We start from the raw sequence: 72089 nt of genomic DNA on the forward strand, positions 1-72089 counted from the left end.
TGGACATTTCATGCTCAATGCTGTAAGGCACAAAAATGTCTATAACAGTTGCCCCCTAAAGTATGAGGTCATTTATCGGGTGAAATGCTTTATTAGGAGGATCCGAAGTTCATTCAATGCTGGGAGGAGACCTGTAATAAGATACAATACAATACATTATTTTTCATACTGTTTTCATGATCTAGCTGAGGCGGGCATTCCCATGCTCAGCTTTATAAATTCATTTTTATGTACATAGGACAGACAATTGTCTGATGGTAGACTGATGATCCTGCTAAAATCATCATCCCTTTTTGTAGGATGATTGTCTGTGCTGTAATGTTGTACATGTCAATGTCTTTATTTTTCCTGAATATATATCGCAGCCCGGATGGATGAAACTAGATCTGGGGTCTTCAATATCGTCCGATCTTCACTCTAAGTACAAGTCGATCCATGTGAGAAATGTTTTGAAGTCGAACATGGAAAGACATCGCTTGATTACTAGTCAATGATGTAAACTGTTAACAAGCGCAAGAGGAATCACCGATAATGATGATGACCCTCAAGGTATTGTAGTACAATTCACGTGGTGTGAATAAAGGACTTGGCATCAAACACCACGCAAAATCTTTCGGTCGAAGGTCATTGATGTATACCTGTCGCCGGAAGTGAGAAACTTGCCATTGAGGCATGCAAGCTTCAAAGTACTGAAGGGGGTGTTCCTAGATCAACTTCTTGGATAATGAGCTGATGTCGACAAGAAGAGATTCGTCAAAGGAGGGCCTTAATCTATCCCACATCAGTGACACGGAACGGAGCAAATGATTTTGATGGAGGTGAAAACGATCTGATGATATATGGTCCAGGGTGGCGGTCATGAAAGGATGAAGGATAATGTATGGTAGTGGATGGGACACGGTTGACTTCTCTGGATGACTTCTCCTGAACATATCGGCGACACTTGTGTGATGGATCGGTAGCACTTGCCCCAAAGGTGGATGGTATGGCGAGACCATGGTGATGTGACCGGTGAATGAAACAACCCAACCCGACTCAGGCACGGAGTGGAAGTGTCATGTTCAAGAGCGACTTGCTACCAATAAAGTTTCTTTGAGTTTCTTCCCAATTTTTCCCCAGTCATTGCTGACCAGTACCTCTTTATTTTTGTCAAGCTTGAGGAGGATAAAATATGCTTGTTCTATAATTTTCCCTTTGGGCAAACCCATCGCTATGTTTTAACGAGCCTAGCGATAGTGAAACTCATTCTCGTCTAAAGACAAGTTTGTCGTTATTAATGTTTTTAACGAGTCTAACGACAAAGATAACTCGGTCCTTTTCATTTTTAGAGAGTCTGAAAAGGTACGTAAAGTTAACTTCGAAATTCCTTTTTCGTCATCTAGTCCCTTAAGTCCGAAAAAGTATAAAACAATACAAAAGGGATGAATTTTCGATAGTTTTAACGAGCTGAACAAAACAAGCGCTCGATCTTTTTGTGCAATAATTCCTCAGGTCCAAAAAGATTAAAATCTAGAGAAGGGATAGCTCTTCCTGTCGCTTTAACGAGCTGGAAGGCCAAAACTCGGCAATCTTTTCATATTTTACGAGTCAGATGAAAAGAGCTTAAAGAAGACTCATCTTTTGAGGAACGAGTGATAAAACAGGTAGCTGCTGATTCCAGGTAAGGGTTGGAATTTTCCAATCACGGCAGTGTCACAAGGATGGCTAGTGCAATCACTCTTCACAGCTGTTCCTCAAAATGGGTAAACAATCAAATGGAGGTGAATGATCGGCCAATGGAAAAGTGGAGGTGACGGTGCAAACACGACCAAGGCTTTAATGGCTGATAATGTTACATTCACGGTGGTTATTTACCAGAGGATAGTTCATTTTTTAACGAGCTTAAACGCGGGTTGAAACACTTGCTCGATCTTATGTTTATTTTTTAACGAGCATGAACTATGTGCTAAAACTGCTCGATAACTTGGTCTATTTTTTATTTTTTACCATAAATAGCTTTGCCTTTTCAAATATAGTACTGTACGCTCAATTGCTGCATCAAACTAGTTAGAAATGAACAACATTTGCTTGAAAATGAGATTAAAACGCTAATATTTCACTTTGAACTACATAAAAAGCAATTAAAAAGTGTTTTTACCTCTCATTTTACCATTTCATTTGAACTTGGTTTGTTGGAGCTTTGGAGGTGCCTCTTCCCCCTCGATTTTCATCAGTTGATTTCGAGAGATTCTGTGGACGATTCTCTGCACCGTCTGGACCAAATAGGAGCTAAACCTGAGCTCTTTCATTTCATGGTTTCCTTTCTGCATTCTGTGCTTCTTTCCCTTCTTTTCTGAGCCCCTGGGGTTTGATGGGGTCGTTCTGCCATCAGCGCACCTTGGGCACTCGAAACCTGCGCTGAATGCCAAGCAGTATGAAGGCAGTTTGACCTTCAATGCAGGTGGAACACTGTGCAGGTGTGCTAGGCGCAGAAAAGGATTTTGTTGCACAGTTTTTGATGAAAATTTTTGCGTGTTTCTCATCAAAACCAGGATCTAACTCCTCTCATGTTTGTTTTTCAGAGATCTTGGAGCAAAATGACCCTTACATGGCGAGAACGAGAACATGAAGAAGAGGACATGATTTCCCTACATGATCTGGTTACGGTGAACGCGCTGCAGAACTATGGTCTGCTGAAGTTCTTCTGCATTTCTAGCATGAGACATCATATCAACCTACTGCAGTATTTGCTCGATGCTTGGGATCCTATCAATCAAGTTTTCCAGATTAGGGGCAAATCTATCCCCTTGACCGCAGTAGACATTTACTTCTTGACTGGCTTGTCGAGGCGGGGTGCCCCCATCTCTTTGTCAGGTTCGGCCCGAGGGAGTGACTCTGTGAGAGATTATGTCCACCAGTATTGCAGGGAAGGATCTCAGCCGAGAAAAGACGGCAAGATCATCATCTGTGACGTTACTGACATGTCCGTTAGGTCTATCCTGTATACTTTTGGTAGGATGGCCGGAAGTGCGTCTCTTCATGTAGCCAACAGATCCTATATGCAGCTTGCCTTAGAATGCCTTCAACCGAAAATATTCAACTGGTGTGATGCAGTACTTCTTGTGATGAAAAGTCAGTTGACCAAGATAAAGGACGGGAGGTTGAAGAACTTTGGGTTCGGTTCTATTTTGACCGCCTTTGCCTTGGAGAAGATACCACTGATGCAGCTGCAGTACATTGCTCTTGACTTACCTTCCCCCACTGAACCACGCATGCAGAGATGGGTTGACCATATGTCCAGGCACGCTGGTCAATCTCAGGTTTCTTTTTCTGATACCTTCTTCAGGTGGTTTGATCGTGAGGAGATGGTCTATTCCGAGTATCCATATGTTGGCATGGATTTTCGGGGTGATCCGGATTTAGTACTGCCGGATGGCGAACAGTGGGACGCTATTGGTAAAATTTTTGACCATATCATTGTTTACTGTTTTTGTTTGTAATGTCCTTGTGCTTTATTCTTTCAAGACTTTTAACCAAACTCTTGTGTACATGCAGATGTTGGTCTTGTTCGTCCAGTAGTTCGTTTGAGAGTGCTAGCCGATGCCCCAGTAGGAGAGGCTGCTGGGAGGGTTATTCTCCGTGACCTTGATGTGGCTGAGACCCTCACAGTTGTGCAAGAGCAGGTTGAGAGCCTTACTCTCGGTATTCCCGATGTGAGGATCGACGGGCTACCTTTGCAGTTGCAGCGGCATACTACTGGTGTGCCTAGATGATGGACTCGTCTCTTACGCATGATCGCACAGGCTGTGACTTGCTATCACGAGCATTATTAGACTAGGGTGCCCCCTAGCATTTTGAGTTTTTGGGTCATGTGACCGATTTTGTCTTGGTTACAGAACATTATGTGTAAACCATAAACAACTATATATATATATATTTTTATTTTCGGGTTTTATTCTGGTTGAGCTATATGATCCATATGTAAAACATTGATGATGTGTTTCTTTTTACAAATGTTGCAAATGTCTATCTAACACATAGTTTGCTAATGAGTCAGTTAATGTGTTTAAGTTTCTGGAAATATGTTGGTATTGAATCAAATCAAATTGTCTTTCCAAAATTTTAACCCTTAGGAACATGCGATAAATGGCCGGGTTTCGGACGGAATATATACCATTGAGTTGTAGTATTATGAGTTGTGAGTCTAGCCTGACGATTAGTCGGCGTATACCATGGGTGATGGCATCAGAGAGAAGTTCTATCAACGCGCTATACTCAGCGATGTTATTCGTTGATTGACCAATACATACACCTCTGAAACTTACTAACTCGCCGCTTGGATAAAAAATGGCCCAGGCTACAGAGGACAGGTTCCGTGAACTACGACTCGCTCTGTCGGCATATCCAACACATGTCTCCAAAAGGTTTGACATCTGCAATAAATGTAAAAAGGTGGATTACTCGACCAAAACGAACACTTTAGCGAAAACAAAATACAACAAAAGCATATTGGTCACTATTTAAGCATAGTAACGCTTGAGGTACAACCCATTACGAGGTTGCGCCAGTGGAATTCCGTCATAATCCATTAACTCGTAGGCCCCTTTTGCTAACACTCGTTTAACAATATAGGGGCCCATCCATAAAGAATTAAATTTACCTGCTCCCAATTTATCGGATTCTTGGTCATAAAGCAAGACCAAGTCACCTTCAGAGAAGACACAGGGTTTGACATTTTTGTCGAACTGCACCTTGACTTGTTTCTTACGGGCTTTGTTAGCCAAAGCGGCATCACGACGGGTTTCATCCAGTTGGATTAATTCCAAGAAACGGGCCTCTTCTTCTGAAGTTCCAGGGAGGAGATCGATTGCGAGTTTAAGAGACGAGATTTCGCACTGGACTGGTAAGACTGCTTCCAGGCCATATACCAGTTGAAGGGTGTGAACCCGGTTGCATTCCTTACCGATGTTCGGTAAGCCCACAAGGCTGAGTACAGGATTAGGTGCCACCTTCTTTTGTGAACTCTGATCATCCTTTGCAACATACGCTTCAGGACCTTGTTGATCGCTTCAACTTGTCCGTTGGCTTGCGGATAATACGGAGTAGAGCTGTCGTGAGACAATCCTAGCTTGGCAGCTAATTCAAGCATCATGTCATTGCGAAAATGTGATCCATGATCTGTGACTATAGCCTGTGGTACGCCGAATCTGGCGACTACATGATTGAAAAAGAAAAGGGCAGCTGTTTCACCAGTGTTATCTAATGTAGGCATCGCCTCGGCCCATTTGGTAAAATAGTCAACGGCGACTATGATATACCCATGCCCCCAGATCGAGGTGGGGTTACATGTCATGAAATCGATGCCCCATTTGGTGAAAGGCCCAACAGCAATTATTGGCTGTAACGGTGCGGGTGGTCTTCTGGTTTTGCTATCAAAAATTTGACAAGCATGGCAACTTCTGACTGCGGTTATGCAATCTTTGAACATTGTTGGCAAAAAGTATCCTGCTCGTAAGATTTTTTGTGCTGTAGCATATCCAGATTGATGTCCCCCACAAGCTCCTGAATGGCACTCATTCAGGGCTTTCTTGGCCTCCTCATGGGTGAGGCACCTTCTCAGAACTGTATCGATACCACGACGGTAAAGTGTGTCACTGACAATCATGTAGTCTTTTGCTTGGTATCGTATATGTTTTTGTTTCGAGTGAGAGGTGTTAGGCCTAAACTTTTGGGTTTGGAGATAAATTATTATATCTCCATACCACTCATTGCTTGTAGATATCAGAAACAGATTCTCATCCACGATTGATTCTTCGTATGTTTCATCGTTGGACGACGATGGGAGATCGCATAATAATTCTACAAAAACTAGAGCTTTCTTTGATTTGGATTTTACAAATTCCAGATCAAACTCTCGAAGGGTTGCTATCCATTTTGAATATTTGCCCCCGAGCAACTGTCGCGACAATATATAAGTCATGGGGTTGCAATCAGATAGAATGGTAGTTTTCCAGAGGAGGACATAGTGCCGAAATCTTTGTATCGCTTGAACAGCTGCAAGCGCTAGTTTTTCAACATAAGAATATTTGCTTTTTGTATCATTTAAGTTTCTACTTAAATAATATATAGGGTGTTCAATTCCATCGACTTCTTGAACTAAAACCATTGCGATGGTTGTATCTGCTGCAGCCAGATATAGGTTAAAATCTCTTTGATAATCGGGGGCGTACATTAATGATGCTCTTATTAAGGAATCTTTTAAAGCATCAAAGGAAGCTTGCGCAACCTGATCCCAGACGAAGGGTACCTCCTTTTTCAAAAGACGTGTATAACCTTTAGCAAGTTTGGGGTAATTTCGAATGAACCTCCTCAGAAAGTTTGCTTTCCCTTGGAGTTTCTGAATCTGAAGCAAATTTGAAGGTGGAGGCAAATTTATGATTGCCTGTACCTTGCACGGGTCGAGACAAATCCCATCCTTGGAGACTACAAAGCCAAGTAAACGACCAGAACTGATGCAAAATACACATTTGTGTGGATTGAGTCGTATCTTGTAGTGTCGGCAACGTAGAAATATCGCTCTTAAATGTTGCGGATGATCAGTCCGCTTTGGCGAATGAGCCGGAAGGTCGTCAAGGTATGGTTGAACGATGTTCTTGATGTCATGGAAGGCATAATTCATTGCCCTTTGAAAGGTCGCCCCTCCGTTCTTTAAACCAAAGGGTAATTTTCGATATGCGAATGTGCCCCACGGACAAATGAATGCAGTCTTTGACTGGTCCTGTGGGCGGATATTTATTTGATTATACCCGGAAAATCCATCCATGAATGAAAAGATTTCGCATCCGGCGCATTCATCAATTATCTGGTCGATGAAGGGTGTAGGGTAGTTGTCTTTTGGACAAGCTTGATTTACATCCCTATAATCGACACACACTCTAATTGTCCCTTGTTTCTTCATAACAGGGACAATATTTGATACCCAATCGGTTAGAGGAACCGGGTAGATGAAACCATCATGGAGAAGTTTTTCAACTTCGGCCTTAATGGCAGCGGCTTTCTTGGGGTGCACCTGCCTGAGCCGTTGTCGTACCGGTTTGACATCTGGATACATCTTAATTTCGTGTTCAATGATACTCGAGTCAATGCCTGGCATTTCATCATATGACCAAGCAAAGACATCTCTGAATTCGCGAAAAAAGAGCGTTGTATATTTCTATTCCTGAAGGAGAACAACATTTTCCAACATAAATATTCTCTACAACATCTGTTTTAGTCGAGATATTTATGGCTATAGTCTCTTCAATGTTGGATAAGTTTCACTCGGAATCCACCGTATTTACAGTATTTGAAAGGAATTCAAAAACTGAAGGATGATAAAGGTCATCTTGAGTATCCTCTTCATAATCCGGAAGAAGGGAACGATGGTGGCAATCATTCCACGGTGCCCCTTCAATCAACATCGATTGTACAATTCCCTCGTCGGTTCCATGCACTCGCGACCAAGGATCTGAAGGCGTACCATATTCTCTAGACCTATCTACCCAAACGATTGATGAGCGTTGATGTGGGTTTGCCTCCCATGCTAGAAACATTGATTGCTATAATACTTCTATTGGGCTTGGGGGAAAAACCATTGCATGATCCATGTCGATATCGTTTTCTGAAATCTTTGTGGAAGATATCATATTGCAGGTTCCTATCGATGCTACTTCCGCCAGATTGATTGGAGGTGGAAGAGCGAAAGCTCCCATTAGTATAGGATCTTTTAGTAGGCCTACTCCGATATTCTGAAGCGAATGGGGGCTTCCATGGATCATGGGAATGCTTCCTGTAACTTGAGAACTATTAGGGAGGAAGTTTTGTTGATCGATGATTATAATCCCTCCTCGGAAGGGAAATGCAATCTTTCTAAAATAGGTCGACACAACAGCTGCCATGGCATATATCCACGGTCTTCCTAGTAGGATGTTGTAATCAAGATTTCCATCGATGACTTCAACATCTATTTCTACTGTTTTTCCCCTAGTTCAACCTTCAAGTTATTTAGGATACCATACGGGGTATATGTCCTTCCGTCGAATGCTTTTAATGTCGTCGAAGATCGCGACAAGGTTGGAGATCCTAAAGTTTTCCAGCAACTCATCGACATAATACATGTAGATGCCCCCTCATCAATAATTGTCCGATGAACAGTTTTGTTGAGGGCTTTCACTTGAATAAGGAAAGCTAGTTGGGCTGGTAACTGAGGATCGTATCCTTTGTGGTCGAAGGATACAAGATTGGAATCCTTAGGATCAACCCCACCAATGGCTGATAACAAAGCCTGCCTTTGGGATGGGCAATTTTGTAGCACCTCAAGAGTCGACATAGCGGATGGCGATTGGGCCAAATCTTCCACTATGTTATAATGCTGCGCTTCTCTAGCGAGAGGATTAAACGTCGACTTGTGTACTACTCCCTTTGGCGGTTTTATTGTTAATTCAGGAATGATGGGTGGTACAACTTCTGTCGAAGTTGTTGTCGAACTACTCGGTTGATCTTTATCCTTGTCGTTCGATAGCTGCGGATTCCCGCAATATTTGTTCCTTGTCGAAATCAAAGCATCATTATGCTGCTTCAAAATTGACAACATTAGCACTTGCGACGGGGAAGCATTTCCACTTTCAACCAGATTTGTTCCTGGATTTGGAAACGGATCAGTTAACACAGCTGAGGTTTGCGAACTTTTAAAGAATCTTTTAAGCTCAGCTTTGTATGGACATTCTTTCGTCCAATGATCCTCATCACATATCTGACACCCTGAAGGTGGTGGTTTCCTATTTCCAGGAGGGTTTGAAGAAGTTTTTTCAGGAGATGATTCATCCTGTTTCTTCTTCTTCCCTTTGCCTTGCTTCTTCTTGCTTCCTGGTTGTTTGGTTTCTTTGCCTTTATCTGTTGATATGGCATTTACTTCCGAAGCAAGAATTTCGTCTTTTGCATTTTGATCTGAAATCTTACGGGCTTTCTTGGACGTAGCCTTTGTCGATTTCGTGTTTGTCGTGCCAATCACACCATCGCCGGCATGAGAGTCATTGTTTGATTTAGGAGGAGGAGGAATTGAGAATTCCAATCTAGGGGCATCAGGTATTTTGTCGTAGAGCGTGCCAGACTGAGTATAGACCAAGTCTAGATATTGTGCACGAGTGATAACTTGCTCTTCCGTTACGACTCCCCCCTTTGCCACATCTTCCATTATGGCAGGAAGTAACGACTTGATAAACCATTCAGCTAATAGCTGATCGGGAACGTACGTTTTTACCATCCTACGACGAAGTCGCCACTCATGTATATGATCAGATATGTGAGTGGTCGTTGTCTGTTTGAAGTTGGTTAGGATTTCTGTTCCCGTTCCATACCTTATCGGTAACTAAAAATGGGTTAAGAAAGTCGTGGCTAAGGTACTAAAATTGTCGAACGAAGCTCTAAGCAATTCAATATACCATTTTGCCGTTGGACCCGTTAACGTCCTCTGAAAAAGGCGAAGCCTTATCGAATCATCGTTTAGGGTGTTTGATGAACACCATAGATGAAATGTCATCACGTGATTCGATGGGTCTTCACCTGGATTTCCATTAAATTTAGGAATATCTGATGGAAGTTTATGACGGATCGCTGGCCACCAAGGGGCGTAAGCAATTAGATCGTTTGTTAACCGGTGCAAATCGGGTAACTCTAAAGTTGCCACGAATGGTAAATGTTGATTCAGGTTAGGTGAAGCATACCCAGGGTATGATGGAATTGCCTGAGCAGTTAGCCTTTGCATACCAGCATAATGTAGTTGATGTTGGTACGACTGATACGGTTGGTGGACATGACCATTGTAAAGTGGTTGATTTTGACCATTTTGAATGTACGGTTGTCCACTGTTCGCAAAGATCTGCTGCTCAGAACCTTGGTATACTTGTTGGAATTGTGGTTGTTGGTATTGCACCAGCCACAGTTGTGAAGCCATGTTCTGTTGCGCTATACTAACTGTTGGACCAAGGTGTGGGGTAATTGTGCCCGCTTGGACCTGTGTCGTCCCACCAGTTGGCGATTGTGGTTGAGTCACAGGGTCAAGAGGCTGTTGCATTACAACCTGAGAAATCTGAGGTTGACATACAACAGGCAATGTTTGAACTTGTGACACTGTTACAATAGCTGGTGTTGTCGGGATGTTCGACATAGGTACACATTGTTGCATAGAATACACAACCCTTGGTTGTTGGGGTACCATAGGTACCCAACCACTTGACGTAACTCCAGTATAACCTGAATACTGTTGTGAACTCCCGTATGGATATCCTCCCGGAGGGGGTAATGAAAGGGCATACTGCCCCCCATACGGTGGTAATCTGGAACTCAAAGGAATTGTCTGCCCTTGGGGACTGGATTTCCCAAATTGACCTCCAAATGGATCAATTTGTTGAGTCTCAACATAAGAGTTACCGGATATTATTCCGGAGGAACAAACAGGAACGGACCATACTATTGAAATAGCCCCTGGATGGACTCCTTCTAGCGGTTGTGAGCTAGTCGGGACAGATGGTACGCCGACAAACATTGTCGGAGTGACGGCAGGGAGTTCTGCTGTCGCTGTGTCAGTCGACACAGTCCTAGATGTTGACGGTGGTTCAGACATTTTGAGTCTATCCAAAAGATTACCTAGCGATTCTACAGGAACTTCCACTAGTGGTAGACTAACTTCTGATGTCGAAGGAAATAGAGTGACCCCGACTCCAAAATGTGTTGGAGTACTTGCTTGTGGATCTTCTACAATTTCCTCTATTGCAATCAAACCAGGTGGAAGGGGAAGACCGTCAGGTCCGTAAAATATTTCTGGTGCCGAAGAAGGAGTTGAATCGACAGCGACAGATGTTTGAAGAGCAAGGCTCTCTGAACCGGTTGCAGATGGAACTGGTTCAGTAACACAAGTGTTTGCTCTTAGACTAGGATCAATATCACTGTCCCTCTGTGGCTGTTGAACTTCTTCTGTAGAGGCAGGGTTTCCAGAAATGTTTGGAGTAACCGGAATCTCGGATGTTGTTGGAACACTTGTTCTAACTTTAATAGGAGATTTCAAACCGGTTAAACGAGTTCGCTTTGTCCGTATTGTTTCTGATTCCGGAGACAAAGGCGGTTGACCCGTAAGCCTCCGCGAACGACAGGGTTTCAATTGACTTTCTTCCACGATTGCGGATTAGTCGATCAACTAAAATACAAAAGGGGAAATATGTTTCCGAATTAAATGGATTTTAGATGCTTTAGACACAACTTGCTTTTTCAATTTTAAAGAGTCAAGAAAAAGCAAAAGATGACTCTAGTCTCCTTCGATTTTTAATGAGCCTGGAGTGACAAGTGCTCAGATGGACCTTTTCCGTTAAGGAGTCTGAAAAGGAACGAAAGGGACTGCTCTGGAGATCTAGGTAGAGGGTGTGCCAAACATTTCGCAAAACCGCAGAATACTTTTTAAGGTACGGGCGGTCAATCTTCCCGAATGCTGTGTTCAGTGCATTGCGATCAGTAGGGCGGCCGACACGGCTTCCTATGGATAAAGGTTTTATGCCTATAGAGGTCTCCCAATATATACTCGACGATACGTGGGAGCACAATCCGTACTGGCACTTGTTGTCTCTCAGGAGGAATCACCCAACCATCAGTGAGGCAACAGTTACCAGGTTTTACGACGCCAGAACACGTCTCTAGCCTAGACCTCTATGTTGTGCGTTAAGTTACAAAGCGTTGTTAAGTTCATTCAATTTATTTTAGGTTGATCTTTCTTAGAAGTTTGCCTTTTTGGATCACCACGAGATGTAGATACAATTCCTAAATGCAGTCTAAAGATGATAAGCAAGCTTTTATCTCTTTTCAACAATGAAAATCCTAGCTACAAAGGGAAAAGAAAGACACAATCTTTTCTCAAAGAGCATAGAGCACACTGAAAATGCACTTTTCCTAAATCAACATACAAACTGTCAAAATGCAAATGCACATATGCATGTATTTATTTTCACTTTCTTAATATTGATGCCTAAAAAGAAAGCTGTTGTACAAATTTGAATTCGATTTCAAGTGAAAAACACAAACAAGCTTCTTTCGAAATCAAAAGGACGATTACGACGCTTTATGATTTTGAAGTAAATACTTGTTTCGACACTAGAAATTCATAAATTCAAACCAAAAGACAAAAGTAAAAGCGCAATCAACTGTCAACAGCAAACAAACTTACTCCTAAGATCAAAACGACACTTACGACAGGTCTAGATCTAAGGGCGACAGTATGACTAGTTTACTTTTGTAATGGGAAACTGCAAATGATGTAACAAATACACAAAAACAAATACAGTTTCTTTTATACAACTGAGGCGGAATTAAGGCAAAGAAAAGGGGTTTTCAGATAGGTACACACACTGATAACAGGCTGCAAAAAACAGAGATAAAATTGAGCAAAAAGAAGCAGAGAACCACAACTGCACAAGGAAAAAGGCTGATCAACGCACCCCTTGCACAGAGAAACTGAATTACAGCACAGGTAGCCCTCTCGGGACCTGCATTGAAATGCAGAACCTCTTCACAGAGCCGGCACTGAAGCAGAAACGAGAATTGTCTCTGGGTTCTGGGTCACGGTTTGCAGTTTAATCTACGGTTTTTGGCTGGATAAAAGCTATCAATAAGGTACAATTAGAGGGATGATTTAAAGGAGGACTAAGAGCTATCACAAAGGGCTGTTAGAGAATTTGCGGATCAGCTGTTCAGATCATAAACAGGCCCAACTAATGGACTAGGGCAGCAGATCTCTACTTTTCATTTTTAAATGGAAAATGCAGTTCGATTCGCCACTCCTAAGTTTAGGAGAAGAACAACAATAGAAACACAAATAAACTAACTAGATACGATCCCCAGCGGAGTCGCCAATTTGTTGTTGGGAAAAGTATCCATTCAGAACGCCCCTATCCCACTCTAAGGGGTGATAGTGCCTTAGCAACAAACAAGGAAAACTACTTGAGTATTCTTCTTTATGAAATGTAAATGAAGAGGAAGGATGTAACTAACCTGTGTCTTTCGCTAGTTTGTTGATCCAATCGCTCCTCTCTTCAATAGCTCCCAGCTCCCTGCTCCCTTATCGGCCCAGTTTCACCGAATTCCTGCAAGATCACAAGAGAGAGAAACTACACGAAGATATAGATATACATTCATAAAAAGCTCAGGATCAGATTAAGCTAAACATGCAAATATAACAAAACATCATTGATACACAGCATGTAGGAGAAACTCAAATAATTTTATTGATATGATAAGAAAGTCCAAGAGGAGATACAACCAAGTGAGTCCCGATCCAGCATCTACCTCCCAGCAAAGGAATCCCTTCCTCTCCTCCAACAAAGTATAAATCACCCAATGTACTAATCTCAATCTCAAACCAACAGCAATTCTCTGCAAAGTACAAAATTCCAGCCTCTGGATCTCTGGGATAAGGGATCCATATATAGATGTAAGCGGAGAGGATGAGTCAGCTTATGTTTTGACTTGTGGCTTCTCTCTGTCAATTCTTGCTTCCACTTGGAGTCTGAGAGCCTCTTACTCATCACTGGTCGAATTCATTGAGGCAAGTGCCATTGAGGAAGATTCTGGAAGCTTCCAGTGTCTGTACACCTCGCGGAATGATACTGCCATTTGGCATTTCTCGCTCAGCGCACCCTGGTAGTGCATTTAGGTGCGTTGCAACACACCTAGCTAGTGTACTGGGGTGCATTGCAACGCAGGCAGCTAGTAGAGCATCTGAATTGATCCTGAATTGACTGTTTCTGAGTAGTTTTTGGTGGAGAAATTCTGGGAGAAGCTGTCATTGGTTGACCTTGTTCCTTTAGGGGCAGGAACAACTCTTTTAGGGACTTTGGATCCCTTGGATTATGGACATTTCATGCTCAATGCTGTAAGGCACAAAAATGTCTATAACACCGAGATGCTTCATATCAAATTTGGTTGCTAGCTTCTTCTTGCATTCTTGTATCCTTCGTTCCACACCTATAATAAATAAATCATCCACATATAGTAGAACAATGACTCGATCATTGTCCACAACCTTGATATAGATATTTGGATCAAAATATTTTTTTATGAACCCTAGGATCTTGCTTCAAACCATATAGGACCTTCTTGGGTCTACACACATGAGTATATTTTCCTTTATTTCAAATCCTTCAGGTTGTTCAATATATGCTTCCTTATCTATGATCCCATTCATAAATGTTTTTTTCACATCCATTTGATGGATGTTCTATCCCATTGTTGCATCCAACAAAACCAAAGATCTTATAGTATTATATCTTGCAGTAGGTGAAAAGGTTTTTTCATAGTCTATGGCTTCCTTTCGAGAGAAGTCCCTAGAAATGAATCTGGCTTTGTACTTATCTATGCTTCCATCAACAACATGTTTGATCTTGTAGATCCATTTGGAAGTGACAACCAATTTATCACTAGGTCTAGGAACAATTTCCCAAACCCCATTCTTCACAATGGATTAATATTCTTCCCACATAGATTTCTTCCATACTTCTTTATGAGTATCCTCCTCAAATATAGTTGGTTCAACTTCTATTATATTTTTCATGTATGTAGCATATCCATAATATTTTTTTGGTCTTTTACTTTCTCCAAAGTTTCCTTTTGCATCTCCATGTCCTTCAAAATCTTCAAGAGTAGCTTTTAGCCAATTTTTCATTTTCCTTTTGTCGGGTATGATCATAGGTTGAATAGGATGACTTGGTCCTTTTTCTTCTTCATCTTCTTGATTTGTAGTAGGATTATCTTGGTGTTTTTCTTCTTCGAATAGTGGTATGCCTTCTTCATCAGAATCAATAGGAATATCTTTGAATCTTTTGTAGGCATGATTTTCATCAAATATAATGTCCCTTCTCTTCAATGTTTCTTCCTTCTTTTATGTAGATTCTATATTCCTTTAAAGAAATATTGTAGCCAACAAAGATCCCTTTAATGCTTGTAGAATCCAACTTATTTCATTTAGCCTTTGGAACATGGATATAGGCGGGACATCCAAAGATTCAGAGATGGTACACACAAGGATTCCTTCCTATGAATGCTTCTTCGAGTGTCATATTATTGAGGATTTTATGAGTACTTTTGAATATATATGACAACCATTGCAGATTCTTCCTGTACAAATTTTGGAATGTCTTGATCAAAGATCATTGTTCGAATACATTCTTCAAGTGTTATATTCTTCCTTTCTACAAGTCCATTTTTTTCGGGAATGTAGGGAACAATAAGCTCCCTCTTAATTCCTGCTTTTTTGCAATATGAAATTATTTCTTTTGAGTTGTTTTCTCCACCAGTATTGGATCTTCAAGTATTTATTCTTCTTTCGGTTAAGGTATCTAATTCAAACCTGAATTCCTTGAACTTTTCAAATACTTCATTCCTTATTTTTAGTAGATATAGCCAGGTATTTCTAGAGTGTTCATCAATGAAGGTTACATAATAGAGATGACCTCCAAGTGATTTGTGAGACATAGGCCCACATACATCTAAATGGATAAGGCTCAATATTTCTTTAGACCTTGTTTCACTGCTTGTAAATGATTTTGTTGTATTCTTTCCTAAGGCACATCCCTTACATGTTCCTTCATGATCTTCTTTAATATTGTTAATGCCGTCTACCAATTTTTTGAGAGAGGAAATAACCTTGTAATATAGATGACCATATCTTCTATGCCATAGTTCAATGGGATTTATTTCCATGTGAACTAGGGCTTGAGGTGATGGTGTCAATACTTTATAAACTTACTTCATGAATCCCAATGATTCTATCTTTTACGATGCTTGGATATTTACCACAAGTCAAAACCTTTCCATCTACAAAAGCAACTCTATCACCTTTATCTTCTAAGCAAGAAATTGAAAGTGAATTCTTTTTCAAACTTGTACATATAATATATTGTTGAGATGTAGTTTTTCTCCATTGTCTATCTTTAAAGAAGTTGATCTGAGGCCTTTAACAACATAGCTTTTGTTTTCTCCCAATTCCACTACATTAGAATATTGTTCTTTTGATAGAGTGCGAAGTTGTTTTTTATCTCCAGTCATGTTCCTTGATGCTTCACTATCAATAATCCAAGCATTTTCATCATTTAGTGAACCTGCGAGTGCAGCGAAAAAGTTTTTGTCTTTAACTTTGTTGAATACATTGCAGAAGACCCTTTTTATCCAGCTTCCTACAATGTTGCATCCCATTTTAAAGTATCTTATCATATATTTATTAGTCGTTTATTTCAAGCCAATAAAGTGATCTCCAATATTCCCTCACCTTAGCTCTAATACCATGTTGAGAAATCAATGCTAGTAGAGTTAGGGTTCGATTTATTTTTCTTGATAATTACTTGTGAATTATATTGGATTCTTTTATATGTTTATTATATTATCTTTCATCAAAAAATTACCAAATTATATGTCTATGAAGATCACAAGAACAAGAGACAAAATATGTAGGCACTCTCCCAGGGAAAATCCCCTATTTAGGGGAAAATCTAATCAAACTTATTCTTCAGTTGTTAAGATGAGATAATCTAAGACTCTTTGACCTAGACCCATACCTCCTACAACCACCAAGTCAGCCTCTACTTCAAGTAACTTTGACCTGGATCTTCAACCTTCCAACAACAACACTTTGACCCAGCAAAATCCAAAATTTCAACCTTCTAGAACCATAATCTTTGACCCAATGCTTTTATAGCTTCAACCCCTCCAACAATATAAATTTGATCCATCAAGTAGCCTAGTAACTTCACATAAGAGAGAGAAAGATATAGGCCAAAACTTTGACTTTCATTTTGTTTGTCTTCACCTTGAACTTCTAACTTTTTTGCACTTCCTTGAGATAGATCGAAATACTTGAGATGATGTATCCAAATGAAATCAATGTTCTTGTATATATAGGCTTTAGGTGATGTCAAATTGCTGAGATTAAGGCCGACTTGATCTTCTTGAGTCCGACTTGGTGTGGAGGTGTAAAATACCTAACTCGACTCAATAATAAACCTTTTCTCATGATTCAAAAACCCAAGAAGGGTCTCTTTAAAGAGACAATGACTCTAATGACTCAAAATAAATCCTAGAAGTCCTCAATGGGACTTTGACCAAAAACACGATGACCGAAGCATGAAACCCATGCTTTAATAAAAATTATCTTTTTCATTCTTTGACTCAAATATAAATATGAAGATCAAACCTAGTTACATTCTTCAACAAGATAAAGACAAGAAAATGAAGACAAAAATGGTAGTACATAGGGCCCTACCTAAAAGAATATCATGATCAATCAAAATACATGTTTATAAACTGGGAGTCTCATATAAAGTTGTCATCATAGGTTACTCTACATTTTGTTAGAAAATATCAATGGGAAGGAATGGAAATTATTAGCTCATTTGGTTCATGTGAAAAAGTGATATGCACGTGTTAATCTAAAATGGAGTTGTCTATAATGCGACTTTTTGGAGATTCTAGTGACGGAATCCAGCGGAAGAAATTGAGGTTAAATCTTGATTTGTTGCAGTTAAAATGGTTTTTTAACTGCATATTTGGATTCAGCACCCTGAAAAACCCCTGGGACGCTTTCATTGTGCAGAAACTAGCTATCAAACTTGCAATTCCAATAAATTCTTGCCAGATTTCGACCGGAAAAACCCGCCGGAAAGGCTTTCAAAAAGTCGCGTTATAGACAATTGCAATCTAAAAGAATTATTAATATGAAGTATAACTTGTTACTAAAATAGTGCAAGTGGATATTTGAATGAGGTGTTAAGGTAATTTTATTCAATGTATATCATATTAGTTTTCTTTATTCCCTTTGATGATGCAGAATGCTACACTTCAACATTATTTTGTATGTGGTGCCAACATAATATTTTAACGTAGACATATAGTAGTCACAATAATTGCAAATACAACATGGTGACTTGACATCTCATGCCCACCATAATAAGCAGGAAAAATGGGATAAAAGTATGATAAAAGGGAAGGTTGCCTATGGTAGAAAGCATTGTTCTTCATTTCGGTCACTTGTTATTTTTGGATCTAATGTTTATGTGGATTGACTTACGTTTTTAGAAGTAAATTTTTAGTATGCATCATGTATAGTCAGTACTTGGCATTCAATTTTGATATAGTACTACATTTATAGATTTTTAAGACAACATAGATTTTGGGACAACATCTTGTTTCAACTTTTATGATATGTGGCATCCATTTTTTGAGGATATTAATACATGGTCACTGCTAATATGTTTTATTTTTTTATTTTTCCTTTGTGAAAGGGACATATCAGGAGTTTATCACAATATCATGAGGTACAAGTAGTAAGGGTTTTAATTATTTATCTTCGTTTGTTTCATGGCATGAATTTTAGTTTGGCATGTTTTCATCATATTCACATGTATATGGTTTATGACTACCTTCATGCTATTTATTTATTTAAAAACAACATTGATAGAGAAGTCAACTAAAGAAATAAAGCATTTAGGATTAGGAGGGACGCACCTACCAAAATAAAAATATAAAACATAGCAATGAAAATTTAAATTTATATTCACTTATTCCTTCAAAAAAAACTCCTCCCCACATTCTAATCAACACTTGTTTGGAAATAGATCCTAACAAATTTATTAAGTAGTTTAAATTCCCAAATTACTTTGAAGACCTTTAATAGAGGATGGAGCCTATGAAGGAGAGAGAGAAAACTGTGAGGAGAGGTATGCATTAAATAATTTCCATTTGTCTTTTTTTCTTGAGCAAGAGTAGTTCCTTTTGTTCGATTATATCGTGGAAAAAAATTACATAATATACAAAGTCCTGTACTCTAGGGGGAAACAGGGACACCAAGGGCATGATGCCAAAGTACAGCATCACCCCAAAAACAACCGACAGCTACATCAATCCTCCTCTACTATCGAATGACACAAAGCATACAAAAGCCTAAACTGAGGCTAAAAACATCCCCCTCATTTAGGCGAAAGGCCTGACAAGAATCATGGCCCCACTGCAAAGGCACTAGCAGATCTGACGGAAGAGACATCACCAAAAGATCAAACAGCCTCCCAAAAAATCACACCACCTAACATGGGGTAACTTAACTCGTGATGGAGGGCGGTATCCCAACCCCGCCCTGGCCATGTGGCAAAAGACTAATGGAATCACTTCCAAAGAAACTAAACCACTTACCACCCCAATTCTGTGCGATCACTGGTAAACCACTATAACCTAGTTTTTCGAACAGGAAGAGGAATGAAGGGGAAACCACTTCGTCAGGAAATAAGAGCCACTAGAACTTGGACACTCCCATGACGGAACCAGCAACGACGACCACCATGGACCAAGAGAAGAACCTGCTGAGCAATCTGATGAGGAAGGGTTTGGCCATGTTCCACCAGGAAAAAACCAGACAACTGTGAACTTGTCCTTTCTCCCTTGTCTCCCCGAGAACTATGACCTAACTGTATTGGAAGTAATCATACAACTTCTTTCTGTTGGGCCCAATATTTTCAAATGAATCCTCGGATCCCACCAAACCCTCAAGCCCCACAAAACTGCTCGATGACTCTTGAGTGTTGATTAACCTTGCGCCATCGAACGACTGAGAAGGTAATCGCACACCATAAGTCATCGCCATTTAGGGTGCGGGGAGATTGGTTTTTGAATTGGGCCCTCCACCACGTGTCATGATTTCTATGGTATCACTGCCAAAAACCTAAAACCGCTTTTAACCTGAAAGCTGTGCGATCTCTACGGAACCACCCAGAGGTGATTTTGACTTCCGACACTGAAAAATAGGATAAAGCGGATGTTTTTGTTGCTACTTTCTTCGGTGCGGGAAGCTCTGATGCCTGACACTGAGACTAGTCCTACTGGTGGTCCACTTAACCTCTATCCTTGGCTTACCTTTTATTGTGTATTTTTTTGACCCGCTTGGTGTAGTCCTCTGATCGCTGACCAATACTGATTGGGTTCTATCCTTTTGCTTTTGTACTCTTCTTTGTCCTCCTCCACCTGGTTATGGCAGAGTTTTTTCAGGTTGCTCTGCGCCATTGTGTTCCATCTCCTTAAGATTGTGTTGTCCTTGTAGTTGACACCTTGGTTGGCTAGAATGTCAGCCAATTTGTTGGCTTTTCTCTGCACATGAGTAAATCTGAGAGTACGAAGTTCCTGTAGATGCACTTGAATACTCTGAAGAACTCTAGTTAACCTCCATTGTTTTGTGACCTTTTGAGGCCCTGTTACATTACTGATTCTCTTGGCAGCGTTTATGACTAACTCTGAATCCGATTCTATTATGACATTTTGGTAATTGCTCTGTATCAAAAATTCTAATCATTGTTCCAAAGCCATTAGTTCTGCTATGTTGTTAGTGGATTTTCCTAAGTGACCATGGAAGAGGGAGATTATGCTACCTGTATCATCCCTTAGAATTCCTCCAAAGCCAGCATCCCCCGGATTGCCTTTGGAAACTCCATCAATGTTGTACTTTAAAAACTTTCAGGGGGAGGATGTCAGACTTCCTCCACCTTACCTCTCATGCTTGCTTCCCTTTCTAGACCTTGAGGAATAAGCCCCTGCATGCCTAACAGCTGTAGGATTCTTAACTCTTCTACTGACAAAGAATTTTTGGGGAGATTCCTGACAGTGGCGCCCATTGTCTCCTTTAGTTGTTTTACAATCATCTCCACCAGGCTAAGTGAGGCAGACTTTACCTCTTTGAATATTCTTTTGTTCCTTTCCTTCCACACACTCCAAATAATGAAACTCGACAAGAGATCTTAGATAGAGTTGAGAATTTCATTATCTGAAAAATTATTCCTCCAGTTGTTTAGAGTGTTGGCAATACTTTCTTTGTCTCTATCAGAGTATTTGAAGATGTTGGTAAAAAATTCCCATATCTTGCCGGTGAAAATACAGCTGTTGAGAAGATGCTCTATAGTCTCCTCTTCGGTCTCACAAAGATGACATTTGGAGGGTCCCAGCATGCCCATTTTTCTAAGGTTGTCCCAGGTTAAAATTTTCCTGTGGTGAACTAACCACATGAAAAGTTTGATTCTCATCTAGCCTTTGTGCTTTGAAAGCTTCTGCCAAGTTTTATTAGGAACTTGGTGTTCCAGATTAAGGAGAAAACCTTCAGCCTCCTTGATATTAAAGTTGCCCTCTTTATTGTTACCCCATCTCAGTTGATCCTACCCTTCCGTTACTAAAATTATTCTCTGATCCAACAGTCTCTTAAGGGATTCTGCTTTACTATTGAGGGTTTTATCCTCTCTACCCTGAATTTTTTTCCAGATTCTTCACTTTCCTACATTATGTGGGTTCTCCCAAAAGTCTTTCAATTTTACTAATCCTTGATTGTCAGTCTCTTGCTTGAGGCCTAAAAATTCTTCCTTCAGTAGATTTGGTTCCTGTTGCCATTTGTCCTCCGAGAAAAGAGCCAGATCTCCCTCTCTGATTTCCCAGAAACTATGTTTTTGAACCACTTCTTTGTTTTCCCAAGCCTTGTTCCATATGGGAGAGCCTTTCACTGTTCCTATCATACGTATGATATCAGAATCTGGCTAGGCATTTTCATATTTTTCCTTCCAGATGCTTGCCAATTGAGCTTTGGGATCCTTAACCCACCTCCACCAAAGTTTAGCTCCAAGAGCCTTTTTGAGAATCTCTAGGTTGTCCAAACCCAGGCCTCCTTGGTTCTTGGGATTGCAAATATTTTCCCATGAGACTAAAGCCCATGTTTTCCTTGTTTCCTCTTTGCCCCATAGAAAATCTCATTGGATATTCTAAAATGGTTGCAAGACTCATATTGGAGCTCAGAGGGTTGATAGCATGAAGATTGGGATAGCTTGGAGAACTACTTTAGTTAGAACTAGTCTACCAGCTAAATTTAGAGATCTGTTTGTTCATTTCCTGACCTTTTCTTGCATTTTAATTATTAATGGATCCCATATACTCTTGTGTCAGGGTTTAGCTGTAAGAGGAACTCCCAAATACTTATAGGGAAGAGATTCTCTTTGAAAGCCTAAAATTCTGGAGACATTTCTATGGATGGCAATATGAGTGTTAAAGAAAAAGAATTTTGATTTGGTAAGGTTAACTTCCATACCTGTGTCCATCACGAAGTCATCCAAAATATGTTTGTAAGGAAGTGCTTCTTTGACTATAGGAATGCCTTGTAACATGGTATCATCTACAAACTGTTGATGAGTCAGGACTTGCCCATTCTCCGTAAGTTGGAGTCCTTGAATTCTTCCCCTTACTCTTGCTTGCTTAATGGACCATCCCAACCCTTCCATAATGAGGATGAAGAGAAAAGGAGAGAGCGGATCTCCCTGTTTTAGACCCCTTGAAGGGAGAAAAAGCTCCGAGGGAGAGCCATTAACTAAAATTGAAAAGCTGGAAGAAGTTACAAGGGCCATGACCCATCTAACCCAATTATGATCAAAAGCAAATGTTGTGAGCACTTTTTTGATGTATATCCAATTCAGTTTGTCATATGCTTTAGCTATGTACAGTTGCATGATCATTCCCGCTCTCTTATTGCAAGTTAATGAGTGAACCACCTCATGAGCTTGAATTATGTTGTCCAGAATTTGTCTTCCTTCTACATACCCTGTTTGTTCCCTGGAGATAAGCATGGGTAGCAAAGGTTTGAGTCTATTGGCCACCACCTTGGAGATTATTTTGTAGACAACATTGCGTAAGGCGATGGGCCTATATCTCTCTGGTGTTTGAGCATTATCCTATTTTGGAATGAGGGAAATAAAGGAAGTATTGAGAGCTTTCAAAATGGTCTTTTTTTGCCTGGAGTCTTCTATAATCTCTACAATATCCCTTTTAACAATGTTCCAGCAGGCTTTGAAGAAATGCACATTAAATCCATTCGAACCTGGTGCCTTGCCATTTTGCATTTCCTTGAGGACCTCACTGATCTCCTTTCCAGTTACAGGTCTGTTAAGATTACAATTATCCTCTCTGGATACCAATTTAGGTATATGTTTAATTAAATTCTTCATGAAAGATTCTCTACCTGAAAAGTTTTCCTTAGCAATGTCCCGAAAATTCTTTACTAACACTACTTATATCTCCTCATGGGCTTGATGAATTTGGCCATTCTTGTCCTTAATCAAGGAGATTCTATTGTGGGTCCTGTTCGCAATGGTTGACCTATGGAAAAATTTAGTATTGCGTTCTCCTTCTTTTAGCCATAGAACTCTAGATTTTTGTTTCCAAAAAAATTCATCTTTTTTTCACAACCTGTCCCACTCTTGGTGATATTTCTCTGCTTGATCATTTTTTTCTTTGACAAAGCCATTCTTGATCAAGGCTTGATTGAGTTTTAGGATTTTTATTTCCACAATTTTCTTACTTGTGAAATATTGTCAAATTCCTTCTGGTTCCATTCCTTTAGCTTCTACTTGATGTGTTTTAATCTTTTATGTAGTAGGAACATAGATGATCCCTAAATCAGTAGGTCTTCAGCCCACTGTTTTCCAATGTTGCTGATGAAATTCGGGTGTGAAAGACACATATTTTCAAACCTGAACAGTTTGTTTCTTGGGGCGCTAATGCCCTTGATCTCCATTTGAATCGGCTAGTGATCTGAGCCTCCAAAAGGAAGAATATCTGCTATTATTTCCTTGTCTAGAAGGAGGAGCTCTTCAGAGATCATGAATCTATCTAGCTTGGAAGCTACTTGGGAATCTGCTCCTCTTTTGTTGTTCCAAGTGCAAATACCATTGTTTGTCTCAATGTCTACTAGCTTCATGTTTTCTGAAAAACATTGGAAAGCTGGGGAATCTTTGTTTAGTTCTCTTGTACCCCCTTTTTTCTCCGAGAGAGATTTGATCATATTGAAATCTCCTCCTATAGCCCATGGTACCCCTGTGAATCTGTTGCGAAGGTCCACTAAGGAGTCAATAAACTTGATTTTGTCCTCTAACCTTTGAGGGCCATAACCATTTGTTACAAGATATGTGTCCCTGTCTCCTACAAGCTGTATTACAACTGATAAATAATTCCTTGATGCCTGCGCATCAATAATACCTATTTTTTAGGGATTCCAGAGGATTAGGATACCCCCTGCTGTATTTTCTGCTTTGACTTCTATAAATTCATATCTTCTGAGCCACCTACTGTGGATTTGTCTTATCTTTTGAATAGAGCATTTTGTTTCTTGAACAAAAATTATATACGGAACTACCTGTTTTATTCTATTATTCAACATTCTCTATTTTCTTTTGCTGCCTAGACCTCTTACGTTCCAAGTTGTAAATTTCATAGTTACATGTTGGTAAAAGAGTAACTGGTTATATCTTTCATCTTACCTGAGTCTATCATGAGCTTTCCACATTCCATTAAAAGCTCATTCTTCTTTTTTCTGCCCCTTTCTTTCCACGAGTTTCTTGGAGCTAGTACTAGAGTTGATTTTACTACTTTCATTCCATGATTGCTCGGTCTTTCAATGTTATTATCTTCTACCAAGATCTTTGCCTATGTTTTCCATAATAATAACTGCTTAATTCGATTGCATTCTTCTTGTGGTAGAGACTCTACCCCACCCTTTGTTCCCTTACTCAAGAACCCTTCTAGATCTAGGTTTTCTCTGTCAAAAATCACTTGTAGCTCATTTCCTTCCATTTTCATCTCACTCTGGGTCATTTCCTAATCCATATCCATCTCTAATTCACTCATCATGATCCATTTTTGTTTTTCCTTTACCTGTTCCTGATCCTGTTCTTCTTCCTTTTCCTGCTTATCGTATCCCTCCATCATTACTTGATTTTCAACTGTTGTGTCTTCCTCCTCTTCAAGAACATGGAACTAATTTGGCCTCTCTTTTTGGGCTTCTTTTGGGTGTTGATTTGGCCCTTTTTTGCCATTTTTTTCCTTTGTGAGCTACCTTGTGAAATCCATATGTTTCTTTCATTGTGTTAGATTTGCTTTTGTTCTCTACTTTGCTAAGAGGGCAGTCTCTAAGAAGGTGTTCGTGTTCATGACATTTTCGGCAACTGAATGGAATATGCTCGTAGTCAACAGTCTGCACCCATTCCTCATCATGAACTTCCAATATGACCTCGTCCGAAAGTGCTCCAGATAGGTCCATCTCTACACAAATCCTGGCAAAGGAGGTATATTTACCCCTTTTGTGGCTTCAGAAGTTTTGACAAACCTCCCTAGTTTATTGCCTATGGCTGTTAATGATTCTATTTGCCAATAATCCAGAGGTAGTGAATAGAGTCTTACCCAAACCAGTACTGAGGTAATGGTTTCCCGCTCCGACATGAAGTTAATCATCCACGACCGCATGTAGAGCCCTGCTGCTGCATAGAAGTAGGGCCCACCTTCAAACACTCTATCTTTGTCCTCAATGTTTGGAAACAACACAGTGAAAAAACCCTTGGATCCTAGATGAAGATCGATGCTTCCTTTAGGATTCCAGTGGTATCTGATCCAAGCTTGTAAAGCCTTTTCAGTGGGCCATAGTCCCATGAATTTGCATATGATTGCATAAGTATGCATGTGCTCCCTGTGGGCCTATAGCTCTGGATTATTTAAGATTACTCTAAGAGTGATTTCAGATTTGGGTTTGCACAGTCCCTTTTGTTTCCTGTCTTGTGATCCCTATTTTTTGTCATTTTCCTCCTTGTCTTTTGTGCCATCATTCTCCTTCTTCTTGCTAATTTATGTTTCCTCTTCCCTAATTTTTCCTCCTTCCTTCTTGCTACCTCTGCCTGGTTCTGGGGGAGTCATGCCCTTGTTAACCACTACCTCTCCGTAGGAGGGAGTGGAGCTCCCTCCTCGGCCACCACCCATGGAGAAAAAACACCCACCGAAACCCTCAATCACAGTCTTTTGTTCTTCTTGCGCGCAGATGCACAGTCTTCGCATTGTTTCTCAATACTACCAGTTAGAGTCTCTTAAAATAATTTCCAATTGTCATTAATTCCTTATAATTTAATTTTTCTGTAAGTTTTAAGAAGTTGAACCAAAGGTGGTGGTAGACTACATTCAAAGGGGATACATAATTTGAAGGCAAATCCACTCAACCTTTGAGTACTTTTTTTTGGTAGCCTTAATTTCCTGCAATTTATTTGTTGATATAAGGTCTAGTGTTTCACTAAACGATGCTAACAATCATCAATATTGCAAAGAAACTAGGTTATATGAAGTCACATCAGATTGCTTGAGGGTGTTTGAAAGTTGTCTTATAATTTATGACTTTCCAAGATATTTGTATATGATCTATGTTACATCGCAGATACTCCAGAGTTTAGTTTCCCCAAATGTTCTTCATAGTAGCCTACCATTGTGATCTATTGTACTCATAGACATATTTCTTAATAAAATTAGGCCTTTTTTTCCCATTTATCGTGCATTTTTCTCACATAATTTTCATATTTATCTATAGTTTATTCTCCCAATTTATATAAAATTAAATTACAGTTGAGGCTCTACAAATTTTTGGGTCGTAAGACTTCAAAATATTGATCAATTGTATACTACTTTTAAGTATAATTTTTAATTTTATTTAATGCTATTATTGTGTACCATGTTTATTTGTATATATTTTACAAATTTTTTATCAGAGTTCTTTGCATGTTTCCTTTAGTTTTAATTTATGTTTCATATCCAATGTAAATAAATATGCTTGTGTTATAAACACTTACAAATTCTATTTCAATCCATCACCAATCCTTAGGGCATAAAATGATGGGAAAAGTGACCCATTATCTTACCTTCCCTATGAGATTTGAGGAGTTAGTTGACATAAATATAATGAATTCTCTTCCATCAATAATTGGTGCCTCGAAGTGATGGGAAGCACATGTATTTAATGCATATCTTGAATTCCAATTACCATACATGGATAATTCAACCATTGCATTATATGACAAATAGAGATGATTATCATGTATTTCATTTTATTCTCCTATGTGGAAAATGTCAATGTGAACCTTGGCCATAAAGGTTACGTCATGAATTCCATTGATTATGCTGGTTTAGCAAGAACAAGACCCATGTGTCTAACAAAAATTTGAGGATAAAAATTGTCATCTATACATTGTACATCAATGAGGTGGATCAATGTTGATGTTGATGTTGGGAAATGGGATGTGTGTGAGGTAATTTTCACCAACCATTATTGTGAGACACAAAATCAATTTACACTTATTGCAAATTTTATAACTAAGTGAATCGTAAAGAATAAGAAATGTTACAAATCGTAAAGAATAAGAAATGTTACAAGTTTTTTACCTAATGACATGGTAAAAAGACCCAACATCATTATTATTAGTTTTTATTTTAGAAATTAGAAGGTTGATTAGTATTATGAAATTCATGATTCTTGTTTTGTGCATAGTGGAGTAAGAAAAGGCTACCTTTACCTCAATTACTACTCTTTTTCTTAAATTTAAAATTAATTAAATGACAAGTTTGGTCCAAAAACTGATAAGAAGAAGAAATTGGATGAGTATGTGAAGGGGTTAAAGCATCAATAACAACTTCTACAACCTGTACTGGTACAAGGGGGTAGGAGGGTGTGCTACAACTTGTTATCAAGGTTCATTTATATTTTACTATTTCTTGTTTCTAAGCCATTGGTTCCTGAATTCATCCTAAAAATTTAATGACCACCTATCATTGTAACCACTCGTTGAGAAAATTGGTAGACTCAGTAAAGAAAAATTCATGAAGGCCAAAATACATATATATTTGCTTCCACCTTTTATCATCAACAATTAAATTTATAGTTTCTTCTAATGTGAATGCATCATGAATGCATCTTCCTTCCCTAAAACCTAGTCTTGTATCTCCTCATGCGCAATAGTTTCCACCTCATCACCTCATCCTTAATGAATATCACAAATGTTTAGGTCTTGGCAATGGAATTATTTCCTAGCTTGTGGTTCAAACCCATGGTTCAAGCTCCTTGGCCAACACATGCCTTTCAGGTATAGACCTTTTGAATATCCAAAGGATGGGGAATGTCTCATCTAAGATTCTTATGGGAATTATAGAACCTTTAGCTTGAGATCTTATTCCAATATGAATAAATTAAACATAATAGTAAGATGGTAACATGTCTAACATTCACATGAAGATTAATTAAATATCCATTAAAATTATACTAAACATTTAAGAAACAAATTCATTATAATGAAAAAGACCCATAAAATCTAGAACTTGTTAGATCCTTCATAATTCATCACAAAAATAAGATATTTACATGAAGAAACCCTAGATACATCCTCCATTACAACACTTGTGAGATTTGTAGAGACAAGTCAAAGATACTACACCCTTCTCTCACTTAGAGAATGTTCTAGACACCCTCCCTCTCCCAAAGACGTCTCTTTACACACTTATATAAGTTTCTCCACATGGGAACCACACTAACCCAACCATATATTGGTTACAAAATTGTACATATTCATTATAAAATTTGAGCACCAACATTTATCATTGGCAGGTGTTTTGTGTAACAAAATACGAGAAATACCCCATGACAACTCAATTTTTGCGTTACTTATATAACACTTTTACAATATGAAATTTGTGTAAGATTAAATATTGTGTATTGAAGTGTAACGGAATAGTTGGGAATGCAATGAATGAAAGGATATGGTATAGCTAAAAGTGACAAAAAACCATCAATGTTTTCTACCATGGAATTCCACATAACCATGTAGAAATTTAGTCATGCTAACATGTAAGGACATTGCAACCTTTGTGATTAAAATTCTAAAAGGAGGATAGCACATGGAGTACATCGATGGAAGTTTGTCTGCTTGATGTCTGACAAAGTACGTCTCCACAACTCTCATTCCTTAATTTTTTTTTCACATAATTTCATCACTTTAGTTAAGTTATCAATCGAAACACCTTTATTAAACCATATTGAATATTGCATCTATGTGGTTATTTGAATTTTAAAAGGGGGAAAAAGATTATTGATATGTAAAAATCTGGGTTGTGTATGTAGTGTTTGAAGCATTAGTGCAAATAAAAGTCAAAGGTTAAGCATGGTTGTGATACCCTAATTTACAAGATATTAGACAAATTTGAACTTAATCTTCAAAAGAGGATTTATTAAGTGTTTGAGGAGGGCACAATTATAAAGATACAAGAAGTAGACAACAAACAATGGATGACCAAGCCTAGTTGTCTTACTACTTAGGGATACTGATATTAATTGAGATAAATTCCATGGTTTAAATTTAGGATAAGGCTAGTTGAACTAACCATCATGATTTATTTCATATTCTCTTGAACCATTACCATTGTGCAAAGGTATTTAAGCATCTAGGTTTTCTCAATCTTTTTAGGATAACCAAAACTTAATAAGTAGTGAATTCATTCTTTTATACGGACTCTTAAGTTCAACAACTACACCAACAATTAAAGCCATCAGGAAGAGACAATCCATGAAGATATATAAGTGTATCTAGTATGATAAATGAAAACAAAGAGCAAATATACATGGAATACAACCAAAGGCAGTGAGAAAATGGTGTTCCATTTCCACCACGATAAGATATGTAAAATAATTCCATGATCAAGTTTTCATAGAACAAGACCCACTATAGAAGCAAGGTCATGAACAAGATGATAATGAAGATTCTAGATGTGAATATCGCTATCAAAGCTACATGCAAATTTGTACATAGAAACATCAATCTACCACTTTTTATATTAGAGACACAAATACAACATTAGACTCCTTAACATCACCATGAGATACGTTGACATATAGGTGTTTCCTTGAACCAAAGAAGTATCGTCAAATGCTAAGTGAGTCAGCCAAAAATGAACCATATAAACATTAACCACGCAATTCCCCAAAAGTGTCTTGCTCACTTTCTCAACCCTAACGAAAGGGCCTCTTCACTTTGAATGATCACCATCTATTGTCCTCCCACTACATGATGATGAAACCCAAAGAGAGTTGGCCTCGAAGATTAAGACGTCTACTAGAGCCATCTCCAATTAAACCATTTTGAATATTGCAATGTAATTAACCTATATTTTTATAACAAAAACCAAATTGTATTGCTCTTTAAGAAAATATTAAAATATAATAAACACACTATTAAATGATGAGTACTACCACCTAGCCCCAAGGGTTAGCTCAACTAGTCAAATAAGTGCCTCACCGTTCGAGAGGTTACATGGACAATTCTCCCCAAAACCCTTGGGGTTAGGCCTAGGTATTGGCCGCGGGGCTTGATACCCTTGATCATGCTCAGATATTTCTGGGGACTTAGCGGCCACCCAGTGACCACAGGTGTTCGTGAACCACCAGCAAGAAGATGAGTACTAACACCCAACTACAAATAATTTTATGCTTTATATTTTAAGATGTAGTTTAGATATTTCCATACACACCCAAACAATATAAAGATGTACTTTAGATATTGTCATATACACCCAAACATATTGAGCATTGAATATAAATGTTTATTACCCACCTCATTATATTATCATAAAATAATAATAGAAACCATAAAACAATGCAAAATACTATGATGAAAATTTTAAGAGATTTGACCATTTTGTTTTTAATTATAATTTAGTTTTTACCAAAATAAATATAATCAAACCTTCCATACCATGCTAAAGAATCAAAGTAGCAAAGGATTTATAGATGAAATATACACCATTAAATTTAAAAATATTTAAATGCAAATCTATATATCTCAGCTTCTTATGGATGAATATTCAATCATTAATTGCTTGGAACCACATTTCCATCTTAAAAGGAAGAGATGTGTATTAAATCATTGATTGTTTGAGAACACAATTTCATCATAAATAGAATTCTAAGTATAACTAAAAAGCGTCTATGAAATGATTTTTTTTATTAAAATTCACAATTTCCAGTAAAATTGTGATTTCCTGTCATTTAAATGTATGAATAGATTTAACACCCTACAAAATTCTAAAACACTATTATAAATTAAACAATTTAAACAAACTAATAATTCTTAAAAATATCTAAGAAATTTTAAAAACATTTAACCAAAAAAAATTTAAAAAAACCATTTTATATATTTATTAAACTACACAGGGCTAAAATATAATTCATAATTAACCTTTATTCACATTAAAATTTTAAAACGTTGTTGAGTTAAGGCTTTTGTGATCCATATCAAGATTGAGAAAAGTTTATTGGCGACCTAAATCAGATGATAGAATAATTGTCCACGAGTTTCGAACCAACAAGTGTGGTTCATTGTGAGGACAAGTTGAAGAACCAGATCATGGCTACAGGGAGAGTAGATCATCCAACGGATAGGTTTGACTAAAAACATCTATATTGAAAAAACGACTATATTAGGACAGACGTGATAAACGGCTAAGAATGGCTAAGAATGACTAAGAACGGTTAGATTTGACTATTCAACATGTTTAATAATATTATTATGTTAAAATAGTATTTTAATATTTGTCATGAGTTATTTAGGTGAAAAGATAATCATATTTAATAATAATATTAGGGAATATTATATTTAAAATGCTAGAAATAATATATCTAGGGATACTCATTGTTAGTAATCGGAAAGATTTAATAATAATTAAAAATAAATATTATACTATTATTATAATAATGTCATAGTATTCAACTTATTATTAATGTCTAGTGTAACTAATTAATATAAATCTAATAAAAAGGAATAAGTAATAATAGATCTATGTATATTATTAAATGTTATATTAAATATACTAGATCATTCATATTAGTATTATTATCATTGTTATTATTAATATTGGAATTAAAAGTAATATTCATTATAATAATGGTATCATTCTTACTATTACTGGTTAGGGTATCAATATATTAGTATTCTAATTCTAGGGAATTTAGTAATAGTAAGGATTTATTGTATTGTTATTAATAATGTAATAGTGTTATAATAATAGTATTCTATTAAGGGATGGGTAACTAACCAACATAGATTTATTAGAAAAGCCGTCTACATAAATTTGTAATTTAAATATCTTATGCTATATAATTTAATCCTATAAGAAAGGAATGAAAAGAAATCAAGGAAAATTTTCAAAGAGGATCAAAGAACTATGGCTAAAGAAAGAAGGTTAAAGGATATCAAGGGGATATCCCAAGGAACAAGAAATTAAAAGAGGGAGGGGAGGAAGGGGAGGAAATGACTAGGAGGCGATGGCCGGGACCCAACAACTACTGATCTTCCAACCGTCATCTCTATTGAGATTGCTTGGCCTTCTTTCAATCTCAATGGCTTCCCTAAATTTTCAGTGGTGGAACTGTGGAACTCTAGCAATAACATTGGCCTCCTCAACACAGACGTGATGTTTGGTCTTCTCTGCATGCTCTGCTCTTAGTTCTCCTATGCTTAAGATCTACTATGTGCTCACTAATCCTTTGATTAATATAGCGTCGAGTCTCAAGAATATAGAGGGTCCCACATGAACAAGGAATAATATAGACCCCCTTCATGTCGTTCTCCTATGCTTAAGATCCACTATGTGCTCACTAATCCTTTGATTAATATAGTGTCGAGTCTCAAGAATATAGAGGGTCCCACAGGAACAAAGAATAATATAGGCCCCCTTCATGTCCTTGGGGTCGATAGGATCCTTCACTGAACGAAGGGACTTACGAATGGTGTTAAGGGGTCTAAATGTGGAGGGAACATTATGCCTTCTAAGATATTCCCTAATATTATTATTAAATATGATTATATTTTCACCTAAATAACTCATGATAAATATTAAAATAATATTTTAACATAATAATATTATTAAACATGTTGAATAGTCAAATCTAACCGATATTGGTCATTCTTACCCGTTTATCACGTCTGTCCTAATATAGGCATTTTTTCTTTTTAGTCAAACCTATCCCTTGGATGATCTGCTCTCCCTATTTAATATACAGCCATGATGTGGTTCTTCAACTTGTCCTTAAGATCAACCACACTTATTGACGCCAAAAGACTTTTCTCAATTTTAAAACGTTATTTAATTATTTTAATTTTTAATGTTTTACCATTTTAACTTTTTCACATCAGCCTATGGATGCATATTAATTACTTAGTACCACAAATCTATCATAAACCAAATTCTAAATATAATTTCGATTTTATACTTTTATTTTGCTTATATTTAAAATTCTAAATAATTCAAATAATATAATTTACAATTTACGTTTTTATTATTTCCATCCGAATGAATTTATAAATGAAAGTTTATGTTTATGAGTACAATTCCATAATAAAAGGAACTCTAAATATAATTAAGTATTAATTACATTCACATTGAAATTTTAAAATACAACTTAATAAATATTTTAGATTTTTATTGTTTTCAAAGGAATCCAGATTTCGAATAAAATTGATTAAAAGCAAACCGAGAAAACCTAATAAATATTTTAGATTTTTAAACCTAGTAAATCGGTCTTCGCAGTTTCAAAGAAAAAACTTGAGAGTTATGTTTTTAAACAGGGCACGTCACCCTAACAGTGCAATTTGTTGATAGGAGTTGTTTATAATGCGATTTTTTGGAGATTTAGGTGACGGAATCGGCGGAAGAAATTGAGGTTGAATTTTGATTTGTTGCAGTTAAAATGGTTTTTTAACTGCATATTTGGATTCAGCACCCTGAAAAACCCCTGGCACACTTTCATTGTGCAGAAACTAGCTATCAAACTTGCGATTCCAATAAATTTCTGCCAGATTTCGACCAAAAAAACCCGCCAAAAAAACTTTCAAAAAATCGCGTTATAAACAACTGCTTTGCCGATCAAATTCCATCCTGACCAATGGTCCAGCACCCGATGGCGGTCATCGAAAGAACCTTTCTGTATATATTGCATCAACGGAAAGCAATTTCCACCACCGAGAAACTCGGACGGGAACAGCTACCGCTCGTCAAACAGTCTGCCCCGCCGATCAGGCTTCCTGAGAAAGCGAATGAATTGAATGAGAGATGGTCAAACACGGCTACGAGATACGTAGACCATGCAGTTTCCTAAGGCTCAGCTGTCAGAATCAACCCGCCAACCCTCATTAGCGGCCTTTCAGACTCCCGCACTGTCTTTATTTAATAGTACTCTGCACTGTCATTATCAATAGAATGGATCATTCTCTCTTTGCTGCTCTGTCCGCCAGAGTCTCTGCTGCTTCCTCTTCAGCGGAAAGCTCCTTAATGGCTCCCACTGATACGAATGGAGATCACAATGGCGAGAGTGTCAACGAAGCGAATGTCAATGCAACGAGTGAAGAAGTGCATTACAGAGGAGTGAGAAAAATGCCATGGGGTAGATATGCAGCGGAGATCAGAGATCCAACCATCAAGAAGCGAAGGTGGCTTGGCACCTTCAATACGAGCGAGGAAGCGGCGAAGGCGTATGATAAGGCCGCAAGGCATTTAAAAGGGGGTAGAGCCAAGACCAACTTCCCCATACCCGACAACGTCCAGAACAAGGGCCACACCACCACCGCTGTCGGCGTGCAGAACCAGAGGCGCAGTTCCAAGCCCAGTACCATACTTCCTGCCCCTTCGTTTAACGATAACATGATGTCTGTGAGATCAGCATTCTGTAAAGAAGTGAAGCCCTGGTCTTACGTGAATAAGGGGGTGACAATGCACAGAGTGGGCCATCGTAGCATGAATCTGAGTAGCAATATTGTTGCTACTGAAACTCCCAGTCACATTCCAAGCAATCTTCTTGACTACAATACTCTCCTGCAGCTGCAGCGTAGCCTGCAGGCTACGCATCTGCAGCATATTCTGCAGCAGCCGCGAACGCCGTTGCCCCTGCAGCAGCCAATGGAGGTACCGTTATTTAGAGAGAATGTGAGATCTGATATGATGAAGACACAGAAAGGCTATGAGCGCCTGGAAGTAGGGGTAGTAAATAATGTACTTTCTGCAGCGATGCAGACTAGTGTTTGCGAATCGTCTTCCTTTTCAGGGGTGGTAGATACCCAACTCTCTTTTAGGCTTCCACAAGTCCCACGATTTAATCTGGGGCAAGATTACGTACCTTTCAGGGCCGGCGGATTTATTGATTTGAATCTTCCTGAACCAGTGACAGGAGAAGAAGAAAACAAAGACAGCCGATTTATTGATTTGAATCTTCCTGAACCAGTGACAGAAGAAGAAAGCAAAGATGAGCATTCACCCTCTCTCACACTCTCTCTTGGATTGAATTTTATGAAAAATTCTTCCATTTGACAGAAGGATTAGCATCCTGCATTAGTGTTTTAGTGTTTCGTGTGTTTATTTTGATGAAGATTCAGATTCTTCATGCATTAGTGTTTTATGTTTTGGAGATAAAGAATTACAGATTCTTTTTTGTGATTATGTCGTGGCTTTTTTTGCTGCTCTCGTACTCATTTCCTTTCTCTCCATTTTGGACAGTCAGATCTTGCTGCTCTTTTTTCATATGCTTATCTGCTTGGTTTTTTGGTGCTCTTCTGCACATTATAGTTGGATTGCCTCTTCTGGGGGGCAATATTGGCTTTTCCCGACTTTATTTGGGATCTGTTTTAGCAGATTTGCTTGTGACTCGGTCCACATTTCTACATATGCTTTCATGCATTTGCTTATGTAATCTCCCTATATGAATGTTTCTACATATGCTTATTGCATTTGCACTATGTAATCTTCTTATATGAATATATTTCACTTTTTCTTCTGAAAAAAAAAAAGTCTTCACTTATTTGTGACTTCTTTGCAATACATATATTTAATTTACATTCAAAATGTGACTTGACTTCTTTGGGATACAAATATTTAATTTGTATTCAAATTTTAATACCAGTTTGTACAAATTTATTCCTGTCAGAATTTTCTTTCAATCAAATTATTTTTTTCTCATTGAATCTGCGGAATATTTTTTTTTTTTAAACTAAAACTAGCATATTTCATCGACTCGCGCTCTGTATTTATATTGTGGGTTTTATATGGCTCTAAACATGAGTTGTATCATTTGTCATTGACTTGAAAGTTCCCGTCTCCCACTCCCAATCTTCCCCATATAAATCATATGGGTTGTTTAAGTATTTTTATCAATGTTTTCATTAAAAGTAATATATAAGTATGTATAAAGAGCCAATTATGGGCATAGGTTTATTATTGACGAATAGTTATATACATTTAAATCTTTAAAAGAATTCAAAATAAAATGAGAATTTTGAAAATGAGATTATATAATAATAAAAAAATAAAAAAATGTGAATTTGGAGAATAAGAATATATAATAATAATAATAAAATAAAAAATATTAATCTCTTAAATTATTCAAAATAAAGTAGAAATTAGGAGAATAAAATTATATTATAATAATAATAATAATAATTTGATATATGATATATTTTTTATTTTTTAATAAAAAATTGAAGTAGAAGTTTAGAGAATAAAATTATATTATTATAATAATAATAGTAAATATTTGATATTTGATATATTTTTTATTTTTTAATAAAATTTTATTTTAAGGAGTTTGATAAATATATTTTTGTTTTTCTTTAACATAGTTTTCATTTCATTACTACCACTCTAATTTTCTTTACCCATCACAATGTCACGAGGCTACACATTTTGGAAATTTGAAAATTTTATACTCACATTTACTTTATATTTTCTCAATCTAGTCAAGTGAGTTTCTATTATTTTCTAGTTTAATATTTATTAAAATTTATTTTTTTAATTAATTAATTTGGTATATAACATACCATTTAGTTAAAAATTACTAGTTTAATTAATTTGATGTACAATTAATTAAAAAATAATATATATGGAGGTATTTATTTTAAAATAAAATTTCTAAAATTTTATTATAATTATCAATTAGTATAAAATTCCCCAACCACTAATTATTTAAAGGAATCCATTTCAAAATATAATTGTTCTTTTTGAATTACTAAAAAATATTACCCTTTAATTTTATTTTTTAATAATTTTATTTATATATATAAATTTTATATCTCTATATTAAAATATTATTATTTTTAATTTAAAGCTATACAACTGGGAAAAAGAGTTGAGTATGCATGAAAGATACAATCCTAAGAGAATGTGTAACAAATGAATATATCCACATACTAAAATACTTTGTTGTAAATATGAAGATGTGTAACAAATGAATATATCCACATACTAAAATACTTTGTTGTAAATATGAAGATGGTATTCAAGTGATATGCTTAGAAACCTTATTTTATTTTCATGTTATATGTTTGGGATGTAATTTTTTTTCATATTTTTATTTATTATGTAAATATATGTGTAATGATATGTAGGTTAGTGAGTTTGATGTATATGATTATTTAGATTGTGAATTACAATTATTTTGATTTGAGTGAGTGTCTATGTAGTTATGTTTATAGGTTTTGGGTTTAACATGTTTGGATATAGATATATGTTATATTAATAAAATGGGTTGTTTGCGAATTCCATTCCACCGGAGTATGGGGCCGCACAATTCTAGAATGACAAAGAATGACAAACAATTGGGTGTTTTGTAACATGTTAATGGAAAAGGGCACTTGAGGACCATGTGGCTTTACTGGGTGGCACATTGCACAGGAAGGCTGAGCATATTTAAAAGGTGTATATTTTCCTAATAAGGTGGACATCATGAATTCACTTATTTATTGACTTATCTTATTTTGAAACCCCTATGTTTGGGTTCTCTATCGACTAGAAGTTATTTCAATTCATGGTTTGAGCTGTGCCTAAAGGCAAGCACTAGCTTCTGCAAACTTAGGCTAAGATTTTTTCTAGTTTGTTGTGAGGCGCCTTGAGAGGTGGGTGCCACTAAGGGACTAGGAGGGTGCAGAGAAAGGGTGTGCCACTAGTGCATGTTCAGGGAGAGTAGGAGCATGTGGCTTGGGAAATGCTTATTGGAAGGGTACCTTGTCCATTATTATGTATATATTATTCAGTTTTACACTATTACTTGTGGAGTTGTAGCCCCAACTCGAGTTTGACCCGTGGTTGAGATTTACTAACCACGTAGTCTATGGTTGGGTATAATATGGAGAGAATGCAACTAGTTTCTCTTTTTATTTAAATAAGTATTCACATTTAATGTTGTGTTGGTTTATATATTTATTGTGAAAACCCTAGTTTCAAGGTTTTGTGTTATAATGTTTATAATTCTCTTGTATCCCATTGTGCATGTTTATTCAATGTAAATATATTTGTAATTGTTCGTTAAGATGATGTTAAATGGCTTCATATGTTATTTTATGCATACAAGTGTGGTTAATTAATTGTCATTTCCATTATGGAAAGTTCAAATTATGATTCATACGTGTTGTAACTGGATAAAACCATGCATAGAAATAATCATGGTAGGGTTACAATTTTTCACTTCCACAAATAAATCATGTATTTCTAAGTGGCATGGTTATGGTAATATTGACCATCAAAGGGTTGGGGACATTACAAAGTCATATTAAAGAACAATTTACAACACATGTCTTGATTGGGCTTGACATGGAGGAAAAATGTGAAAATCACAAGTTGTTCACCAATTATTTTAACCATTGAAGTGGTAAAAGTGGTTAAATTTTACTCAGCAAAGAATGTAGGTGTTCTAGCATGACTCAAAAGATGAAATTATTGTGAACAAAGTAAACGTTTCAAAGGAAAATGGTTAATTTTAGCCTTAGAGGGGTAATTTTAGCCTCAGAGGGGTGAAACTGTGTGCAAAACTGTGTGCAGTACAATATGTGTGTATCTCTATTTTTTTTTTTTTTTTTGGGTTTTTATTGTATATATGGGTGTGTATTTTTTTTATATAGTAAAAATATATTAAAACTATGGTGCACAGAATTTTTTAAGAACCACCCTAAATTTATATGTATAATAAATGGGTGAATCCCCATGATACATAGGGAAAATGGGAGGCAATTTTATAATATATATATATATATATATATATACATATATACATACATATATATATACATATATATATATATATATACATACATATATATACATACATATATATACATATATATATATACATATATATATATACATATAGATATATATATATATATATATATATATATATAGATATGTATATATATATATATATATATATATATATATATATATATATATATATATATATATATATATATATATATAATTTTTTGGCATATTATCTTGAAACGTCATGGTGAATCTTTTACTGAATTATAGAATATTGTAAGATCTTGGAAAATCTTTCAATGAATAATAAAACATTATGAAGTCTTGGCGAATGTTTTGTTAAAGTGTGAAACCATATATGGTAATAGGAAAACATATTCATTAAACTGTAATATACTAACATACATATTTGGAAAAAAGAAACATAATTTTATCTTCCTGCAAACAATGTTGCAAGTTTCAGTGGTCGTGTTTGTCAAGGTGCATATTGTATGCTCTTTCATATCCTTCTATTAGTTTTGATAATATTCCACAACAAAGTTCTTGTAGGTGTTGATATTCACCACGAGTTTTGTGAGGTAGGAGAGATTAATCTTTTCTCTACCACTTTTGTCAAGCTATCAAATTTCTTTCTTATTCCATAGACTCCAAATGCGAGATAAAAAACACATCAAGTTTTCTTACCCCAACATGCCAACAGGTAGCAAGCCCCAACTATATAATATAAGAAAGTAGTAGGTATCCCAAACGCCTGAAGGAGATCTAATGGAAAATATATAAATGTAGATTTATTACTATTTTAATTGGAAATCTTCAATCAAATAATAAAATTTAATTACGTCTCTCCCAATCTAAATTTCCTATTAGCATAATTCACTAACTTCATATGTCTTGCATCTTTTAAAATCCCTTTGTAACATGTGGATAAATTTCCTTTTTGGTGCACAATCTTCACATTTTAGGAAAATATGGTGCAGTGGCCCAACCTCTACAGATTATTACGACAAACTAAGAAATGAAAGGTTGTACAAACCAACATATTTTTCAAACAAGTAATCCAACATTAGTACGCTAACTTTTTCATGAAGATATCATATTTTTTAACATTTGAAAAATGGTGGGAAATTTGGGGAGCGACTATCTCTCTTATGCAAGGGTGATGCTGAAAGAGTGATAAGATTTCACTGTTTTGATTTTTTTTTGTTAAATAAAAAAAACCAATATTAATGGAGATATTGGTATTTTTTTCCTAAATTTTGTGAAGCGACTAAATGTAGCTTTAACCATTCACCCTAAGATGTTTTTTACAATATAATTTCTTAAGTCTGTTTAATATCTTCATTATCAGAAAAACCAACCTATATCCATCTTAACTCCACATATACCACTCTTAAAGGGATGAAATCTATTTATCCCTCTGAGCACTTGGTAGACCTGGGATTAAGATAGATCTAAGCTAATAGAATTTCCCCTTTAAATAGTCTACACTCACATGAGTATCATGGTGTTACCATGGATTATCATAAACCTCGAGCTTAAAAACTACTATTAGTAATTTATAAAAATTAATAAAATTAATAATTGATCTTTTTTTATTTTTATTTTTTTTAAGCAAGTTAAAATGTTCAAGTGACCCCGAGAGGGATCAAATATTTTTCACTCTATGTTAGTTTGCATATCATGATAGATATTTGATCCCTCTTGGGGCTTAGTAGAAAGATGGATCTATGCTGGTTTAATTCCCCATTTAAATAGGCTACATTCCACGTGAATACCATGGGTCAATATCAAGTGCCATCTTTATTTTTATCAATACTAATATTAGGGTTAATAATATTTTTTTGCATGGTATTAATAATAATTTGGTCCATGATATTTGGCCGAATACCATGGGTCAATACCATGTGCCATCTTTATTTTTATTATTACTAATATTAGGGTTAATAATGTTTTTTTCATGGTATTAATAGTAGTTTGGCCCATGGTATTTGGCCCATATGCTTCACCTAAATATAACGCATTTTTTGAGTGTCCTTAAATATAAGGTGACTTATGAAGTAAATATAAAAAAATGGTTTTATTTATTTACCGTACCTCTTGTTTATTTATATTTTTATTAATTTACCATACCTCTTTTATAAATATGGTATTTGGCACATAGGATTCACTTAAATAAAACCTCTTTTTGAGCCTTCTTAAATACAAAGAGTGTTATGGACTAAATATAAAAAAAAAAGGTTTTATAATTTATTTATCATACCTCTAGTTTATTTATATTTTTATTTATTTATTATAGCTTTGGAGTAAGTATAAAAGGAGGTTTTATTTCTCCACTTTATTTATATTTTTATTTATTTACCATACCTCTCGTTTATTTATATTTTTATAAATTTACAATACCTCTTTTATAAATATGGTATTTGGCCCATAGGATTCACTTAAATAAAACATTTTTTTTAGCCTTCTTAAATAGAAATAAGGTTATGGAATAAATATAAAAAGAGGTTTTATTTATTTACCATACCTCCACTTTATTTATATTTTTATTTGTTGGGACCAAACACGACCTCCCAAACCATGTCCAAACGAGGCGAATTGGGTCAAATGAGTCTTTTTATAGTTTATCCACCGCTTTTTATTTGGGCTAAAATGAAAAGAATAATTATTTTTTAAATAAAAGTACAGCTAAATATATGAAATGGGTGTTTTATAAAACTTTAGCCCCTCTAAAATGAAAAAGCCCTTAAATTTCGCCCCTAAAATTTACCATTATGGGGGTGGGGTTCCAAGGGTGTAATCGTTGTGTGTCGTGCTAAGTGTCATTATATAATTCTGCAAGGTCATTTGAGGAGGAACTCATTTATGGTCCAAGGATTAGTTTCAAGTTAGGAGTGGTTCCACGTGAATTTCGAACTAAACCTAACATTGAACCACCAAATATGGTTATATGACATGAACATGGTTTCTTTGCTAGATGGGTCAGGCCACAAATGTTGGTGGATTGATGCCAGGGTACGAAGTTGAAAGCCACGACGTTGAGGGGATGAGTCACAAAGTTGGGCGACGAGGTGGTGGAGTGTTAACATAAGGGGAAGAACATTATCAGTGATTGGAATAAGGAGCAAAGGTAGAAGGGTTCCGAGGGGGGTTGGAACCTCGATAGTGAAACCCCCTTGATTCTCGAGCATCGCAGGTTAACCTCCCTCACTATTTATGTACATCATTGCATCAAAGGTTTAAAGGTCAATTGTGAATGGAAAGGATTGGAACCACGCACAGTGTTGAAGAATGTTACTAGTGTTGGTCTTCATAATTGTATTTGAGTCATGATGTAATGTATTTGTGAAAAGAAACAAAAAATATTTATTAAAGAAATTGACTTATTAAAGCATGCGTTTCATGTTTGGGTCAATGGTTTCTAGGTCAAAACCACCATTGTAGGATTCTAAGGTTTATGTCAAGTGTCCTTGTCCATGTCATAATGTAATAGATAGTTCTTCAGCATTGTCAATAAAGAAAGAAATTCACTTTAATGTAAAATATGTCAATTAGGCTTCCTCCACCAAGTGGGCCTCAAACTAAACAAGTTGGCCTAACTGAGGGGAAAAATATCCTATATAAAGGTAGCAACTCGGCCTCAGTTGGAGAACTCACTGACCATGTTTGATATGCAGTTGTTGGGGGTATTAAAAAGTGTGAAATTCAAGGAAGAAGGTGGAAAGGGCTAGCGAAGGAAAAGAGGTCTCTATCAAGAACAAGAATTCAAAATTCTCTATCTCTCACACATGTGAAGCTCCTGGGCTGTTTGAATGACCAAATTTGCAGTAATATAGTTGGGTCAAAATTTTGGATTTGTTGGGGGTTGAAATTCTGGGTTGTTGCTTGGTTGAAGCTGCTAAACAAGAAGAGACTACTGAAATTTTTTGAATAGTATTGGAAGGATGGCTTGGTGGAGGAGGAAGATTTTTTGGGCTAGGGTCTTCGTCTATATCAACATGAATTTTCTAGTGGAAGAGTTTGACTGGGTTTTCCCCTATAGAGGGGTTTTCGCCCTTGTAGATTGCCTACATTTGGTGTCTTGATCTTTGTGTTTTTATTTTGATAATTTCTTTATCAAAGAAAGATAAAATAAGAACATAATAAATTTAACAAGAACACAAGTATATCGCAAGTAAGTATCAACATAAGAAGATATTTCTTCCTTTCTGATTTTCTAACATGGTATCATGGCTAAAGTGAAGAAGAAGGAAAAGATAAAATTGAAGGTCTATTGAATGTAGAGATACAAGAAGAGTGGGGAAATTTTTTTTGTACCCTATATTAGGTTGGGTGGACCTTCCTATGGTTTTGTGCATGGTTTTCGCACATGGTTTTGGATGAGATGGTTTTTGGTCCATGGTTTTGGATGCGATGTTTTTCGGTCCATGGGATTAGATGCTCCGGCATCTATAAATATGTATTGTAACATTTAAAGGAACATAATGAAAAATCAAGCTAGAAGTCCTGGTTTTGGGATCCAGGGGTAAATCTTTGTGTATATGTGTTTTATGTGTTATGCCTTTGCATTGTTTCTTTTTGTGTTTAAAATTCGTATGCATGTAATTTCTGTACGAGGTTAAAACATACAGATAGCAGATACCCCCCACCCACCCTTGTGAAGTCAATAATGGGGGTGATCCTCTATTCAAATCAAGTCGTTGATTTTCTCATCAAATTTCAACCATTGATGAGATAGGGTTATGTGTGTGTGTGTGTGTGTTGAAGCTTGCGTGTAGAGGGCCCCACTACTGTGTTAGCTTTGGGATCTCCTCCTTGATGTAAAATTATAGATAAATTGAGACTAATTATATATATATATATATATATATATATATATATATCTGTGTGTGTGTATGTATGTATATATTTTCTCACATGTCAGGAGCATATGGTGGACCTGAGGTGTAGATATATAAACTTATTTTTATATGTATTTATCTTTTTAGATGTGTTTTCTTCATGAACCTTATATATATTCACTTTTATACTCAAGGGCACGAGACTACGTAGTGATCCGCGAGGAATAGTTGTAGGTGTCCCATGTGGAAGTTGTTACACTAGGAATTATCCTTAGAAGTTATCAGAAGAAGGAAGCATTCGAGGTAACAACAAACCAATATTTTAGGCTTAGGCTCTAGCCAAAATAAGTCTAGAGAGGGCTCTCTATATATAATTTAGCTTTGTTTTTATGAGATTTCAGGCTAGTTCTTAGTGTTCATGGGGTTTTGGTTTTGAATTTAAGGTTGGGTAGTGGAATTCTTGGAGCAAATGGATAGAGCTAGGTATTCAAGCCATTGGGCTATGGAGTCAACAGATGGATAGCATAACTGGATCAGATCATCAAATGGAATTTTCACAGGGAAAGATAGCAAAGCAACATGCAAATCTTTAGGCCTAATCGGTGAAGTAATTCTAACTAGGGTGAAAAGACACTTAAGAATCCTTAGACTCGGATCAGAATGAAGAACAAAGGGAAATTAAGAATCCTTGGTTATAGACAAGAGGAGGAACTACAAAAGCTAAGGAGCAGTTAAGAATTCCCAAACTAAGGTAGTTTAGGAGAAAACATTAAGAATGTAAAGCAATCAAGACAGAGTGCATTCAAGCAATTTTTGAAAATATCATTCCTTGCTATACATTTAGATTTTAGAAGTTTACACAAAATATTGTGGAAAAAACATAACGAAAAACAACATTGAACATAGGAGAATACTTATTTGTATTTCTCTTTACACAAGAATCCTGTAAAATATCTAATCTTTATTCCTTGATCTAGTAAGAGAATCCAGTCATTGATACAACAGAACCTTGACTTGAGAGAAAATGTCTATAGAAATGTCTTGGAATCCACCCTACAGACTTTGAAATGTGAAGTATTTATACAAAATTATTTACAAAATATATCAAAACAACTTGAGACTTAATCTATGGAATAAAAATATCTTCTTCCATGAAGATAGAGACAAATGTTGAACTGCTTCATGATGTCCCTTTTATTGTGGTGTTTCTAGTTGTTTCAGTTGAGTTGGAGCCCATTAAGCCGGCTGATATTTGTAGCACTTCTACGTTGGAATCTTCCTTAATTTCATCTTTCAACTGATACTCCTGTTGTTCTGCTTTTACCTTTTTCACCTAGTTGCCTTCATTTTTACTAGGCAGTAACTATCTATTGTAAATTTATCAAAGTAAATTAGTTACGTTCTCCCACCATTTTGCTTTTGGTAATTTTATCCTCATCATCCTTCTATAGATTTCATCTGCCTATGTGTATTTAGCAAAATTTGGTTTGGTGAGGAACAAATGTTTGACCTCATGCTCCAGGAAAAACAAATTTTCAAAATGTATCATATAACATTTTGCCTATTGGAAAAGCTTTAATAGCTGAAGAGTTGGCTTGTTCCTTGGCCAACTTCCTGAGTCTATCACTATAGTTCAATTGTGTCATGAGTTGGTCATTGATAACCATAGGGCTAGTCAGACCTTTCCCTCTCAAAATCTAGAATATAGCCATGAACCTATCAATGGCTACTTGCATATTGTGGCATTTTTCTTCTAAATTGAGCATAAGGTTCCTCTTGGAAAGGACCTTCCTTATCTCCAAAATGGTCTCAGTTCTATCTTTGATGTTTAGCTCACGAAGCTCATATTTATTTTTGTTGTTGAGGAAATGGATGTTTCAATTGGCCTCCTCTGGCTTATCCCCTAGTTCTTCCTTTACCTTTTGGATAGCTTTTGTAGCTATCTTTACTAATTATGTCTTCTCAAATATAACTTGGATTGATGGCCAAATATCATTGACAGAGTCAATGATATTGGCCCAGAGCATTTCTTTAGTTTGTCCCAGTGGTTCCTGTAGGGTTAAATACTTCTCCAGGATTTTGATTCTCTCTCCCATTCTCTGGGTTTTCTCTGTTTCTTCTTTTTGCTGGAGTTGGGCAAGTTTTCATTCAGTTTCTAGACTTGCCACCTTTTCCTTTAGTTTCTTCATCTCTGTAGCCTAGATAGACATCTCTTCCATGGCTTTGATTAGTTATGTTTCTTTATCTACTGGTGTACCCGCTGTTGTAGACTCTACTATTACTGGCGATGCTATGGCAGGTGGAGTTGTGGGTGCCAATGATGCTTCCAGTGTGGAAGGAACTACTATCGATACTATGGGGATGACAGTTCTAGAAGTTGTGGCCAGGTCACTTTGCCTCGACTGAATTAAAGTGTCGAACTCCTTCCCTGTCTCCTTAAGTTGATCATTTAGCTTCAGGAACAAGCACATCAATTCCTCATGTCTGGTTTGATTCTCTAAGACTTCTAGACTTTGAGGACGATGTAGCTGGGGTATTTTCAATTGCCTCTTAAGTGCAGCAATATCATTATTTTTCTTCTTAATTAGCTATTCTATATCTTTCATATCCATGGGTTCGTGTCCCAATTCAATAACTAAGTCCTCTAAGGACTTGATCCTTGTATCCTTGACTTGTGAGGAGGCCTTCTCCAACTGAAATTGTGATGATATATTGTTGATCTGAAATCACCCGTAAATGACCTCAGTTAATTAATGAAGGTATTAAAGACTCATGTGTTGGGGTGTGCCTATGTTATTTTATGCAACGGTTGGATAAGATTATGAAATACATAGACACTAAAGCAGCGAGAGAAACACAGTAAGCAAACACATAAAACACAACAAGCTTAATAAGGAGTTCACTCAATCCTCCTAGGCTACATCTCCTAGTCCAGCCTCCAGTGGTGGCCTTTCTATTATGTCTTAAAGCAGAGTTTTTACAATAAGGAGCTCAATTTGAGTCTCACTTTAACAGATGATGATCATCAGGATTGTAATTGGATTCCCTAAGTCTCTATAGTACACAGACTTCCCCTATTGAATCTCAACCTCAACTGGTCTCAGTGATATGAGTCCAATTTGGTACTTAATACCTGACAGGTAAACACAAAAGAGTTGCTTGAACCTCTCAAGCTTTCTCTGGAGTTCATAGACTCTTGGACTCTCTCTATCTCTATCTGCTCGATGCTGCTTTTGCTCTGCAAGTCATCTCAACTTCATTGTTCTCTGCAGTTCACTTCTTTCTTTCCTTTTGGCTTTATGATTCTCTTTCTCTACCTCTTTTTCTGCTTTCTCTCTATTTGTGGATTAAAGCCAATCTGCTCCCTGACTGTTCGTTTCCTCTTCCCGGCTCTCTCGATCTCTTACCTCTGTTTGTTGGAATTCCCCTGCTCTGTGTCATCATCACTGTGTAACGCTTTAGAGAGAGGTGGCCACTTGTTTCCTCATGAATTGAGTGTTAGTTCTCTTTGAACAGTCATTATTTTTGTTGCTACAAGATTTCCCATGAAATTAATTCCTCTGCTAACTCATCGGTCATGCCAGACCTCAAATCTTATATGAATCAGCCTATTTCCCTATTGAATCCAGTCATCCATTGGATCATTTCTCCACTATTGATCTGGAGCCTCCAGATCCTACGGTCTTTGTCCATATCACGCGGTTAAGTAGCATGACCTTTACCTGGGTGATGTGAGTGGTTTTCTCTCTCATTCACTGGCTGTGTGTCACCCAATGTATGGAATCAGGCGGGACTCAGTTGAACCCGCTTACCACTTGAAGCCCTTCCGATATCATTCCGGTTTTAGCGTGGGACCCGCCCTCTAACGGAATCGACGATTTCCCATACGGTTTTCTGCTTTTCCTCATGACCAAGTGCTTGGGGGCTTTCCTTCACTGCGAGGGACACCCTGTGATATGCGATTAGTGCTTTAGCACTAATCACATATCAGAAATTTCCTTTGTTTTTGGATTTGACCTCCCATTTGTCAATTTCTGCCAGTGCACGGTCACCATGGGCCAACAGTCTGCGCTCTTCGACCAAGGGTCCTCGTTGTTCCGTGCTAACCACAAATTCCCATTGTTCAAAGGTTATCTCTGATAAGATTCGACATCCATAATACTTTGAAACTTCAGTATGACTTTTATAGAGTTCAGGGAACTTTAAGTGTTTAGGGATCTAATTCAGATCATAGCATTCCCACTAAAAACGCTTTTGGACCTCCAAAAGTTGGTTTTCAAGCATCAACTAAGTGAGGGTATAGCTATCTCACTTGTCAAATCTCTATCCATTTTGAACTGCTTGGCTTTGAACCCTTGAGTCCAATCCTGAGGTACTCAACATCTCCCCTGTGTGTCGTCCTCACCTTCCTTTCCAGAACTGTGTCTTCCCACAATTCATTGAGATATTTAGGTAACAGATCATCAATAGAAGGCAACAAACTCTACTCTTTGGGATCTTCAATTAATGAAGGTTGAAATAGCCTCAGGCTATCTGCATTAACAACTGAGTAGATGTGCATGTAAGCTGGTAAATCAAGGTGAAAAGCATTCTCACCAATTTTCTCAAGTATCTTGAAAGGTCCATACCTTATTGGCTTTAGCTTTTCACCTTTACCTTGCATTCTGTCTTTGCTGATATATAGCCAGACTTGATCAGCAACTTGGAAACTATGCTCCATCTGATGCTTTTCATGCCTTGCCTTGTATTTGGCTTGGCTCTTTTCGAGCTCTTCCTGTACTGCCTAGTGAATCTCTTGAATTTGTTCAATGAACTTTGTTGCCTTGTCCACATCACTATGTCCATCAACTGATATGTCTTTACCAAAGACAAAATCCAAGGGAGACCTTGGTGTGAAACCAAAACAGGTCTCAAAAGGAGATCTTTGTGTAGAAGAATGTTTTGCTCGGTTGTAAGCATGCTGCACATAACACAAATGTTCATCCAAAGTTTGGGATGCTTGTTGCAATAGCGTCTGAGCAACTAGACCACTGTCCAGTTGACCACTTTTCTATGGCCATCTGTCTGTGGATGAAAGGTTGTGCTCTACTTCAGTTTGGTGTCCATCAGTTCCCACAGACTTGACCAAAACTTCCCAACATATCGGGAATCTCGATGAGATACAATGGAAGTGGGTAATCCAAAATGAACCCATACATGCTAAAAGAACAACTTTGTAGTTTTTTCAGCTGCAATCTATTTATTACAAAGTATCAAAATACACATTTTGCTAAACCTATCCACAACAACATATAAATAGTCATGACCTTTCCTAGATTTAGGCAGTCCTCCAACAAAGTCCATGGAAATAATTTCCCAAGGATGAGAAGGAACTGGTAGTGGAGTGTACATGCATAGTTTTCTATTGTTGGGCTTACTTTTAGCACACATGGTACACCCTCTTACATATCTAGAAACTGTCTCATTCATTTCTGGCCAATAATAAAATCTTTGCAGCTGTGCAACCATTTTACTTATCGCAAAATGACCTGATATTAGAGAAGTGTGTGCTTCTCGAATTATCTTTACTCTTTCAGTTTGTGGAATGCATAGCTTCCCACAATGATACAAGAGTTGGTCCCTAATGTGATAATCCAATTCTTCTACTCATTTGCCTTGACTTAAAGTTGCATATCCATCTTTAAAATCTATATCTTAAGCATATTTTTTAATGTAGCTCTCATGCAATACTGAGTTATGCTTAAGTATAGTAGATGCATTTATAAGTGGTCTAGATAACATATCTGCAACTTTATTGCGTATGCCATTTTTATATGTGATGACTAAATGAAACTGTTGTAGAAAACCCATCTATCTATAGTGTCTTGATTGTTGCAACTTAGTTTGGGAGTGTAGATATTGAAGTGGTTCATGATCAGTATGTATAACTGTCTCTTGGCCCATTAAGTAATGTTTCCACTTTTTCACACTCTGTACTAATGCATACAATTCTTTATCATATGTGGGATAGTTAAATATTGTAGAATTAAATTTCTAAGAATGATAACATAGGGGTTTACCTTGCTGTATCAACACTACTCCCATGGCATAGTCACTGGCATCCGTTTGGATCTCAAATGGTCTTGAAAATGGGGTAGTGCTAGTACTGGTGCTGTACTAATCTTTTCTTTCAAGGTGTTGAAGGCTTTCTACTATTTGCCTCCCTACTAAAACACCTTGCTCAATCCTGTTAAAGCATGTAATGGAGTTGCAATTAAGGAAAAATTAGAAATGAATTTTCTCCTATATTATGCTCCTCCTAAGAAGCTTCTAACTTCTGTACCAGATTTGGGTTTAGGCTAGTTTACAAGGACTACCACCCTAGAGCGATCTATATTCAATTCACCACCCACTACTATATGTCCCAGATAATTCAAAGATGTTTTTCCAAATTCGCATTTTGAGAGTTTAACATAATTTGTTTCTGTTTTCAAAACATCTAGTGTTTGCTTAACATGCTTTAAATGTCCTTCCCACGTTTTGCTAAATATAAGAATGTCATCTAGATATAAAATAACAATGTCATCAAGAAAATGTCTGAGTACATCATTCATTATTCTCAAGAAAGTAGTAGGAGCATTAGTTAAGCCAAAAGGCATAACCAACCACTCATACAATCCCTACTTCGTTTTTAAAGCATTCTTCTATGCATCTTGTTCTGTAACTCTGACCTGATGATATCCACTATGCAAGTCTAACTTCGAAAAATAAACAACTTCCTTTAACTGATCTAATAGATCATCTATGCGAAGAAGGGGATAATGATTTTTTATTTTTATCTTATTCAGTGCTCGATAATCAATTCACATTCTCCATGAGCCATCTTTCTTTTTCACCAAAACGATTGGAGACCCACATGGTGATGTGGTAAGTCTGATGAACCCCTTGTTGAGCAACTCCTATACTTGATTCTTGATTTCTGCATTCTCTAAAGCAGACAACCTTTTATACCTGTGGCTGCAATGGTTGTTTCGTCTCCAGAGTCCGACCCCAAATCTTTCTGAATAGTTGCAGCAGTCTTCTTCTTCTTGCCCTCGAACTTCTTAGATCTCAGCTCCAGATGCAGAATCCAATAGTGCTCATCATCATGCCCATCCTTCTTATAGTGAGTTCATGAAGACTTTCTTTTCTGTGTAGTGTTGGCCTTCCTCTCTTTCCATTTCTATTTTCTTTTCTCCTTATTCTTGCTTGCAATGGGCTTGGATGATCCCCCAACTTCTCGGTTCCCATTCTTTCCTCTAGCTTCTAGATGCGTAGCTTGAATAGATACCTCATCTATACTAGTGGGATTAAACATGAGGATAGTGTGCCTCATGTAGCTGTGTAGACCACCTATGTACTTCAACAAAGTCTCAGGCGAGTCTAACGAAATTCCTAGAATCAAAGCTATTTTCCTAAATTCTTGGGTGTAACCTTGTACACTTTTCCCTTTCAATTGGCGAAGAGTTTGCCAACTCAGAATGGCTTGCTGCATGTAAGCTAGTGGATGGAACTACTTTTTGATTGCATAAACAAATTCACTCTAGACAGAAAGAATCTTACCATGTTTCTTCATGTCAGCTTGTGTCCTGCCTTCCCACCATACCAACATAGTGCCTCCGAGACTTAGGCTGGCCAACTAAATCTTACTCCTGTCTGAGTCGATACTCCGCACTCTGCAATAAACATCAATCTATTTGATCCAATTATCCAACTTCTCTGCACTCAACTCTCCATCATATATTGGTAAATCAAATTTAACATCTAATTTAATCAAAGATGTCTTCTTTTTATGTTCAAGACTATTAGGAGGTGTGAGAAAGTTTTCTTCTTTCCCTTTGCCTTTTGAGTGGTCATGGAGGAGAGGATCTTCTTCTCCTTTATCTTGTTTGGAGCCTGATGAATCTTCATCCTTATGTTTCCTAGAGTCCCTATACATTTCCTCTACCATGGACCTCCTTGCCAGGAAACTATCTATAAATTGGGGGTCTAGTCCCAATGGACTTTCTTCTGACATTTTCTTCTGGGGATAGGATCTTCCAATTTTCGGGTTAGTTTCGACCAACTCTCCTTGTACTAATTAAGCTTTGATCTCGTTAGCATTCAACAACAAAATCCAGCACAAGCTTGTATAACCTTAACAACCATGAGCTCTGATACCACTTGATCTGAAATCACCCGTAAATGACCTCAGTGAGTTAATGAAGGTATTACAGACTCATATGTTGGGGTGTGCCTATGTTATTTTATGCAACGGATCGATAAGATTGTGAAACACACAGACACTGAAGTAGCAAGAGAAACATAGTAAGCAAACACATAAAACACAACAAGTTTAATAAGGAGTTCACCCAATCCTCCTGGGCTACGTCTCCTGGTCCAGCCTCCAATGGTGGCCTTTCTATTATGTCTTAAAGTAGAGTTTTTACAATAAGGAGCTCAATTTGAGTCTCACTTTAACAGATGATGATCAGTAGGATTGTACTTGGATTCCCCAAGTCTCTAGAGTACACAGAATCCCCTTACTGAATCTCGACCTCAACTCGTCTCAGTGGTATGAGTCCAATTTGGTACTCAATACCTAATAGGTATACACATAAGAGCTGCTCGAACCTCTCAAGCCTTCTCTGGAGTTCACAGACTCTTGGACTCTCTCTGTCTTTGTCTGCTCGATGTTGCCTTTGCTCTGCAAGTCAGCTTGGCTTCTTTGTTCTCTATAGTTCACTTATTTCCTGCCTTTCGACTTTCTACTTCTCTTTCTCTGCCTCTTTTTCTACTCTCTATCGATTCATGGCTTAAAGCCAATCTGCTCTCTGACTATTCATTTCCACTTCCCAACTCTCCGGATCTCCTGCCTCTGTTCATTGAAATTCCCCTGCTTTGCATCGTCATCACTGTGTAATGCTTCAGAGAGAGGTGGCCACTTGTTTCCTCACAAACTGAGTGTCAGTTCTCTTTGAACAATTGTTATTTCCATTGCTCCAAGATTTCCCATGAAACTAATTCCTCTGCCAACTCATCGATCATGCCGGACCTCAAATCTTATATGACTCAACCTATTTCCCTATCGAATCTGATCATCCATTGGATCATTTCTCCACCGTTGATCTGGAGCCTCTAGATCCTACAGTCTCCACCCATATCACGTGGTTAAGTAGCATGACCTTTACCTGGGCGATGTGAGCGCTTTTCTCTCTCATCCGTTGGATGCATGTCACCTAGTGTATGGCATCGGGCGGGACTCGGTCGAACCCACTTACCACTTGAAGCCCTTTTGATATCCTACAGATTTTACTGTGGGACCCGCCTTCTTACGAAATTGGTGATTTCTCGTACGGTTTTTTGCTTTTCCTCGTGACCGAGTGCTTGGGGGCTTTCCTTCACTATGAGGGATGCCCTTAACGCTAATCGCGTATCAGAAAATGCCTCTATTTTTGGATTTGACCTCTCGTTTGTCAATTTGTGCCAGTGTGCGGTCACCATGGGCCAACAATATGCGCACTTTGACTGAGGGTCCTCGTTGTTCCATGTTGACCACAAATTGCCATTCTTTAGAGGTTATCCTTGATAAGCTTCGACATCCATAATACTTTGAAACTTTGGTATGAGTTTTACAGAGTTCAAGGAACTTTAAGAGTGTTTAAGGATCCAATTCAGATCAATTGTTTAGGGAGTTTTGTAATTGGTGGACAGCAATGGCCTTCCTTGTTGATGTGGAGTATATCATCTCCCCGATTTGCTTGTGTAGTTCAATCTGGTTAATGGGATTTATATCCCTTGCCAGTACTTCAAAATTCACCTTTCCGAAATTTGATGATGTTCTTGGTTGCTGAGTGGTTGGCTTGATGAAAGTCATCTGCATTTTCCCTCTTTGGTATCAAAGGTTTACCTTAGCCTAGTCTGATTTGTAGGGGTCATTTTCAAGTATTGGGCATATGTTAGGGCCTTAAGCCTTTCATTTTTGGCTTTGATTTCTTCGTATCTTTCCTTAATCTCTTGGTCCTTATCTGCAGGTATTCTGAAGGAAGATACCTCAATACTTTGCTGCCTTTCCAAAATTTGGGTTTGTGATGTGGAAGGACGTGGCATGCCTCTAGATGGAGTGGCAGGCCTACTCCTATTTACTTCTGTAGTAGTGACCTCTGTTGTCTCCTCTGTGTATTCCTGTTCAAAGACAGGATTCACTCTCTTTCTTTTGGTTTGGCTTGTTTCTGCATAAGCTTGTGAAGTTTCCCTTGCTGAATTAGTGGCCCCATCCCTATTTCTCTTTAGGTTTTTCTCCTCATTTAGAGTCTGTACAACTGGAGGGGTACTCATGGTTGTCTCTGGTTTTTCTGATTGTTCTAGCACCTTTGATTTCCTTAGCACCTCTGATTCCTCTAGCACTTGCAGGAAAGAACCCTCATCAAGTTGCTTTTCCAGATCTATTAGAGCATTCTCTATATCTACCCTATTGTTGTCTTGATAAACTAATGTCCCTTCCACCCATTCTGATTGGTTGGCATAAGCTTCAATCTTAGGTATGGGATGGTGGATGAAAGGCCCTAGCTTGACCTTTTGTATCTTCTTGGTAATGAATTCTAAAGGGTCATATCTCCAAACAAAACTTCTTTGGAATTTCATGCTCTGTAATATTAAATTTTCTTCACGGCCTGCTTCCCTAGAGTTACATATGAAGGGGCCTAGTTGGTCTTTTATTTTGAAGTTGGCCTTCTTATTGGCAATGACAAAGTTTGTTTCATCTACACTGATAATTTGCATAGAGTACTCTAAAGCAAATAACCTCATTGAGAGGTATTTTGGGAGCTTGTATGGTGCCAACATGCAACCATAAATTTTGATTTCGGTATGGTTCTGGTACAAGTACCAATCACCTACCTTGCACTGTTTTGATAATTGCAAGATCCTTTTTATATCTGAACTGATTCTTGGAGGAGGGATTCCTATCAGCATTTTCACAATTAGATGCACAAATAGGTCAATGAAGTCAGCATATGAATATGGGGAGTAATATTTGTGGATCAATGGGGTCCAAAAAATGACTGATCTGGGTTGTCCCTTTGTGTCAAGCTTCTAAAGATTAAATGGGAACTTATCTAACTGATAATATAGGAAAAGATGGTACAAAATAGAGGAATATTTGAAGACTCTCTCATTGCTCATTCTAAGAAACTGGTCATGCATCCTATCAGCTATAAATTTGGCATAGTCATAGATGACAATAGGAGGCTGCCCTGGAGTGTAGATGGACATGAAAGCTAGGATAATTTCATCAATATATTCACTGGTGGTATAACCTAGGACACTAGATATCATGGCTACAATGTCCTGACCCAATGGGGAAAAAATGGCAGTTACATATGGAGGAGGATCCTTTGGGATATGTCTTTCTTCTCTGATGAAGGTTTGGAACATCTCAGCCAATTTTGCAGTAGTAAGTTTGGGGAACTGGTCTAATAAGCTTCCAATTGAAAGAGGAGTTAGGTTTTTCCCTGGTTGGAGTTGTAGCATTTCATTTATAGATTCAGCAGTGATGGTGAAAAGTATGGTTTGGCTTGGGGACATGACTAATCTTTGACTTGGAATATAGTTGGAATGATAGTAGTGGATAATTTCTAGGAAAATGTGGACTTCTAGGAACTGGTACTTGGACAAATTGGACTCCTAAAGACCAATTTCATTAGCATGGTTTAAGTATCTATCCCTACTTTGACAATATACTTTGAGCTGTGATTCTAGGACATATGTGTGCTTTACCTGGAAATCCTTATCAGCTAAGGAAAGATGGTCCAGGTCTAGATGGGGAGTGGTGACAGGTCTTACATCCATGGCAATTGGGGCAACCATTCCCAGTTCTTGTGGATTTGAGAATGCTAGAGGTAATTTGCAGTTTTTTTAGGGCAATGGTGGTTCATCACAGAGTAGGTTTGAGTTCTTTGAGTTTCTTTAATTAATTTTTATCTTAACTAAGAATACTCAATAACTAGTTTTGAAATTGATAGGGTTTTTCGGTGAATTGTGTCTTAAATACCTGGAATTGAGGTGAAATGGATCTAAATAGGGTGGCTAGCAATTGCAAATGGTCGAAAGGGCTATATGTAGGTTGGAAAGAAAATTGGGTGCTCTGTGGCACCTTTTGAGTGCAAGTGGGCGTGGGTTGACGGCTTCGATGTTCGTAGGTGAATGCTTGCATTGCAGAGGTTTACAGTTGAAATTCCAATGAAAACAAATGATTTGGGGCTTTTTTTTCTTTATGCGCAAAAGTCAATTTTGGCGTGTATGAGATGAACAGTGGTCAATTTGTTGTGTAGCAGGCGGGCAGTAAACGGTTTATATTGCACCTCTTTTGGGAGCTTGGTGGTATTCAGGAGGGGCCGCCCAATTCCACTCATCAGCTGACACTTAGCATCAGGGGCTGGTGGAAAAACCACTTTATCGAGCAGGTACCATTCGGTGGATGGGGTGGCCCGATATGAATAAGGGCCATCAGATGTGGAGGGAAGCAATCACATGGTGATAGGGTGGGGAAACTGCACAGAGGCTAGTGGGGGGCCCGGTGGGTGCTTAAGTGCAGTGATATCAGGGTTAATGATGGCTTAAAGAGTGATTAGGCAATCGGGGTGATTAATGGATTGTTTTAAATGACACTTTATCTATTTTGATCGCAGATCGATCAATTAGAGATTTTGGTCGGGGTGATTAGATTTTATAGTTTATATTTAAACTAATATACAGGGAAATGGGTTTTTCATCGAGAATTAATATAATAAAACTAATAATTAATATGAAAAGATTAGCTAAAAGGGAAAAATCAATAAGTAAATTCTTTTTTTTTGTGAATTTGATGTTTTCACATATTTAACAATAATACTTATGGTAATGTGTTTTTGTGGGTTTTTGGGAAAAAGGGGTTTTCCATGGGGGTGATTAATTTCCCTAGGAAAATAGTGTTTTAACCTTAGGAAAACGGGTTTTATTAGGGAAATGAGGGGGAATGAATTTTTTATGAGGGGAATTTAGTACTTGATATCCATAAATCATTAAGCCGAGGGTCCGGTCCCTCCAAAAGTCATTGAAATTCTCTGAGCCTCTTTGACTTAAAGGTTTTGAGTACTTTGAACTTTATTTATGGGAAATTAGTAAAGTAAAGGAGTAAAATGAATGGGGGAAGTTAATTAATTGACTTTGTAAATCATTTGCATGCTTGATTGTTCATTCATATCTGGAACCTTTATGATGAGAATGATAAATATGCTCTTTTTCTAACCAATCATCATACTTCCACAACCTTTCTTCTACTTACCCATCTACTAATCCTACCATTTTTACTTCTCTTTAGTACGGTGCATTTGAGATAGCAAACCCTTATCAAATATTTTTCTTTCTCTTTACAATAGTAAACTAACTAAATCTAACCTTATTACATTCAAGGGCTCAGATTAAATAGTTGATCTCCTTTTATTTACTCTACCTATCTAATTTTCTGCCAAGGTTACACTGTTTGGCCAGATTTTTATTCTCTATCTATAGACATGATATTGAAAACATGAAATAGTCAAGTTTAAATGTTTTGACTATCATGGATTGTGGCATAAATAACAAGTTTCACACAATCATTTATTATGCATAAAAAATAAATAGTAGTGGCATTTTGGCTTGCTCATTTTCATGGTCTTTTTCCTTTTCTCGGGGTTCATATTTTTCATCTTTTTTGACCTTTTCTATTCTTTTTGTCCTTTAATTTTCATTTATGACATACCCTATTTACATTTTTTAATTTCTAAGTATGGAAAACATTTGCAAAAGCAAAATTATGTACATGTTACAAGTTTTAATCTAAGTCATTCAAAAATTATGATTCCTATTGTTATAGGGACCTAACAAAGGCTCCTCTTGGGGATGACATTTCCTGGTGAAATGTCAAGAACTTTGTAGATCAATGGCCTTCTGAATTGTTGTGATATTACCCTGAAATATTTCCCTTTTGTGCTTCTACATTGTTACTATTTATGACAGTAAAACTTTTAAAGCTTAGGGCCTTTTCTTCGAGCTTCAACTTCAAAAATCACCATTCAATCAACTCTAGACTTTTGAAAGTAAAGTATGTAAAAATGATTAGTGAAATCAATAACTAGGTTCAATATAGTGTTTGAGCATTCAACCATTCACTGGTCCTCCTTCTGCTTCCATGCCATCCATTTCTCTAAGGAAGAAAGCATGATTACCTCTGAAAGCATAAATGATATATGGGTCTTTCCACAGGAAATCAAATTTCCCTTGTTTGCCTTTATCTTCTCTTCTTGAATCCCATTTTAGAACTTTGTCCCATAGGTAAAAATCTTCAGCCTTGGTCCTTTTATCAAAATTATTCTTGATCCTTTCCTGCACAACCTGAGATCTGATGTACACTTCTTCCCTGGTTTGCTGCAAGTGAATTGTTTGATTGATTCTTCTTTGAATGTCATTTTGTTCAACTTGCAACTCTTGGATTAACTTCATTACTGGTGTTCCCAAGGAAGATGGGAAAACAACTTGCATTCCATAAAATAATTTATAGGGAGAAGTACCAATTGATATCTTTGTGGTTAGCATGTCTGCCCATAAGGCATTTACTAGCTTTTTGTTCCATGTTTTCTTGTTATCCTCTAAAATTTTTTTGATGATATTTACCAGAGTTTTGTTTGATGATTCTGCTAGTCCATTTCCTTGAGGGTAATAAGCTATGGAATGGCCCAGGGTTATATGATACTTATTACAAAAATATATCATTTTTCTGGATTTGAAAGTTATTGCATTATCAGTGATGATTTTTGTTGGGCACCCAAATCTAGATACGATGTTGGCCTCAAGGAAGGTTATTATAACACTGTCAATGGCTTGTCTTGATGGTATGGCATCTATCCACTTCATGAAATAGTTTGTAGCAGTGAGGATCCATCTGTGTTGGGTAGAGTAAGGTGGGTGGATTTCACCAATGAAGTCTAGACCCCATTGTTGAAAAGGTGCTTAATCAAAGATTGGTTTTAGGGGCATGGGTAGAAGCATTTTATTTACTTCAAAAATTTGACATTTATGACAAAAGGTTTCATATTTATTTACATCAGAAAACAAAGTAGGCCAATAGAAACCGGCTCTAAGAATTTTGTCAGCAGTGGTTTTCCATTAAAGATTTCCTCCATAGTCACCTGCATGAAACTCTTGTAAGACTTTGTCAAATTCTTCTTTTAATAAATAGTTGAGAAGAATACCCTCATGATTCCTCCAAAACAAAGCATTATCTACTATGCAAAATTTTAAATATTTCATTTTCAAAAACCTGCTTTTGGTCTTGGATAATTTAGGAGGAGCTTGAAGATTTGGTAAAACATATATGATATCAGCATACCATGGTGATTCAATAAAGGCCTGGCTGATTGGTGGAATCGCCATCTCCTCTCATTTCTCCATTTTTGCAATAAAATTTATATCTAAAGCTTGGTAGTTTGATTCAGCCATGAGGTTGGCTAAACCTTGGCCTTTGATTAACTTTATTGGTTTGATCTCTAGATCATATTCCAATATAGTAGCAATCCATTTCCCTCTTTTTCCATCTGGACCTTCCTGAGTTAGGATATCCTTGACTATTGCATTAGGGACATATGGTACTATATGAGAATATAAAATGTAAAGTCTCAAATCTTTGATAGCTTTGACCAAAGCAAAGGCTTGTTCTTCCATTATGTTGTATTTTAAGGGGGCATCCCTTAGGGCTTTGCTAAAAAAGGAAATAGGTTGTTCATAACCTTGATCATTTTTCTGCAGTAGTACTACAACAATTGTATGTTTTGAAGAAAAGGAAAATAAAATGAAATCTCTGTCAAATTTTGGACTGATCAAAACTGTTGTTTTAGTTAAGGCTAGCCTAATGTCTTCAAAGGATTTCTTATCCTCAACGGTCCATTTTATGGTCGAACCTTTTTTCAACATATTGTTCAATGATCTAATTAATTATGCTAGGTTAGAAATAAATCTCCTAAGAAAGTTAATTTTCCCTAAAAAGGCTTGTAATTCCCTAATGCTCCTAGGACATTGTATTTGCAAGATGGCTTCTATTCTTGCAGGATCTATTCGGATACCATCTTTTGAGATTATATGCCCTAATTACTTTCCCTCTTCTAATCCAAATAAATATTTCTTGGGATTTAAATAAATTCCATACTTCCTGCATTTGATGAAAACTTGCCTTAGATGATCTAAGTGTTGATTATCAGATTTTGAGAATACAGTGATGTAGTCTAAATATATTACAAGGAAATCATGAATTTCCTTGGTGAAAGCTATGTCCATGGCTCTTTGGAAAGTGGCCCCTACATTCATTAATCCAAAAGGCATTTTCACATACATGAATGTGCCCCAAGGAGTAGTAAATGCAGTTTTGGCCTAATCCTCTGGGTGAACTAAAATCTTATTGTAACCAGAAAACCCATCCAATAATGAGATTTTGGTTGATCCAAGTACCCTTTGTAAGATATGATCCATTTTAGGGAAAGGGTAATTGTATTTGAGTGAAACTTTATTAAGATTCCTAAGATCAACAAAAAGTCTGAACTCACCAATTTTCTTCCTTGTTGGCACCAAATTTGAAACCCCATTAGAGAATCTGATTGGTGCTATTATCTTGGCCTCATACATCCATCATATTTCCTTTTCAATGGAAGGCAATAGGATGGGATTAATCCTCCTAAGCTTTTTTCTGAAAGGTTTCTGGTTTTATTTTATGGGGATGGTGTGTTGTATGGTGTTGGTGTCATAGGACTTGAGGTCCTCATAACTCCAAGCAAAGACATCTTGGAATTCTTTTAATAATTCAAGGTATTTCGCTTTTTTCGTAGGAGGTAATGACTTCAAAAGTTTGATTAATTTTGGATTTTCTTTAGTGCCTATATTTCACTCCTCAATATCATATTTTAAGCGTTCCATGTTTTGTTTTCTAGGGACATCATTTGAGTCAAACAAGTCTTCCAAAGGGGTTAATCCTTTGGGAAAAACGTTGTCTTTGAGATTAATGACTTCAGAGTCTTCGTCAATTGTTTCCTCAATCTCAACTTGCTTTAGGTTTTCTACATCTGATTTTGTAAATTTAGTGGGATAAAATCTATCTATATTTTCATTTTCTATTTCATTAATTTCTATTTCATCTTTAAAATCAGGATCTAATGTTATATCAATATCTATATCACTATTTACAAATTCTTCTTCTAAGGTTAATTTTTTTTTTATCTGTTTGTCATTAGCAAATATTTTCCAGTTTTTCAAGTTATCTGGGATAATAGGTCTGTGCCTGAACTCAGTAGCCTATTGATGGTTAGGTTGAAAAGGTAACTTACAAGTGCTAGCAAACATTGCTAAACTATGAGTCTGCATATTATGTTTCCTTGGGATGACTACAAGTTTAGTTTCTAGGAAAGTGTTCATTATTTCTACAATTGCTCCTTTATAAAAACTTAATCTAAGATCTTTGGTCATATATACAACATTAATTTGTTTTATAACTAACTCAAAGTCTCCCATGATAGAAACTCTTTTGGCTCCTAAATTCCTAACTAGTTTGAGACCTAAAATTAGGGCTTCATACTCAGCCATGTTGTTGGTGCATTTGAAATTCAGTCTATAAGCATGGCCCTCTGAGTGATCATTTTCCAGATTGTATATCCACACTCCTACTCCTGCTCCTAACTTATTCACTGATCCATCAAATTCAAGGTGCCATACTATCTCATGTTCATAATTATCACTGTCTGGGGGAGCAAAGTTTTCATTGTTTTAGGTATTTTGATTAGCTTGTTTATTGGAAAGCTCTTGAGTTTGGACAGTTTCATTTTTAGCTATAACTGTAATTTCTTTTGGTTCTGAAACAATGTTTTTGAAGTAGATTGTTATGTTTGTTCAACATTATACAAAATAAAAGAATCAATGTCAGAATGCATGAAGTAGATAGGAAAGTTTGAGGCCTATCCTGGCTACTCACCACATATTTCATTAGGGTCTCTCTGTACAACTTTTTAGGTTGTCCAAAAATCGAGATTATGGCATATGACATGTGAAGTTGTAAAGATCCTTGGAGTTTAGTCCCCCATGATCTAGACAATAGAATGCCATATTTGGGTGGGATGTCAGTGACTAATATATCCATGAGAATGATTTTAGCAGGATATTGTACTAATGTAACACACAGGTCTTTGATTAACCCTAGACACTTTACTTGACTTGAGTCAAATGAAAATAATTCCTTGTAAGGTATTGTAACAAGGCCCCCGAATCTAACATTGCATTGTGTAAGATTTTATCATGAATGCTAAGGCTAATATAAAAGGGTGGTATCCATCCTTCTAGAGGTTTTTCATTAACATTAGGACAAAATATAAGTTTTGGCTGATCATCAAACAAGTTGACAGAATCTTCATTCCCAACAATGTTTAAGGTTTGGTTTATTTGAGACTTATAGGTTTCACTTTTAATCAGCTCTGTTAAAGGAACTGAAATTTTTAATTTAGCTACCTCTCTCTGCTCCCAAATTGAAAGGCAAAGGGGCTTTTTCTATTTGAGGGCTTTGAATTTTCATAGCAGGAATTGAAGTAGGTTTCTTTTCTCTTTCTGTATTTGGGGACTTTTATGTGGATTTTCTAATATGGTGTTTGGAGATTTTTCCACTGTTTCCTTGGAGAGGATTGAAGTGGATGGTTGAACATTAGGGGTTATATATCCAATGGTGGCACTAGGAGTGTTCTGGTTTGGTCTAGGGAGGATTTGGAGAGTTTTAGTCACTGGAGCTGCTTTGATTTTCTTGGGTTGATTTGACATTGTTTTCTTGGTTTGGCCAAGAGTATCAATATTCTTTTTTCTCCTCAAGTTATATTGTTTGTGTACTTCAAAGATGGCATAATCATATCCTTGTTTATAATCAAATGATTATCTGAATTGGGTCTGCAATTGCTGTAGCATATGTAGTTCCAGATCATCTCGGGTCAAGAAGACAGTTTCCTCATCATCCAATCCCATCAAGTTAATGTGTGTGTCTTGTTCACAATCTTCTGAATGAGATGTTTCAGCATAGTTTTCTTGAAGGGGAGGCCTACTATTCTAATCAAGTCGATTCTCTCTAGTATTTTGATTTTGATTCTTTCTAAAGTTTGGGTTTCTAACTGTAGGTACCTATTGATTATCCCATTGAGTCTTCCTCTCAATATTCCCTATCCTATCCATCCGTTTTTGCATACTTTTGGCAAAGAAATATATTTTAATGTCAAATGGTGAGGCTTCATCTTTCGCAGATCCTATAATTTAATTCCTAACCCTAGCTCTTTTTGCTAGCAAATTGGCTTCTACACTAATTGCTACACTCTCCATGTCTCCTAAAGTTGGGGGATTTCTCTATCTGAGTTGGAATGCCATATCAGTATTGAACACATCAGGAAATTTTATTAATGCTAAGTCAGGTTGGTGTCTAAGATTAACTGGTATTACATTGTATATATTGTTAAATCTGGTGCAATAATCCTGGACTGTTTCATTTGGTCCTCTTTTAATATTTTCGTACTCTGAAAGGATCTGCAAATGGTTATTTTTCTTTTCCCATCTATTTAAAAATTGTTGATACAATATATCAAGACTATCTATGCTATTAGCAGGTAATGCTCTAAACCATTTCCTAACATCATCAGCTAGAGTCTGAGCAAAAAGTCTCATTTGAACATGTAATATCAATTTCATGCAATTCAAAGTAATTAGTCATTTTGTTTACATGAGGTTGTGTTGTATAAGGTCCTATGCCATCAAATTGGATAATTTTGTTTTGGTAGTCTTGTGGCATGGCACCAAGTAGGGTAGGTAACACAAGATGAGCATATTTATTTTCCATGGTTCTAAGTTGGGCGGGGCTAAGACGTGGGGTTGAGGTACTTGGAGATGATACAGTGGTTAATGGAGAACTAGGAGTAATAGGTGATTGATGGGTAATGGTAGGTTGGTAGGGAAGTGAAGGCATAAATGGAGGTGGGGAATGAACGTCAGAGGTTGAAGGGAATAATGGTGAACTAAGAGTAGTGGACACTAGTTCAGAAAGCTCAAGGATCTTAGCAGTAGTAAGGGATGACTGAGGGGAATTTAGAATACACTCATCAATTGACTGGTTTGCCTTTTGGACTTCGAGGTTTCAAATAAACTCTAGGTCTAGAACTATGTCATAAAGTGCACATTGAGACCTCGTTCTAAATAAGGAAAAGTCAAATGACACATCAAAGGGAAGGTCTTCTAAAAACAACCACTCATCAGGGCAAGAATCTTCTTTGATTGAAGGTGTTGGACTGACTGAACTTTCTTGTCTTTTGGGTCTTCTCGAAATCAGGTTGGGATTATCCACTACTGGAGTAGGGTTTGGATTTGTATTAGCCCTAGAATAGTGAGTTCTCCTTGAAGCCATAATTTCAATATTTTCTAATTACTTTCTTTTTTGTGAAATTTCATAAATAACTTCTAATAAACCCTTCAAGAGGCCTGAAACAAAGATTTGAAATTTTCTCAAAGGTTTATTAAGATTGAGGATTTGGGGTCCCCAGTATGGTCGCCACTATGTTATCGCTCAGAATTATCCTTAAAAGTTATCAAAATAAGGAAGCGTTCAAGGTAACCACAAACCAATCTTTTAGGCTTAGGCTCTAGCCAACCTAAGTCTAGAGAGGGCTCTCTCTATATAATTTAGCTTTGGTTTTATGAGACTTCAGGCTAGTTCTTAGTGTTCATGGGGTTTTGGTTTTGAATTTAAGGTTGGGTGGTGGAATTCTTGGAGGATATGGATAGAGGTAGGTCTTCAAGTTATTGGGTTACGGAGTCAACAGATGGATAACATAACTAGATGAGATCATTAAAGGGAATGTTCACAGGGCAGGCTAGCAAAGCAACATGCAAATCTTTAGGCCTAATGGGTGAAGTAATTCTAACCAGGGTGAAAGGGCACTTAAGAATGCTTGGATCGGGATCAGAATGAAGAACATAGGGTGATAATGAACAAAGAACAATTAAGAATCCTTTGCTATAGACCAGAGGAGAAACTACGGAAGCTAAGGAGCAGTTAAGAATTCCATAACTAAGATAGTTTAGGAGAAAACATTAAGAATGTAAAGTAGTCAAGACAGAGTGCATTGAAGCAATTTCTGAAATATCATTCCTTGTTATACATTTAGATTTTATAAATTTACACAAAATATTATGGAAAAAACATAAGGAAAAAAAACACTGAAGATAGGAGAATACTTATTTGTATTTTGCTTTACACAAGAATCCTGTAAAATATCTGATCTTTATTCCTTGATCCAGCAAGCCAATCTAGTCATTGATACAATAGAACCTCGATTTGAGAGAAAATGTCTATAGAAATGTCTTGGAATCCACCCTGCATGCTTCTAAATGTGAAGTATTTATACAAAAATATTTACAAAATATCACAAAACAACTTGAGACTTAATCTAGGGAATAAAAATATCTTCTTGCATGAAGATAGAGACATATGTTGAACTGCTTCATGCCGTCCCTTTTATTGTGGTGTTGCTGGCTATTTCAGTTGAGTTGGAGCCCTTTAAGCTGGTTGATATTTGTAGCAGTTATACGATGGAATCTTCTTTACTTTCATCTTTCAATCGCTACTCTTTGACCCTGCTGTTTTGCTTTTACCCTTTTCACCTCTCTACCTTCATTTTTACTAGGCAGTAACTATCTGCTGTAAATTTATCATAGTAAATAAGCTACATTATACCACCATTTTGCTTTTGGTATTTTTATCTTCATCATCCTTCTATAGATTTCATCTGCCTATGTGTATTTAGCAAAATTTGGTTTGGTGAGGAACAAATGTTTGACTTCATGCTCCAGGAGAACCAAATTTTAAAATTGTATCATATAACACTTTGCCTGTTGGAAAAGATTTAATAGCTAAAGAGTTGACTTATTCCTTGGCCAACTTCCTGAGTCTATCACTATAGTCCAACTGTGTCATGAGTTGGTCATTGATAAGCATAGGACTAGGCAGACCTTTCCCTCTCAAAATCTGGAATTTAGTCATGAACCTATCAATGGCTACTTGCATATTGTGGCATTTTTCTTCTCAATTGAGCATAAGCTTCCTCTTGGAAAGGACCTTCCATATCTCCAAAATGGTCTAAGTTCTTGTTGCCTTAGTGGGGCCTAACCCATTTTTAGAAGTGATTTAGCCAAGAAAATCTCAGTACTACTGGCCCTTTCGGCAACAGTCTGCAGAGCGCTGACTGAGGTCTCACCCGAAGTAGTATGGGAGGGTGTTAGAACTAGGTTTCCACACCCTAGGGATTTCTGAGATGAGGTGATTGGTACGCGGTCCAACCTTCACACTTACTACACTACGCACACCTACAGGTACCCTGCACCCTGTGATACTGTCTTCACGCAGTTCTTGCTGCAGCGCAACCTATGTTATTTACCCAAGTCCTCCTTACTTATTCTCTATTCGCTGATTGCTTAGATTAAATTCACATATAAGAATTCATATGAGTATTCATCAAGTGCGCATAGTAAATAAAAACAGTAAAAGAAATGTATAACATCAACACACAGATTCAAGAACAGATGCACAAAGTAACTTCTCTTTATTATCTTTCAATTCCAAGTACATAACTGACTCCACCCTACATGCTCAGTTGTAGGGGTCCGCGCACTCAACTGCGGACTCTACTAGGCCTTTGCGCACTCAACTACAGAGCCTATTCCTACTACTACGACCCTGTACACTTCAACTTTCACTCTATGCTCTAACCATGGCTTCCCTATTCCATCTATCTTCTTCTTAGTTTCCAAAAACTATCTTTACACATAGAGCCTCACTCTATTTATACAATCCCATGGTCCACGAACAATGGGTAGGCCGACACAATGTTACATTAAATTACAATTATTAGGGAAAACAACCCTATGAGTTGATTATACATTTCATGCTTTGCACCCATACTTCGCAGAGTTCTACACCATCTTTGAACAAAACTTGGGCTTTAAGCCCCAAAGTCTGTTGCGGGGGATCCCATGCCCAACAGGCCCCCAACACAATCATCGTGACTCGTCCTGAGTCACTCTACTGGTGTGGCGATCATTACATGGAGCCCCTCCAATTGTGCCTGTGCTGTGCAAAGTTCTGCAGCACACTGTTCTGTTGTTTGCTGGATCTACTCTACTCGTTCTACCAAATGCTCGTTGCCAAGGTCGGATCCCTATCTTAAGGCATGCATCACCTTCATTTGTGCGAACTTTCCTTCAATATCAGTGTTACAGGGAAATGTTTCTATGTAGAACTGCTCTATCCCACTAAGGTGTGACAGCTGCCTTAGAAACAAACAGAGAAAAACTAATTTTGTTTTTCCTTTATGAATTATAGATAGAGAGGATCAGAAAGACCAACCTCTGTCTTGCGCTAATCCTTCGATTCGATCCCTCTCTTCTTTGATAGTCCTCAGCTACCTGCTCCCTTGCATGCCTAGCTTCACAAAGTACCTGTAAGATCACATAAGCATAGCACTATACAAAGACATGGATCTATAATCATAAACAATCTAGGATCAGATGTAAATTGACCATACAAATGTAACAAACATCAATGATACAAAAGCATGGAGGAAAACTAAAATAGATTTTATTGATAAACAAGAAAAGAGCCAGGAGGAGTTACAACCAGTTGTTCCAACCCAGCATCAACTTCCCAGCAAAGAAGCCCCTCTTCACCTCAAACAAAGCTTAGATCACCCAACAATCTGATGTTTGTCTCTAGAAACCAACAACAATTCCTTACAATATGCAAAATTCTAGCCTTTGGATCTCTGGGATGAGGGATCCATATATAGATATCTGTAAGGGGGATGAGTCAGCTTGTGATTTGATTAGTGTCTTCTCTCTGATAGTTCTTGCTTCCACTTGGAGACTGATGACCTCTTACTCATCCTTGGTCGAATTCAGTGAGGCAAGTGTCACAGGAGAAGATTCTAGAAGATTCCATTGCCTCTCCACCTCGCGGAATGACACTGCCATTTGTCATTTCTCGCCCATCGCACCCCACAGAAGGGAATTTTGAAATGCAACGCACTCTTACAGTGTATTTAGGTGAGATGCAACGCACTTAGCCAGTGGAGGAGCTGCAATGATCCTGTTTTGACCAATTCTGAGCAGTTTCTCATGGAGAACTTCCGGGAGAAGCTGTAATCTATTGACCTTGTTCCTTTAGGGGTTAGAACAACACTTTTAGGGACTTAGGAGCCATTGGTTTATGGGGATTTCATGCTTGGGGTTGTAGCACCCAAAAATGTCTATAATAGTTGCCCCCTAAAGTATGAGGCCGTTAATCTTTTGGTGTCAGGTGAAATGCTTTATTATGAGGATCCGAAGTTCTTTCAATTCTGGGAGGAGACCTGTAATAAGATACAATAAAATACATTATCTTCATACTATTTTCATGATCTAGCTGAGGCGGGCATTCCCATGCTCAACTTTATCAATTCATTTTAATGTACATAGGACAGACAATCGTCTGAGTGTAGACTGACGATTCTGATAGAGCCATCATCCTTTTGAGTGGATGATTATCTGTGCAGCAATGATGTACATTTAATGTCTTTATTTCCATGAATATATTGCAGCCCGAATGGATGAAACTAGATCCAGGGTCTTCAATCTCATCCGATCTTCACTCGAAGTACAAGTCAATCCATGTGAGAAATGTTCTGAAGTCGAACATGGAAAGACATCGCTTGATTACCAGTCAATGATGTAAATTGTTAACAAGCGCGAGAGGAATCACCAATAATGATAATGACCCTCAAGTTACTGCAGTACAATTCACGTGGTGTGAATAAAGGACTTGGCATCAAACACCACGCAAAATCTTTCGGTCAAAGGCCATTGATGTAAACCTGTCGCTGGAAGTGAGAAACTTGCCATCGAGGCATGCAAGCTTCAAAGTACTGAATGGGGTGTTCCTAGATCAACTTCTTGGATAATGAGTTGATGTCGACAAGAAGTGATCCGTCACAGGAGGGCCTTAATGAATCCCACATCAATGACAGAGTTACGGAGCAAATGATTTTAATGGAGGTGAAAATGATCTGGCGATATAAGGTTCAGGGTGGCGGTCATGAAAGAATGGAGTATAATGTATGGTAGTGGGTGAGACACAGGTGAATTCATTGAATGACTTCTCTTGAACATATCGGTGACACTGATGTGATGGATTGGTAGCATTAAACCAAAATGTGGCTGGTATGGCGTGACCATGGTGATGTGACCGGTGAATGAAACAACCCAACCCGACTCGGACACGGAGTGGAAGTGTCATGTTCAAGAGCGACTTGCTACCAACAAAGTTTCTTTAAGTTTTCTTCCCAATTTTTCCCCAGTCATTGCTGACCAGTACCTCTTTATCTTTGTCAAGCTTGAGGAGGATAAATGTGCTTTTTCTGTAATTTTCCCTTCAAACCCATCGCTATGTTTTAATGAGCCTAGCGATAGTGAAACTCGTTCCTGTCTATAGACAAGTTTGTCGCTATTAATCTTTTTAATGAGTTTTACGACAAAGATAAATCGGTGCTTTTCAATTTTAGAGAGTCTGAAAAGGAACGTAAAGGTAACTCCAAAATTCCTTTTTCGTCATCTAATCCCTTAAGTTCGAAAAAGTATAAAACAATACAGAAGGGATGAATTTTCGATACTTTTAACGAGCCGAACAAAACAAGCGCTCGATCGTTTTGTGTAATAATCCCTTAGGTCCAAAAACATTAAAATCTAGAGGAGGGATAGCACTTCTTGTCCATTTAACGAGCTGGAGAGGCCAATGGCTCGGCAATCTTTTCATATTTTAGGAGTCAGTTGAAAAGAGCTTAAAGGAGACTCGTCTTTTGAGGAACGAGTGATAAAACGAGTAGCAGCTGATTCCAGGTAAGGTTTGGAATTTTCCAATCACGGCAGTGTCACAAGGATGGCTAGTGAAATCACTCTTCGCAGCTGTTCCTCAAAATGGGTAAACAATCAAATGGAGGTGAATGATTGGCCAATGAAAAAGTGGAGGTGACGGTGCAAACATGACCAAGGCTTTAATGGCTGAAGTACTACATTCACGATGGTTATTTACCGGGGAATAGTTCATTTTTTAACGAGCTTAAACGTGGGTGGAACCATTTGCTCATGTCTTATGTTTATTTTTTAACGAGCTTGAACTATGTGCTAAAACTGCTCGATTAATCCAGTCGTGTGATAAGAATGTCTCATATAAAACTGCAGCTTTTAGAGTTTTTCCCCACATCCTTTCTTTATGCAAGTTATGAAACGACCAATCCTACGAGTTTAAAGGGTTAGAGGTCCTACAAATTTAAAAAAAATAAATAGTCGCTCTTCGCTTGCACGCCAAAAGGCTTGCATGCCCCCAGGTATAAAACAGAGTTTCAAGGTCACCTTCTATTCGAGCTGACAAAACATTTGTGTTATCAGGAAAGGTATACCTCCTTCAGGCTACCCAAAGATTGTTCTATTTAGCACGTAAACAAAACACTTCTCCGGCGATGTCTACCGAAATAAACAAAGGTGAGCGGTGATGCCCGCCAACCCACATAACTTTGACAAGAGGATATTATTCCAGTCCAACTCCCTCTTCCAATCACGGATGGGAGTATGGAGGTCATATTCTGTCGCGGAAACCTACCCTATACCTGAAGTTTTCCTGCCGAAGCATACTAGGGTGCATGCCCCCTGGGTTTCAGTCATGTCCCCTCGAATCAATCGCGCTCATCGGGTGGACGGGCTGGAAATTGAGACATTTCTTGCGTGAAAAGACCATTTAAGGATGGTATATGACTACTTGCTATGCGTGATCTGGGAAATGAAAGCTGGTCTACGAGCTTGACCATTCTTCCTTCGTGCGGAAAACACATCCCTCTAAAGGGTGATGAGACAATGGCTCTCGTGCAATAAATATAGTCTCGTCCAAGGAGTAGATTGTAATCCAGGGGTCCTTGAATTACCATCACGTTCATGTGAATGGTTTTCCCTCTCAATGTTATGGGCACATTGGGAAGGATCCCTAACGGTCGACTGGTTCCTTTATCAAAGCCTATTAGATTTCTCATCTCAAGCAAAAGCGATGGCGAACCAAGTGCTTTCCAAGCAGTTGAGGAAAGGATACTCACAGAAGCCCCTTCATCTATGATGGTACTAGCCATAACCATTCTATATATTTGAAAAATAATTCGGAATGGTATACTAGCTGGTAAATGGGGTCTACCTAGTTGATTCCAGTCGAAGGAGACAACTAGGTTGCTTGGAGGTGGGACCGAATAGACGACCGGGTACGACTCTGACGAACTTCCTTCCTGTGGTAAAGGAACGGGTAAATTTCCCCCATGTTCGTTGGAGTCTATGCTTATGAAAACAATTTGGACGGTGTCATCCTTGTTCTCTTCAGTGACTGTATCATCAGAAGATGGAACCTCTGAAGGCAAGACCGGGTCAACTGCCACCTCGAGCTTTTGACTTTCGTCTGGTATGGATTCAGATGGTTTATCTTCAATGATAGATGCTTCGGCCGACCACCTGAGCGGGCCAGCCGGATTTTCAACTAGTGACAGACTCGGCAAGAGTTTTTTATATCCAGGAGAAAGTCGTAACGGTGAAACCGGGCGATCGTCCAAAACTCTTTTAGCTTCGTCTAAGAAGGGACAACGGTGGACGGCATGATCGCCTTCGCACAGTTTACAAGGAAATCTATATTTTCCTTTTTGTCCCGGGGCTTCACTCTCACTAGTTGACGGTGTGTTTTCAACATGATCATCAGAGTTTGACGACACCGGGTTGTGCAAATGAGGAGACGAGTCCCTTAAGATCCAAGGGATACAAGGACAATCTCTGTGATAGTGGTCTCCCTTGCAAATGATACATGGCGATTTAGGCCTGGTCGGTGTAGTGTGTGGATTTTCGCTAGACGACACTCATTTGCCCCCATTCGCTTTTAGCTCCTTCTTCTTCTTCTCTTTCTTCTTCTTTTCCTTCTTCTCCTTGGGCACTTGACTTTTGGCTTTACCGGCCCCATCAAGCGAAGAGGAAGGAGGAGAGGAAGAATTAGAGGAAGTAGAAGGTTGGTGGGTAACTTTGGACTCGTCTAATTGCTGATTCGATTATTCAGGAATTGTGGTGTTCTGAACGATAGAGGTTGAGAAG

The sequence above is a fragment of the Pinus tabuliformis genome, chromosome Q (genome assembly GCF_031772625.1).
Source record: "Pinus tabuliformis cultivar Carrire ecotype Pingquan chromosome Q, CPIR1, whole genome shotgun sequence".
NCBI classification, from domain to species: Eukaryota; Viridiplantae; Streptophyta; class Pinopsida; order Pinales; family Pinaceae; genus Pinus; species Pinus tabuliformis.